The sequence below is a fragment of the Lampetra fluviatilis genome, unplaced genomic scaffold (assembly GCF_964198595.1).
Source record: "Lampetra fluviatilis unplaced genomic scaffold, kcLamFluv1.1 SCAFFOLD_656, whole genome shotgun sequence".
Taxonomy (NCBI): Eukaryota; Metazoa; Chordata; class Hyperoartia; order Petromyzontiformes; family Petromyzontidae; genus Lampetra; species Lampetra fluviatilis.
In genome coordinates, this window is record NW_027621046.1 from 1 (window position 1) to 59410 (window position 59410).

The 59410-nt window shown below is 49.9% G+C and overlaps 2 protein-coding genes across 2 annotated transcripts; both read right to left on the reverse strand.

The window, feature by feature from the left end:
- Positions 1–2825: 2825 nt before the first annotated feature.
- On the reverse strand, positions 2826–47108 carry LOC144954694 (mitochondrial inner membrane protein OXA1L-like). The gene is made up of 3 exons (XM_078885131.1): positions 47049–47108; positions 3649–3734; positions 2826–3125 (listed from the first exon to the last, which is right to left on the reverse strand). The coding sequence occupies exons 1-3, from the start codon at positions 47101–47103 to the stop codon at positions 2826–2828; spliced, it is 441 nt and encodes a 146-aa protein (XP_078741257.1). The 5' UTR covers positions 47104–47108.
- A 3775-nt stretch (positions 47109–50883) lies between these two features.
- On the reverse strand, positions 50884–54870 carry LOC144954695 (mitochondrial inner membrane protein OXA1L-like). Its single transcript, XM_078885132.1, has 2 exons — positions 54737–54870; positions 50884–51044 (listed from the first exon to the last, which is right to left on the reverse strand). Exons 1-2 carry the CDS (start codon positions 54843–54845, stop codon positions 50884–50886), a joined length of 270 nt encoding a protein of 89 aa, XP_078741258.1. The 5' UTR covers positions 54846–54870.
- Between the last annotated feature and the right edge of the window lie 4540 nt (positions 54871–59410).

A 59410-nucleotide genomic window follows, 5' to 3' on the forward strand; every position in this document is an offset into this window, starting at 1 on the left:
TCACTCACTCTGTAGAACAGGGGGAGATCACACAAACTCCACTCACTCTGTAGAACAGGGGAGATCACACAAACTCCACTCACTCACTCTGTAGAACAGGGGAGATCACACAAACTCCAACTCACTCACTCTGTAGAACAGGGGGAGATCACACAAACTCCACTCACTCTGTAGAACAGGGGGAGATCACACAAACTCCACTCACTCACTCTGTAGAACAGGGGGAGATCAGACAAACTCCACTCACTCACTCTGTAGAACAGGGGGAGATCACACAAACTCCACTCACTCACTCTGTAGAACAGGGGGAGATCACACAAACTCCACTCACTCACTCTGTAGAACAGGGGGAGATCACACAAACTCCACTCACTTACTCTGTAGAACAGGGGGAGATCACACAAACTCCACTCACTCACTCTGTAGAACAGGGGGAGATCACACAAACTCCACTCACTTACTCTGTAGAACAGGGGGAGATCACACAAACTCCACTCACTCACTCTGTAGAACAGGGGGAGATCAGACAAACTCCACTCACTCACTCTGTAGAACAGGGGGAGATCACACAAACTCCACTCACTCACTCTGTAGAACAGGGGGAGATCACACAAACTCCACTCACTCACTCTGTAGAACAGGGGGAGATCACACAAACTCCACTCACTCACTCTGTAGAACAGGGGGAGATCACACAAACTCCACTCACTCACTCTGTAGAACAGGGGGAGATCACACAAACTCCACTCACTCACTCTGTAGAACAGGGAGAGATCACACAAACTCCACTCACTCACTCTGTAGAACAGGGGAGATCACACAAACTCCACTCACTCTCACTCTTGTAGAACAGGGGGAGATCACACAAACTCCACTCACTCACTCTGTAGAACAGGGGGAGATCACACAAACTCCACTCACTCACTCTGTAGAACAGGGGGAGATCACACAAACTCCACTCACTCACTCTGTAGAACAGGGGGAGATCACACAAACTCCACTCACTCACTCTGTAGAACAGGGGGAGATCACACAAACTCCACTCACTTACTCTGTAGAACAGGGGGAGATCACACAAACTCCACTCACTCACTCTGTAGAACAGGGGGAGATCACACAAACTCCACTCACTTACTCTGTAGAACAGGGGGAGATCACACAAACTCCACTCACTCACTCTGTAGAACAGGGGGAGATCAGACAAACTCCACTCACTCACTCTGTAGAACAGGGGGAGATCACACAAACTCCACTCACTCACTCTGTAGAACAGGGGGAGATCACACAAACTCCACTCACTCACTCTGTAGAACAGGGGGAGATCACACAAACTCCACTCACTCACTCTGTAGAACAGGGGGAGATCACACAAACTCCACTCACTCACTCTGTAGAACAGGGGGAGATCACACAAACTCCACTCACTCACTCTGTAAAACAGGGGGAGATCACACAAACTCCACTCACTCTGTAGAACAGGGGGAGATCACACAAACTCCACTCACTCACTCTGTAGAACAGGGGGAGATCACACAAACTCCACTAACTTACTCTGTAGAACAGGGGGAGATCAGACAAACTCCACTCACTCACTCTGTAGAACAGGGGGAGATCACACAAACTCCACTCACTCACTCTGTAGAACAGGGGGAGATCACACAAACTCCACTCACTCTGTAGAACAGGGGGAGATCACACAAACTCCACTCACTCACTCTGTAAAACAGGGGGAGATCACACAAACTCCACTCACTCTGTAGAACAGGGGGAGATCACACAAACTCCACTCACTCACTCTGTAGAACAGGGGGGGATCACACAAACTCCACTCACTCACTCTGTAGAACAGGGGGAGATCACACAAACTCCACTCACTCACTCTGTAGAACAGGGGGAGATCACACAAACTCCACTCACTCACTCTGTAGAACAGGGGGAGATCACACAAACTCCACTCACTTACTCTGTAGAACAGGGGGAGATCACACAAACTCCACTCACTTACTCTGTAGAACAGGGGGAGATCAGACAAACTCCACTCACTCACTCTGTAGAACAGGGGGAGATCACACAAACTCCACTCACTCACTCTGTAGAACAGGGGGAGATCACACAAACGCCACTCACTCACTCTGTAGAACAGGGGGAGATCACACAAACTCCACTCACTCTGTAGAACAGGGGGAGATCACACAAACTCCACTCACTCTCACTCCGTAGAACAGGGGGAGATCACACAAACTCCACTCACTCTGTAGAACAGGGGGAGATCACACAAACTCCACTCACTCACTCTGTAGAACAGGGGGAGATCACACAAACTCCACTCACTCACTCTGTAGAACAGGGGGAGATCACACAAACTCCACTCACTCTGTAGAACAGGGGGAGATCACACAAACTCCACTCACTCTGTAGAACAGGGGGAGATCACACAAACTCCACTTACTCTGTAGAACAGGGGGAGATCAGACAAACTCCACTCACTCACTCTGTAGAACAGGGGGAGATCACACAAACTCCACTCACTCACTCTGTAGAACAAGGGGGAGATCACACAAACTCCACTCTGTAGAACAGGGGGAGATCACACAAGCTCCACTCACTCACTCTGTAGAACAGGGGGAGATCACACAAACTCCACTCTGTAGAACAGGGGGAGATCACACAAACTCCACTCTCTCACTCTGTAGAACAAGGGGGTGGTCACACAAACTCCACTCTGTAGAACAGGGGGTGATCACACAAACTCCACTCACTCACTCTGTAGAACAGGGGGAGATCACACAAACTCCACTCGCTCACTCCGCAGAACAGGGGGTCGATCACACAAACTCCGCTCGCTCACTGCGGCGTCCCCTCCCCACCCCGAGAGTTGAGAATCGAACCCAGGCCCCTATCCCTTCGCTGCGTAGGCCACTGCGCACGGGCGGGCGAGGTGACAGCGATGATCGACGGACCTCCAGCACGGCGAGCATGGTGAGCGTGGAGGCGATGGGCAGAACGTAGAACGGATCGGCCGCCGTGAGGTTGTTGAACCAGAGGGCGCCTCCCACCTCCATGCTGGGCACGGGCAGCTCGGCCATCTTCCTCAGCGCCATGAAGAAGGACAGGAAGATCGGCATCTGGTGGAGGGCGACGACACAAAGAGGTAGAGGTCCGCCGCGTAGCCTCGGACGACTGTCGGGGCAAGTGCACGGCGCACGACGGGGTGGGTGGGCAGCACGACGCCCGGCCGCCTTTGCCTGCCCCAGTGCCAGCGATGTTTAATGCGCACGGCAGCAGGTTACTCGTTTGAGGCTGAGTCGACCTAGAGGAGGCCCAGGACCGGCACACGCGCACACGCACGCGCACACGCGCACACACACGCACGCGCACACACACACACACACGCACACACACACACACGCATGCACACACGCACACGCGCACACATGCACACACACGCACACACACACGCACGCGCACACACGCGCACACACGCGCACACACGCACACACACGCACACACACACACGCACACGCACGCGCACACACACACGCACACACACACACGCGATGGCGCACACACACGCGCACACACGCACACACGCACACGCGCACGCACACACACACGCACGCGCACACACACACGCGATGGCGCACACACCTGGACCATTGGCACGAGGAAGCACTTGAGGGGGTTGATCTTGTGCTTCTTGTAGAAGGAGGTCAGCTCCGTGTGAGCCTTGGAGACTGTGCTCAGCCACGCAGAGAGACACGCAGAGACACGCAGAGAGACACAGAGACACGCAGTGACACACAGTGACACGCAGTGACACACAGTGACACGCAGTGACACGCAGAGACACACAGTGACACGCAGTGACACGCAGAGACACACAGAGACACGCAGTGACACACAGTGACACACAGTGACACGCAGTGACACACAGTGACACACAGTGACACGCAGTGACACGCAGAGACACACAGAGACACGCAGTGACACGCAGAGACACACAGTGACACACAGTGACACGCAGTGACACACAGTGACACGCAGTGACACGCAGAGACACACAGTGACACACAGAGACACACAGTGACACGCAGAGACACACAGAGACACGCAGTGACACACAGTGACACACAGTGACACACAGTGACACGCAGTGACACGCAGTGACACACAGTGACACGCAGAGACACGCAGAGAGACACAGAGACACACAGAGACCCACAGAGACCCACAGAGACACACAGAGACACGCAGAGACACGCAGAGACACGCAGAGACACGCAGAGACACACAGAGACACACAGAGACACACAGAGACACGCAGAGACACACAGAGACACACAGAGACACGCAGAGACACACAGAGACACGCAGAGACACACAGTGACACACAGAGACACACAGAGACACACAGAGACACGCAGAGACACACAGAGACACACAGAGACACACAGTGACACACAGTGACACACAGAGACACACAGAGACACACAGAGACACACAGTGACACGCAGAGACACACAGAGACACACAGAGACACACAGAGACACGCAGAGACACGCAGAGACACACAGAGACACACAGAGACACACAGAGACACGCAGAGACACGCAGAGACACACAGAGACACACAGAGACACGCAGAGACACACAGAGACACGCAGAGACACACAGAGACACACAGAGACACACAGAGACACGCAGAGACACGCAGTGACACACAGTGACACGCAGTGACACACAGAGACACGCAGTGACACACAGAGACACACAGTGACACAAAGTGACACACAGAGACACACAGAGACACACAGTGACACACAGTGACACACAGTGACACGCAGTGACACACAGTGACACACAGTGACACACAGAGACACACAGAGACACACAGTGACACACAGAGACACACAGAGACACGCAGTGACACGCAGTGACACACAGTGACACGCAGTGACACACAGAGACACGCAGTGACACACAGAGACACACAGTGACACAAAGTGACACACAGAGACACACAGAGACACACAGTGACACACAGTGACACACAGTGACACGCAGTGACACACAGTGACACACAGTGACACACAGTGACACACAGTGACACACAGAGACACACAGAGACACACAGAGACACACAGTGACACGCAGTGACACGCAGAGACACGCAGTGACACGCAGTGACACACAGTGACACGCAGTGACACACAGTGACACACAGTGACACACAGAGTCACACAGAGACACGCAGAGACACACAGAGACACACAGTGACACACAGAGACACACAGAGACACGCAGTGACACACAGTGACACACAGTGACACGCAGTGACACACAGTGACACACAGAGACACACAGAGACACGCAGTGACACACAGTGACACGCAGTGACACGCAGAGACACACAGAGACACGCAGAGACACACAGAGACACGCAGAGACACACTGAGTCACGCAGAGACACACAGTGACACGCAGTGACACACAGAGACACACAGTGACACACAGTGACACACAGTGACACGCAGAGACACGCAGTGACACGCAGTGACACACAGTGACACACAGAGACACACAGTGACACGCAGTGACACACAGTGACACACAGAGACACGCAGTGACACACAGAGACACACAGTGACACGCAGTGACACACAGAGACACGCAGTGACACACAGTGACACGCAGTGACACACAGTGACACGCAGAGACACGCAGTGACACACAGAGACACACAGTGACACACAGAGACACACAGTGACACGCAGTGACACACAGTGACACGCAGAGACACACAGTGACACACAGAGACACGCAGTGACACACAGAGACACACAGTGACACGCAGTGACACACAGAGACACGCAGTGACACACAGTGACACACAGAGACACACAGAGACACGCAGTGACACGCAGAGACACGCAGTGACACACAGTGACACACAGTGACACACAGAGACACACAGTGACACGCAGTGACACGCAGAGACACGCAGTGACACACAGTGACACGCAGTGACACACAGTGACACGCAGAGACACGCAGTGACACACAGAGACACGCAGTGACACACAGTGACACACAGAGACACGCAGTGACACGCAGTGACACACAGAGACACGCAGTGACACACAGAGACACACAGTGACACACAGTGACACGCAGTGACACGCAGTGACACGCAGTGACACGCAGTGACACACAGAGACACGCAGTGACACGCAGAGACACGCAGTGACACGCAGTGACACACAGTGACACACAGAGACACACAGTGACACGCAGTGACACACAGAGACACACAGTGACACGCAGTGACACACAGTGACACACAGTGACACACAGAGACACACAGTGACACACAGTGACACGCAGTGACACGCAGTGACACACAGTGACACACAGAGACACACAGTGACACGCAGTGACACACAGTGACACACAGAGACACACAGTGACACGCAGTGACACACAGAGACACACAGAGACACACAGTGACACGCAGTGACACACAGTGACACACAGAGACACACAGTGACACGCAGTGACACACAGAGACACACAGTGACACGCAGTGACACACAGTGACACACAGAGACACACAGTGACACGCAGTGACACACAGTGACACGCAGTGACACACAGTGACACACAGTGACACGCAGTGACACACAGTGACACGCAGAGACACACAGAGACACGCAGTGACACGCAGTGACACACAGTGACACACAGAGACACACAGTGACACGCAGTGACACACAGTGACACGCAATGACACACAGAGACACGCAGTGACACACAGTGACACGCAGTGACACACAGTGACACACAGAGACACACAGTGACACACAGAGACACACAGTGACACGCAGAGACACGCAGTGACACACAGAGACACGCAGTGACACACAGAGACACACAGTGACACACAGTGACACACAGTGACACACAGAGACACGCAGTGACACACAGTGACACACAGAGACACGCAGTGACACACAGAGACACACAGAGACACGCAGTGACACGCAGAGACACGCAGTGACACACAGTGACACGCAGTGACACGCAGAGACACACAGAGACACACAGTGACACACAGAGACACGCAGTGACACGCAGAGACACACAGAGACACACAGTGACACACAGAGACACGCAGTGACACACAGTGACACACAGAGACACACAGTGACACGCAGAGACACACAGAGACACACAGTGACACGCAGAGACACACAGAGACACACAGAGACACGCAGTGACACACAGTGACACGCAGTGACACACAGAGACACACAGAGACACACAGAGACACACAGAGACACACAGAGACTCGCAGTGACACACAGAGACACGCAGTGACACACAGTGACACACAGAGACTCGCAGTGACACACAGAGACACGCAGTGACACGCAGAGACACACAGAGACACGCAGTGACACACAGTGACACACAGTGACACACAGAGACGCGCAGAGACACACAGAGACACACAGAGACACGCAGTGACACACAGAGACACACAGTGACACACAGTGACACGCAGTGACACACAGTGACACACAGAGACACACAGTGACACACAGTGACACGCAGAGACACACAGAGACACGCAGTGACACGCAGTGACACACAGAGACACGCAGTGACACACAGTGACACACAGAGACACACAGTGACACACAGTGACACACAGTGACACACAGAGACACACAGAGACACACAGTGACACACAGTGACACGCAGTGACACACAGAGACACGCAGTGACACACAGAGACACACAGTGACACGCAGTGACACACAGAGACACACAGAAACACGCAGTGACACACAGAGACACGCAGTGACACACAGTGACACACAGAGACACGCAGTGACACACAGAGACACACAGAGACACGCAGTGACACACAGAGACACACAGTGACACGCAGTGACACACAGTGACACACAGAGACACGCAGAGACACACAGTGACACACAGAGACACGCAGTGACACACAGAGACACGCAGAGACACGCAGAGACACACAGAGACACACAGTGACACACAGAGACACACAGAGACACACAGAGACACGCAGAGACACGCAGAGACACGCAGAGACACACAGAGACACGCAGTGACACACAGTGACACGCAGTGACACACAGTGACACACAGTGACACGCAGTGACACGCAGTGACACACAGTGACACGCAGTGACACGCAGTGACACACAGTGACACGCAGTGACACACAGAGACACGCAGTGACACGCAGTGACACGCAGTGACACACAGAGACACACAGTGACACGCAGTGACACGCAGTGACACGCAGTGACACACAGAGACACGCAGTGACACGCAGTGACACACAGTGACACGCAGAGACACAGTGACACGCAGTGACACGCAGTGACACACAGTGACACGCAGTGACACACAGAGACACGCAGTGACACACAGAGACACACAGTGACACAAAGTGACACACAGAGACACACAGAGACACACAGTGACACACAGTGACACGCAGTGACACGCAGTGACACACAGTGACACGCAGTGACACACAGTGACACGCAGTGACACACAGTGACACACAGTGACACACAGAGACACACAGTGACACGCAGTGACACGCAGAGACACGCAGTGACACGCAGTGACACACAGTGACACGCAGTGACACACAGTGACACACAGTGACACACAGAGTCACACAGAGACACGCAGAGACACACAGAGACACGCAGAGACACACAGTGACACGCAGTGACACGCAGTGACACACAGTGACACACAGTGACACGCAGTGACACACAGTGACACACAGAGTCACACAGTGACACACAGTGACACGCAGTGACACACAGTGACACACAGTGACACACAGAGTCACACAGAGACACGCAGAGACACACAGAGACACGCAGAGACACACAGAGTCACACAGAGACACACAGAGACACGCAGAGACACACAGAGACACGCAGAGACACACAGAGTCACACAGAGACACACAGAGACACGCAGAGACACACAGTGACACACAGAGTCACACAGAGACACACAGAGACACGCAGAGACACGCAGAAACACACAGTGACACGCAGAGACACACAGTGACACACAGTGACACGCAGAAACACACAGAGACACGCAGAGACACACAGAGACACGCAGAGACACACAGAGTCACGCAGAGACACACAGTGACACGCAGTGACACACAGAGACACACAGTGACACACAGTGACACGCAGTGACACACAGAGACACGCAGTGACACACAGTGACACGCAGTGACACACAGTGACACACAGAGACACACAGTGACACACAGAGACACGCAGAGACACGCAGTGACACGCAGTGACACACAGTGACACACAGAGACACACAGTGACACGCAGTGACACACAGAGACACGCAGTGACACGCAGTGACACACAGTGACACGCAGTGACACGCAGAGACACGCAGTGACACACAGAGACACACAGAGACACGCAGAGACACACAGTGACACACAGAGACACGCAGAGACACGCAGAGACACACAGTGACACACAGAGACACACAGTGACACACAGTGACACGCAGAGACACACAGAGACACACAGTGACACACAGTGACACACAGTGACACGCAGTGACACACAGTGACACACAGTGACACACAGTGACACACAGAGACACACAGTGACACACAGAGACACACAGTGACACACAGAGACACACAGAGACACACAGTGACACACAGAGACACACAGTGACACACAGTGACACACAGTGACACGCAGAGACACACAGAGACACACAGTGACACACAGTGACACACAGTGACACACAGTGACACGCAGAGACACGCAGAGACACACAGAGACACACAGTGACACACAGTGACACACAGAGACACGCAGAGACACGCAGAGACACACAGTGACACACAGTGACACGCAGAGACACACAGAGACACACAGTGACACACAGTGACACGCAGAGACACACAGAGACACACAGTGACACACAGAGACACACAGTGACACACAGTGACACACAGTGACACGCAGAGACACACAGAGACACACAGTGACACACAGTGACACACAGAGACACACAGTGACACACAGTGACACACAGTGACAAACAGAGACACGCAGTGACACGCAGTGACACGCAGTGACACACAGAGACACACAGAGACACACAGTGACACGCAGAGACACGCAGAGACACGCAGTGACACACAGAGACACACAGAGACACACAGAGACACGCAGAGACACACAGTGACACACAGAGACACACAGTGACACGCAGAGACACACAGAGACACACAGTGACACGCAGAGACACACAGAGACACACAGAGACACGCAGTGACACACAGTGACACGCAGTGACACACAGAGACACACAGAGACACACAGAGACACACAGAGACTCGCAGTGACACGCAGTGACACGCAGAGACACACAGAGACACGCAGTGACACACAGAGACACGCAGTGACACGCAGAGACACACAGAGACACGCAGTGACACACAGTGACACACAGTGACACACAGAGACACGCAGTGACACACAGTGACACACAGAGACTCGCAGTGACACACAGAGACACGCAGTGACACGCAGAGACACACAGAGACACGCAGTGACACACAGTGACACACAGTGACACACAGAGACACGCAGAGACACACAGAGACACACAGAGACACGCAGTGACACACAGAGACACACAGTGACACACAGTGACACGCAGTGACACACAGTGACACACAGAGACACACAGTGACACACAGTGACACGCAGAGACACACAGAGACACGCAGTGACACGCAGTGACACACAGAGACACGCAGTGACACACAGTGACACACAGAGACACACAGTGACACACAGTGACACACAGTGACACACAGAGACACACAGTGACACACAGTGACACGCAGTGACACACAGAGACACGCAGTGACACACAGAGACACACAGTGACACGCAGTGACACACAGAGACACACAGAAACACGCAGTGACACACAGAGACACGCAGTGACACACAGTGACACACAGAGACACGCAGTGACACACAGAGACACACAGAGACACGCAGTGACACACAGAGACACACAGTGACACGCAGTGACACACAGTGACACACAGAGACACGCAGAGACACACAGTGACACACAGAGACACGCAGTGACACACAGAGACACACAGAGACACGCAGAGACACGCAGAGACACACAGAGACACGCAGAGACACGCAGTGACACACAGAGACACACAGAGACACACAGAGACACGCAGAGACACGCAGAGACACACAGAGACACGCAGAGACACACAGAGACACACAGAGACACGCAGAGACACGCAGTGACACACAGTGACACACAGTGACACGCAGTGACACACAGTGACACACAGTGACACGCAGTGACACACAGAGACACGCAGAGACACACAGTGACACGCAGTGACACGCAGTGACACGCAGTGACACACAGAGACACGCAGAGACACACAGTGACACGCAGTGACACGCAGAGACACGCAGTGACACACAGAGACACGCAGTGACACGCAGTGACACACAGTGACACACAGTGACACGCAGTGACACACAGAGACACGCAGTGACACACAGTGACACACAGTGACACACAGTGACACGCAGTGACACACAGTGACACGCAGTGACACACAGAGACACGCAGTGACACACAGAGACACACAGTGACACAAAGTGACACACAGAGACACACAGTGACACACAGTGACACACAGTGACACGCAGTGACACACAGTGACACACAGTGACACGCAGTGACACACAGTGACACGAAGTGACACACAGTAACACACAGTGACACACAGAGACACACAGAGACACACAGAGACACACAGAGACACACAGTGACACGCAGTGACACGCAGAGACACGCAGTGACACGCAGTGACACACAGTGACACACAGTGACACACAGAGTCACACAGAGACACGCAGAGACACACAGAGACACGCAGAGACACACAGTGACACGCAGTGACACGCAGTGACACACAGTGACACACAGTGACACGCAGTGACACACAGTGACACACAGTGACACACAGAGTCACACAGTGACACACAGTGACACGCAGTGACACACAGTGACACACAGAGTCACACAGAGACACGCAGAGACACACAGAGACACGCAGAGACACACAGAGTCACACAGAGACACACAGAGACACGCAGAGACACACAGAGACACGCAGAGACACACAGAGTCACACAGAGACACACAGAGACACGCAGAGACACACAGTGACACACAGAGTCACACAGAGACACACAGAGACACGCAGAGACACACAGTGACACGCAGTGACACACAGTGACACACAGAGTCACACAGAGACACACAGAGACACGCAGAGACACACAGTGACACACAGAGTCACACAGAGACACACAGAGACACGCAGAGACACGCAGTGACACACAGAGTCACACAGAGACACACAGAGACACACAGAGACACGCAGTGACACGCAGTGACACACAGAGACACACAGAGACACACAGTGACACACAGTGACACACAGAGACACGCAGTGACACTCAGAGACACGCAGAGACACACAGTGACACACAGTGACACACAGAGTCACACAGAGACACACAGAGTCACACAGAGACACACAGAGACACGCAGAGACACACAGAGACACGCAGAGACACACAGAGACACACAGAGTCACACAGAGACACGCAGAGACACGCAGAGACACGCAGAGTCACACAGAGACACGCAGAGACACACAGAGACACGCAGAGACACACAGAGTCACACAGAGACACGCAGAGACACACAGAGACACACAGAGTCACACAGAGACACGCAGAGACACACAGAGACACGCAGAGACACACAGAGTCACACAGAGACACGCAGAGACACACAGAGACACACAGAGTCACACAGAGTCACACAGAGACACACAGAGACACGCAGAGACACACAGAGTCACACAGAGACACACAGAGACACGCAGAGACACACAGAGACACGCAGAGACACACAGAGTCACGCAGAGACACGCAGAGACACGCAGAGACACACAGAGACACACAGACACACACAGAGACACGCAGAGACACACAGAGACACGCAGAGACACACAGAGACACACAGTGACACACAGAGACACACAGAGACACACAGAGACACACAGTGAGACACACAGAGACACACAGAGACACACAGAGACACGCAGAGACACACAGAGACACACAGAGACACGCAGAGACACACAGTGACACACAGAGACACGCAGAGACACACAGAGACACACAGTGACACACAGAGACACACAGAGACACACAGTGACACACAGAGACACACAGTGACACACAGAGACACACAGAGACACACAGAGACACACAGTGACACACAGAGACACACAGAGACACGCAGAGACACACAGAGACACACAGTGACACACAGAGACACACAGAGACACACAGAGACACACAGTGACACACAGAGACACACAGTGACACGCAGAGACACGCAGAGACACGCAGAGACACACAGAGACACGCAGAGACACACAGTGACACGCAGAGACACACAGTGACACACAGAGACACACAGTGACACAGAGACACACAGTGACACACAGAGACACACAGAGACACACAGTGACACACAGAGACACACAGAGACACACAGTGACACAGAGACACACAGTGACACACAGAGACACACAGTGACACACAGTGACACACAGAGACACACAGAGACACACAGTGACACAGAGACACACAGAGACACACAGAGACACACAGTGACACACAGAGACACACAGTGACACAGAGACACACAGTGACACATAGAGACACACAGTGACACACAGTGACACACAGTGACACACAGAGACACGCAGTGACACACAGAGACACACAGTGACACACAGAGACACACAGTGACACACAGAGACACACAGTGACACGCAGAGACACACAGTGACACACAGAGACACACAGTGACACGCAGAGACACACAGTGACACGCAGTGACACACAGAGACACACAGAGACACACAGTGACACACAGAGACACACAGTGACACACAGAGACACACAGTGACACACAGAGACACACAGTGACACGCAGTGACACACAGAGACACACAGTGACACACAGTGACACGCAGTGACACACAGTGACACACAGAGACACACAGTGACACACAGAGACACACAGTGACACACAGAGACACACAGTGACACACAGAGACACACAGTGACACGCAGAGACACACAGTGACACACAGTGACACGCAGTGACACACAGAGACACACAGTGACACACAGTGACACGCAGTGACACACAGTGACACGCAGAGACACACAGAGACACACAGTGACACGCAGAGACACACAGAGACACACAGTGACACACAGTGACACGCAGTGACACACAGTGACACACAGAGACACACAGTGACACGCAGTGACACACAGAGACACACAGAGACACACAGTGACACACAGAGACACACAGTGACACACAGAGACACACAGTGACACACAGAGACACACAGTGACACGCAGAGACACACAGAGACACACAGAGACACACAGTGACACACAGAGACACACAGTGACACACAGTGACACACAGAGACACACAGTGACACGCAGAGACACACAGAGACACACAGTGACACGCAGAGACACACAGAGACACACAGAGACACGCAGAGACACACAGAGACACACAGAGACACACAGTGACACGCAGAGACACACAGTGACACACAGAGACACACAGAGACACACAGTGACACGCAGAGACACACAGTGACACGCAGAGACACGCAGAGACACACAGAGACACACAGTGACACGCAGAGACACACAGTGACACACAGAGACACACAGAGACACACAGTGACACGCAGAGACACACAGTGACACGCAGAGACACACAGAGACACACAGTGACACGCAGAGACACACAGTGACACACAGAGACACGCAGAGACACACAGAGACACACAGAGACACACAGTGACACGCAGAGACACACAGTGACACACAGTGACACGCAGTGACACACAGTGACACACAGAGACACACAGTGACACACAGTGACACGCAGAGACACGCAGTGACACGCAGTGACACACAGTGACACGCAGTGACACACAGTGACACACAGAGACACACAGTGACACACAGTGACACGCAGAGACACGCAGTGACACGCAGTGACACACAGTGACACGCAGTGACACGCAGTGACACACAGTGACACACAGTGACACACAGAGACACACAGTGACACACAGTGACACACAGTGACACACAGTGACACGCAGTGACACACAGTGACACGCAGAGACACACAGTGACACACAGAGACACGCAGAGACACGCAGTGACACACAGTGACACACAGAGACACACAGAGACACGCAGTGACACACAGTGACACACAGAGACACACAGAGACACGCAGTGACACGCAGAGACACGCAGTGACACACAGTGACACACAGTGACACACAGAGACACACAGTGACACGCAGTGACACACAGTGACACACAGTGACACACAGAGACACACAGTGACACGCAGTGACACACAGTGACACACAGTGACACACAGAGACACACAGTGACACACAGTGACACACAGTGACACACAGAGACACGCAGAGACACGCAGTGACACGCAATGACACGCAGAGACACACAGAGACACGCAGTGACACGCAGTGACACACAGAGACACACAGAGACACACAGAGACACGCAGTGACACGCAGTGACACACAGAGACACGCAGTGACACACAGAGACACACAGAGACACACAGAGACACACAGAGACACACAGTGACACGCAGTGACACGCAGTGACACACAGTGACACGCAGTGACACGCAGAGACACACAGTGACACACAGTGACACGCAGTGACACGCAGTGACACACAGAGACACACAGTGACACACAGAGACACACAGTGACACGCAGTGACACGCAGTGACACACAGTGACACACAGTGACACGCAGTGACACGCAGTGACACGCAGTGACACACAGAGACACACAGTGACACACAGAGACACACAGAGACACACAGTGACACGCAGTGACACGCAGAGACACACAGTGACACGCAGTGACACGCAGTGACACACAGTGACACGCAGTGACACGCAGTGACACGCAGAGACACACAGTGACACGCAGTGACACGCAGTGACACGCAGTGACACACAGAGACACACAGAGACACACAGTGACACACAGAGACACGCAGTGACACGCAGTGACACACAGAGACACACAGTGACACACAGAGACACACAGAGACACGCAGTGACACGCAGTGACACGCAGTGACACACAGAGACACACAGTGACACACAGAGACACACAGAGACACACAGTGACACACAGTGACACACAGAGACACGCAGTGACACGCAGTGACACGCAGTGACACACAGAGACACACAGTGACACACAGAGACACGCAGAGACACGCAGTGACACGCAGTGACACGCAGTGACACGCAGAGACACGCAGTGACACGCAGTGACACGCAGTGACACGCAGAGACACGCAGAGACACGCAGTGACACGCAGTGACACACAGAGACACACAGAGACACGCAGAGACACGCAGAGACACGCAGAGACACGCAGAGACACGCAGTGACACGCAGTGACACACAGTGACACACAGAGACACACAGAGACACGCAGTGACACGCAGAGACACACAGAGTCACGCAGTGACACACAGAGACACACAGAGACACACAGAGACACGCAGTGACACACAGTGACACACAGAGACACACAGTGACACACAGTGACACACAGAGACACACAGAGACACGCAGTGACACACAGAGACACACAGAGACACACAGAGACACGCAGTGACACACAGTGACACACAGAGACACACAGAGACACGCAGAGACACGCAGTGACACGCAGTGACACGCAGTGACACACAGTGACACGCAGTGACACACAGAGACACGCAGTGACACACAGTGACACACAGTGACACGCAGTGACACACAGTGACACGCAGAGACACACAGTGACACACAGTGACACGCAGTGACACACAGTGACACACAGTGACACGCAGTGACACGCAGTGACACGCAGAGACACACAGTGACACGCAGTGACACACAGAGACACGCAGAGACACGCAGTGACACGCAGAGACACGCAGAGACACACAGTGACACGCAGTGACACACAGTGACACACAGAGACACACAGTGACACGCAGAGACACGCAGTGACACGCAGAGACACACAGTGACACGCAGTGACACGCAGAGACACGCAGTGACACACAGAGACACACAGTGACACACAGTGACACACAGTGACACACAGTGACACGCAGTGACACGCAGTGACACACAGAGACACGCAGAGACACGCAGTGACACGCAGTGACACGCAGTGACACACAGAGACACACAGTGACACGCAGTGACACACAGTGACACACAGAGACACACAGTGACACGCAGTGACACACAGAGACACACAGTGACACGCAGTGACACACAGTGACACACAGAGACACACAGTGACACGCAGTGACACACAGTGACACGCAGTGACACACAGTGACACACAGTGACACGCAGTGACACACAGTGACACGCAGAGACACACAGAGACACGCAGTGACACGCAGTGACACACAGTGACACACAGAGACACACAGTGACACGCAGTGACACACAGTGACACGCAGAGACACGCAGTGACACACAGAGACACGCAGTGACACACAGAGACACACAGTGACACGCAGAGACACGCAGAGACACACAGAGACACACAGAGACACGCAGTGACACACAGTGACACGCAGAGACACACAGTGACACACAGAGACACGCAGTGACACACAGTGACACACAGAGACACACAGTGACACGCAGAGACACACAGAGACACACAGTGACACGCAGAGACACACAGAGACACACAGAGACACGCAGTGACACACAGTGACACGCAGTGACACACAGAGACACACAGAGACACACAGAGACACACAGAGACACAAAGAGACTCGCAGTGACACACAGAGACACGCAGTGACACGCAGAGACACACAGAGACACGCAGTGACACACAGAGACACGCAGTGACACGCAGAGACACACAGAGACACGCAGTGACACACAGTGACACACAGTGACACACAGAGACACGCAGTGACACACAGTGACACACAGAGACTCGCAGTGACACACAGAGACACGCAGTGACACGCAGAGACACACAGAGACACGCAGTGACACACAGTGACACACAGTGACACACAGAGACACGCAGAGACACACAGAGACACGCAGTGACACACAGAGACACACAGTGACACACAGTGACACGCAGTGACACACAGTGACACACAGAGACACACAGTGACACACAGTGACACGCAGAGACACACAGAGACACGCAGTGACACGCAGTGACACACAGAGACACGCAGTGACACACAGTGACACACAGAGACACACAGTGACACACAGTGACACACAGTGACACACAGAGACACACAGTGACACACAGTGACACGCAGTGACACACAGAGACACGCAGTGACACACAGAGACACACAGTGACACGCAGTGACACACAGAGACACACAGAAACACGCAGTGACACACAGAGACACGCAGTGACACACAGTGACACACAGAGACACGCAGTGACACACAGAGACACACAGAGACACGCAGTGACACACAGAGACACACAGTGACACGCAGTGACACACAGTGACACACAGAGACACGCAGAGACACACAGTGACACACAGAGACACGCAGTGACACACAGAGACACACAGAGACACGCAGAGACACACAGAGACACACAGAGACACGCAGTGACACACAGTGACACACAGAGACACGCAGAGACACGCAGAGACACGCAGAGACACGCAGAGACACACAGAGACACACAGTGACACACAGAGACACACAGAGACACACAGAGACACGCAGAGACACACAGAGACACGCAGAGACACGCAGAGACACGCAGAGACACACAGAGACACGCAGAGACACACAGAGACACACAGAGACACGCAGAGACACGCAGTGACACACAGTGACACACAGTGACACGCAGTGACACACAGTGACACACAGTGACACGCAGTGACACACAGAGACACGCAGAGACACACAGTGACACGCAGTGACACGCAGTGACACGCAGTGACACACAGAGACACGCAGTGACACGCAGTGACACACAGTGACACGCAGTGACACGCAGTGACACACAGTGACACGCAGTGACACACAGTGACACACAGTGACACACAGTGACACGCAGTGACACACAGTGACACGCAGTGACACACAGAGACACGCAGTGACACACAGAGACACACAGTGACACACAGAGACACACAGAGACACACAGTGACACACAGTGACACACAGTGACACGCAGTGACACACAGTGACACACAGTGACACGCAGTGACACACAGTGACACGCAGTGACACACAGTGACACACAGTGACACACAGAGACACACAGAGACACACAGAGACACACAGTGACACGCAGTGACACGCAGAGACACGCAGAGACACGCAGTGACACGCAGTGACACACAGTGACACACAGAGTCACACAGAGACACGCAGAGACACACAGAGACACGCAGTGACACGCAGTGACACGCAGTGACACACAGTGACACACAGTGACACGCAGTGACACACAGTGACACACAGTGACACACAGAGTCACACAGTGACACACAGTGACACGCAGTGACACACAGTGACACACAGAGTCACACAGAGACACGCAGAGACACACAGAGACACGCAGAGACACACAGAGTCACACAGAGACACACAGAGACACGCAGAGACACACAGAGACACGCAGAGACACACAGAGTCACACAGAGACACACAGAGACACGCAGAGACACACAGTGACACACAGAGTCACACAGAGACACACAGAGACACGCAGAGACACACAGTGACACGCAGTGACACACAGTGACACACAGAGTCACACAGAGACACACAGAGACACGCAGAGACACACAGTGACACACAGAGTCACACAGAGACACACAGAGACACGCAGAGACACGCAGTGACACACAGAGTCACACAGAGACACACAGAGACACACAGAGACACGCAGAGACACGCAGTGACACGCAGTGACACACAGAGACACACAGAGACACACAGTGACACACAGTGACACACAGAGACACGCAGTGACACTCAGAGACACGCAGACACACACAGTGACACACAGTGACACACAGAGTCACACAGAGACACACAGAGTCACACAGAGACACACAGAGACACGCAGAGACACACAGAGACACGCAGAGACACACAGAGACACACAGAGTCACGCAGAGACACGCAGAGACACGCAGAGACACGCAGAGTCACACAGAGACACGCAGAGACACACAGAGACACGCAGAGACACACAGAGTCACACAGAGACACGCAGAGACACACAGAGACACACAGAGTCACACAGAGACACGCAGAGACACACAGAGACACGCAGAGACACACAGAGTCACACAGAGACACGCAGAGACACACAGAGACACACAGAGTCACACAGAGTCACACAGAGACACACAGAGACACGCAGAGACACACAGAGTCACACAGAGACACGCAGAGACACACAGAGACACGCAGAGACACACAGAGTCACGCAGAGACACGCAGAGACACGCAGAGACACACAGACACACACAGACACACACAGAGACACGCAGAGACACGCAGAGACACGCAGAGACACACAGAGACACACAGTGACACACAGAGACACACAGAGACACAGAGACACGCAGAGACACGCAGAGACACGCAGAGACACGCAGTGACACGCAGAGACACGCAGAGACACACAGAGACACACAGAGACACACAGAGACACACAGAGACACACAGTGACACACAGAGACACACAGAGACACACAGAGACACACAGTGACACACAGAGACACACAGAGACACGCAGAGACACACAGTGACACACAGTGACACACAGAGACACACAGAGACACACAGAGACACACAGTGACACACAGTGACACGCAGAGACACGCAGAGACACGCAGTGACACGCAGAGACACACAGTGACACACAGAGACACACAGTGACACAGAGACACACAGTGACACACAGAGACACACAGAGACACACAGTGACACACAGAGACACACAGAGACACACAGTGACACAGAGACACACAGTGACACACAGAGACACACAGTGACACACAGTGACACACAGAGACACACAGTGACACAGAGACACACAGAGACACACAGAGACACACAGTGACACACAGAGACACACAGTGACACAGAGACACACAGTGACACATAGAGACACACAGTGACACACAGTGACACACAGTGACACACAGAGACACGCAGTGACACACAGAGACACACAGTGACACACAGAGACACACAGTGACACACAGAGACACACAGTGACACGCAGAGACACACAGTGACACACAGAGACACACAGTGACACGCAGAGACACACAGTGACACGCAGTGACACACAGAGACACACAGAGACACACAGTGACACACAGAGACACACAGTGACACACAGAGACACACAGTGACACACAGAGACACACAGTGACACGCAGTGACACACAGAGACACACAGTGACACACAGTGACACACAGAGACACACAGTGACACACAGAGACACACAGTGACACACAGAGACACACAGTGACACACAGAGACACACAGTGACACGCAGAGACACACAGTGACACACAGTGACACGCAGTGACACACAGAGACACACAGTGACACACAGTGACACGCAGTGACACACAGTGACACGCAGAGACACACAGAGACACACAGTGACACGCAGAGACACACAGAGACACACAGTGACACACAGTGACACGCAGTGACACACAGTGACACACAGAGACACACAGTGACACGCAGTGACACACAGAGACACACAGAGACACACAGTGACACACAGAGACACACAGTGACACACAGAGACACATAGTGACACACAGAGACACACAGAGACACACAGTGACACACAGAGACACACAGTGACACACAGTGACACACAGAGACACACAGTGACACGCAGAGACACACAGAGACACACAGTGACACGCAGAGACAAACAGAGACACACAGAGACACGCAGAGACACACAGAGACACACAGAGACACACAGTGACACGCAGAGACACACAGTGACACACAGAGACACACAGTGACACGCAGAGACACACAGTGACACACAGAGACACGCAGAGACACACAGAGACACACAGTGACACGCAGAGACACACAGTGACACACAGAGACACACAGAGACACACAGTGACACGCAGAGACACACAGTGACACGCAGAGACACACAGAGACACACAGTGACACGCAGAGACACACAGTGACACACAGAGACACGCAGAGACACACAGAGACACACAGAGACACACAGTGACACGCAGAGACACACAGTGACACACAGTGACACGCAGTGACACACAGTGACACACAGAGACACACAGTGACACACAGTGACACGCAGAGACACGCAGTGACACGCAGTGACACACAGTGACACACAGAGACACACAGTGACACACAGTGACACGCAGAGACACGCAGTGACACGCAGTGACACACAGTGACACGCAGTGACACGCAGTGACACGCAGTGACACGCAGTGACACACAGTGACACACAGAGACACACAGTGACACACAGAGACACACAGTGACACACAGTGACACACAGTGACACGCAGTGACACACAGTGACACGCAGAGACACACAGTGACACACAGAGACACGCAGAGACACGCAGTGACACACAGTGACACACAGAGACACACAGAGACACACAGAGACACGCAGAGACACGCAGAGACACACAGTGACACGCAGTGACACACAGAGACACACAGAGACACGCAGTGACACGCAGAGACACGCAGTGACACACAGTGACACACAGTGACACACAGAGACACACAGTGACACACAGAGACACACAGAGACACGCAGTGACACGCAGTGACACACAGTGACACACAGTGACACACAGTGACACGCAATGACACACAGAGACACGCAGTGACACGCAGTGACACACAGTGACACACAGTGACACACAGAGACACACAGTGACACACAGTGACACGCAATGACACACAGAGACACGCAGTGACACGCAATGACACACAGAGACACACAGTGACACGCAGTGACACACAGTGACACACAGTGACACACAGAGACACACAGTGACACACAGTGACACACAGTGACACACAGAGACACGCAGAGACACGCAGTGACACGCAATGACACACAGAGACACGCAGTGACACGCAGTGACACACAGAGACACACAGAGACACACAGAGACACGCAGTGACACGCAGTGACACACAGAGACACGCAGTGACACGCAGTGACACGCAATGACACACAGAGACACACAGATACACGCAGTGACACGCAGTGACACACAGAGACACACAGTGACACGCAGTGACACGCAGTGACACGCAATGACACACAGAGACACGCAGTGACACGCAGTGACACACAGAGACACACAGAGACACGCAGTGACACGCAGTGACACGCAATGACACACAGAGACACACAGAGACACGCAGTGACACGCAGTGACACACAGAGACACACAGTGACACACAGTGACACACAGAGACACGCAGTGACACGCAGAGACACGCAGTGACACGCAGTGACACACAGAGACACGCAGAGACACGCAGTGACACACAGTGACACGCAGTGACACACAGAGACACGCAGAGACACGCAGTGACACACAGTGACACACAGTGACACGCAGTGACACGCAGAGACACACAGTGACACACAGTGACACGCAGTGACACGCAGTGACACGCAGTGACACACAGAGACACACAGTGACACACAGAGACACACAGTGACACGCAGTGACACGCAGTGACACACAGAGACACACAGTGACACACAGTGACACGCAGTGACACGCAGTGACACGCAGTGACACACAGAGACACACAGTGACACACAGAGACACACAGAGACACACAGTGACACGCAGTGACACGCAGTGACACGCAGAGACACACAGTGACACGCAGTGACACGCAGTGACACGCAGTGACACACAGTGACACGCAGTGACACGCAGAGACACACAGTGACACGCAGTGACACGCAGTGACACGCAGTGACACGCAGTGACACACAGTGACACACAGAGACACACAGAGACACACAGAGACACACAGTGACACACAGAGACACACAGTGACACGCAGTGACACACAGAGACACACAGTGACACACAGAGACACACAGAGACACGCAGTGACACGCAGTGACACGCAGTGACACACAGAGACACACAGTGACACACAGAGACACACAGAGACACACAGTGACACACAGTGACACACAGAGACACACAGTGACACACAGTGACACGCAGTGACACACAGAGACACACAGTGACACACAGAGACACACAGAGACACGCAGTGACACGCAGTGACACACAGTGACACACAGTGACACGCAGTGACACGCAGTGACACGCAGAGACACACAGTGACACACAGTGACACGCAGAGACACGCAGTGACACGCAGTGACACGCAGAGACACACAGAGTCACGCAGTGACACACAGAGACACACAGAGACACACAGAGACACGCAGTGACACACAGTGACACACAGAGACACACAGAGACACACAGAGACACGCAGTGACACGCAGTGACACACAGTGACACACAGAGACACACAGAGACACACAGAGACACGCAGTGACACGCAGAGACACACAGAGTCACGCAGTGACACACAGAGACACACAGAGACACACAGAGACACGCAGTGACACACAGTGACACACAGAGACACACAGTGACACACAGTGACACACAGAGACACACAGAGACACGCAGTGACACACAGAGACACACAGAGACACACAGAGACACGCAGTGACACACAGTGACACACAGAGACACACAGAGACACACAGAGACACGCAGTGACACGCAGAGACACGCAGTGACACGCAGTGACACGCAGTGACACGCAGTGACACACAGTGACACGCAGTGACACACAGAGACACGCAGTGACACACAGTGACACACAGTGACACGCAGTGACACGCAGAGACACACAGTGACACACAGTGACACGCAGTGACACACAGTGACACGCAGTGACACGCAGTGACACGCAGAGACACACAGTGACACGCAGTGACACACAGAGACACGCAGAGACACGCAGTGACACGCAGAGACACGCAGAGACACACAGTGACACACAGTGACACACAGAGACACACAGTGACACACAGTGACACGCAGAGACACACAGTGACACACAGTGACACACAGAGACACACAGTGACACACAGTGACACGCAGAGACACACAGTGACACACAGTGACACGCAGAGACACACAGTGACACACAGTGACACACAGAGACACACAGTGACACACAGTGACACACAGAGACACACAGTGACACGCAGTGACACGCAGAGACACACAGTGACACACAGTGACACACAGAGACACACAGTGACACACAGAGACACACAGTGACACACAGAGACACACAGTGACACACAGTGACACACAGTGACACGCAGAGACACACAGTGACACACAGTGACACACAGAGACACACAGTGACACACAGTGACACGCAGAGACACACAGAGTCACGCAGTGACACACAGTGACACACAGTGACACACAGAGTCACGCAGTGACACACAGTGACACACAGAGACACACAGAGACACGCAGTGACACACAGAGACACACAGAGACACACAGAGACACGCAGTGACACACAGTGACACACAGAGACACACAGAGACACACAGAGACACGCAGTGACACGCAGTGACACACAGTGACACACAGAGACACACAGAGACACGCAGTGACACACAGTGACACGCAGAGACACACAGAGACACGCAGTGACACACAGTGACACACAGTGACACACAGAGACACGCAGTGACACACAGTGACACGCAGAGACACACAGAGACACACAGAGACACGCAGTGACACACAGTGACACACAGAGACACACAAAGACACACAGAGACACACAGAGACACGCAGTGACACACAGAGACACACAGAGACACGCAGTGACACACAGTGACACGCAGAGACACACAGAGACACACAGTGACACGCAGAGACACACAGAGACACGCAGTGACACACAGTGACACGCAGAGACACACAGAGACACGCAGTGACACACAGTGACACGCAGAGACACACAGAGACACACAGTGACACACAGTGACACACAGAGACACACAGAGACACACAGAGACACGCAGTGACACACAGTGACACGCAGAGACACACAGAGACACGCAGAGACACACAGAGACACACAGTGACACACAGTGACACGCAGAGACACGCAGAGACACACAGAGACACGCAGAGACACACAGAGACACACAGTGACACACAGTGACACGCAGAGACACGCAGAGACACACAGAGACACACAGTGACACGCAGAGACACGCAGAGACACACAGAGACACGCAGAGACACACAGAGACACACAGAGACACACAGTGACACACAGTGACACGCAGAGACACGCAGAGACACACAGAGACACGCAGAGACACACAGAGACACACAGAGACACACAGTGACACGCAGAGACACGCAGAGACACACAGAGACACACAGTGACACGCAGTGACACGCAGAGACACGCAGAGACACACAGAGACACGCAGAGACACACAGAGACACACAGTGACACACAGTGACACGCAGAGACACGCAGAGACACACAGAGACACGCAGTGACACGCAGAGACACGCAGAGACACACAGAGACACGCAGAGACACACAGTGACACGCAGAGACACACAGAGACACACAGAGACACACAGTGACACACAGTGACACGCAGAGACACGCAGAGACACACAGAGACACGCAGAGACACACAGAGACACACAGAGACACACAGTGACACACAGAGACACGCAGAGACACGCAGAGACACACAGAGACACGCAGAGACACACAGAGACACGCAGTGACACACAGTGACACGCAGAGACACACAGTGACACACAGTGACACGCAGAGACACGCAGAGACACACAGAGACACGCAGTGACACGCAGAGACACGCAGAGACACACAGAGACACGCAGAGACACACAGAGACACGCAGTGACACACAGTGACACGCAGAGACACACAGAGACACGCAGTGACACGCAGAGACACGCAGAGACACACAGAGACACGCAGAGACACACAGAGACACACAGTGACACACAGTGACACGCAGAGACACGCAGAGACACACAGAGACACACAGTGACACGCAGAGACACACAGAGACACACAGTGACACACAGTGACACACAGTGACACACAGAGACACACAGTGACACGCAGAGACACACAGAGACACACAGTGACACACAGAGACACACAGTGACACGCAGAGACACACAGAGACACGCAGAGACACACAGAGACACACAGTGACACACAGTGACACACAGAGACACGCAGAGACACACAGTGACACACAGAGACACGCAGAGACACGCAGTGACACACAGAGACACACAGAGACACGCAGTGACACACAGTGACACACAGAGACACACAGTGACACGCAGAGACACGCAGAGACACACAGTGACACACAGTGACACACAGTGACACACAGTGACACGCAGAGACACGCAGTGACACACAGTGACACACAGTGACACACAGTGACACACAGAGACACACAGTGACACACAGTGACACACAGTGACACGCAGAGACACGCAGAGACACGCAGTGACACGCAGTGACACACAGAGACACGCAGTGACACGCAGAGACACGCAGTGACACACAGTGACACACAGTGACACACAGAGACACACAGTGACACACAGTGACACGCAGAGACACGCAGTGACACGCAGTGACACACAGTGACACACAGTGACACACAGAGACACGCAGAGACACGCAGTGACACACAGTGACACACAGAGACACACAGTGACACGCAGAGACACACAGAGACACGCAGTGACACACAGTGACACACAGAGACACACAGAGACACACAGAGACACACAGAGACACGCAGTGACACACAGAGACACACAGAGACACGCAGTGACACACAGTGACACGCAGAGACACACAGAGACACACAGTGACACGCAGAGACACACAGAGACACGCAGTGACACACAGTGACACGCAGAGACACACAGAGACACGCAGTGACACACAGTGACACGCAGAGACACACAGAGACACACAGTGACACACAGTGACACACAGAGACACACAGAGACACACAGAGACACGCAGTGACACGCAGTGACACGCAGAGACACGCAGAGACACGCAGAGACACACAGTGACACACAGTGACACGCAGAGACACGCAGAGACACACAGAGACACGCAGAGACACACAGAGACACACAGTGACACACAGAGACACGCAGAGACACACAGAGACACACAGTGACACGCAGAGACACGCAGAGACACACAGAGACACGCAGAGACACACAGAGACACACAGAGACACACAGTGACACACAGTGACACGCAGAGACACGCAGAGACACACAGAGACACGCAGAGACACACAGAGACACACAGAGACACACAGTGACACGCAGAGACACGCAGAGACACACAGAGACACACAGTGACACACAGTGACACGCAGAGACACGCAGAGACACGCAGAGACACGCAGAGACACACAGAGACACACAGTGACACACAGTGACACGCAGAGACACGCAGAGACACACAGAGACACGCAGTGACACGCAGAGACACGCAGAGACACACAGAGACACGCAGAGACACACAGTGACACGCAGAGACACACAGAGACACACAGAGACACACAGTGACACGCAGAGACACGCAGAGACACGCAGAGACACGCAGAGACACACAGAGACACACAGAGACACGCAGAGACACGCAGAGACACACAGAGACACGCAGAGACACACAGAGACACGCAGTGACACACAGTGACACGCAGAGACACACAGTGACACACAGTGACACGCAGAGACACGCAGAGACACACAGAGACACGCAGTGACACGCAGAGACACGCAGAGACACACAGAGACACGCAGAGACACACAGAGACACGCAGTGACACACAGTGACACGCAGAGACACACAGAGACACGCAGTGACACGCAGAGACACGCAGAGACACACAGAGACACGCAGAGACACACAGAGACACACAGTGACACACAGTGACACGCAGAGACACGCAGAGACACACAGAGACACACAGAGACACACAGTGACACGCAGAGACACACAGAGACACACAGTGACACACAGTGACACACAGTGACACACAGAGACACACAGTGACACGCAGAGACACACAGAGACACACAGTGACACACAGAGACACACAGTGACACGCAGAGACACACAGAGACACGCAGAGACACACAGAGACACACAGTGACACACAGTGACACACAGAGACACGCAGAGACACACAGTGACACACAGAGACACGCAGAGACACGCAGTGACACACAGAGACACACAGAGACACGCAGTGACACACAGTGACACACAGAGACACACAGTGACACGCAGAGACACGCAGAGACACACAGTGACACACAGTGACACACAGTGACACACAGTGACACGCAGAGACACGCAGTGACACACAGTGACACACAGTGACACACAGTGACACACAGAGACACACAGTGACACACAGTGACACACAGTGACACACAGAGACACGCAGAGACACGCAGTGACACACAGTGACACACAGAGACACACAGTGACACGCAGAGACACGCAGAGACACACAGTGACACACAGTGACACACAGTGACACACAGAGACACACAGTGACACACAGTGACACGCAGAGACACGCAGTGACACACAGTGACACACAGTGACACACAGTGACACACAGAGACACGCAGAGACACGCAGTGACACACAGTGACACACAGAGACACACAGTGACACGCAGAGACACGCAGAGACACACAGTGACACACAGTGACACACAGTGACACACAGAGACACACAGTGACACGCAGAGACACGCAGAGACACGCAGAGACACGCAGAGACACACAGAGACACGCAGAGACACGCAGAGACACGCAGAGACACGCAGAGACACACAGAGACACGCAGAGACACACAGAGACACGCAGAGACACACAGTGACACACAGTGACACACAGAGACACACAGAGACACACAGAGACACGCAGAGACACACAGAGACACACAGAGACACACAGAGACACGCAGAGACACACAGAGACACGCAGAGACACACAGTGACACACAGTGACACACAGAGACACACAGTGACACGCAGAGACACGCAGAGACACGCAGAGACACACAGAGACACGCAGAGACACACAGAGACACACAGAGACACGCAGAGACACACAGAGACACGCAGAGACACGCAGAGACACGCAGAGACACACAGTGACACACAGAGACACAGAGACACACAGAGACACGCAGAGACACGCAGAGACACACAGAGACACAGAGACACACAGAGACACACAGAAACACACAGAAACACGCAGAGACACACAGAGACACACAGAGACACGCAGAGACACACAGAAACACGCAGAGACACGCAGAGACACGCAGAGACACACAGTGACACGCAGAGACACGCAGAGACACGCAGAGACACGCAGAGACACGCAGAGACACGCAGAGACACACAGAGACACGCAGAGACACACAGAGACACGCAGAGACACACAGAGACACGCAGAGACACACAGAGACACACAGTGACACACAGAGACACGCAGAGACACACAGAGACACGCAGAGACACACAGAGACACGCAGAGACACACAGAGACACACAGAGACACACAGAGACACGCAGAGACACACAGAGACACGCAGAGACACGCAGAGACACACAGTGACACGCAGAGACACACAGAGACACGCAGTGACACACAGAGACACGCAGAGACACGCAGAGACACACAGTGACACACAGAGACACGCAGAGACACACAGAGACACACAGTGACACGCAGAGACACAGAGACACACAGAGACACACAGTGACACACAGTGACACACAGTGACACACAGTGACACACAGAGACACGCAGAGACACACAGTGACACGCAGTGACACACAGAGACACACAGAGACACGCAGAGACACGCAGAGACACACAGAGACACGCAGTGACACACAGAGACACAGAGACACACAGAGACACACAGTGACACGCAGAGACACGCAGAGACACGCAGAGACACAGAGACACACAGAGACACACAGAGACACAGAGACACACAGAGACACACAGAGACACACAGTGACACACAGAGACACACAGTGACACGCAGAGACACACAGTGACACACAGTGACACGCAGAGACACACAGTGACACACAGTGACACACAGAGACACACAGTGACACACAGAGACACACAGTGACACACAGAGACACACAGTGACACGCAGAGACACACAGTGACACACAGTGACACGCAGAGACACACAGAGACACACAGTGACACACAGTGACACACAGTGACACACAGTGACACACAGAGACACGCAGTGACACACAGTGACACACAGAGACACACAGAGACACACAGAGACACGCAGTGACACACAGTGACACGCAGAGACACGCAGTGACACACAGTGACACACAGAGACACGCAGTGACACACAGTGACACACAGAGACACACAGAGACACACAGAGACACGCAGTGACACGCAGTGACACACAGAGACACACAGTGACACACAGTGACACGCAGAGACACACAGAGACACACAGTGACACGCAGTGACACGCAGTGACACACAGTGACACACAGTGACACGCAGAGACACACAGAGACACACAGTGACACACAGTGACACACAGTGACACACAGAGACACACAGTGACACGCAGTGACACGCAGTGACACGCAGTGACACACAGTGACACACAGTGACACGCAGTGACACGCAGTGACACACAGTGACACACAGTGACACACAGAGACACACAGTGACACACAGTGACACACAGTGACACGCAGTGACACGCAGTGACACGCAGTGACACGCAGTGACACACAGAGACACACAGAGACACACAGTGACACACAGTGACACACAGTGACACACAGTGACACGCAGAGACACGCAGTGACACACAGTGACACGCAGTGACACACAGTGACACGCAGTGACACACAGAGACACACAGAGACACACAGTGACACACAGTGACACACAGTGACACGCAGTGACACACAGAGACACACAGAGACACACAGTGACACACAGTGACACACAGTGACACGCAGTGACACGCAGTGACACACAGAGACACACAGTGACACGCAGTGACACGCAGAGACACGCAGTGACACACAGTGAACCGCAGTGACACACAGAGACACACAGTGACACACAGTGACACACAGTGACACACAGTGACACGCAGAGACACGCAGTGACACACAGTGACACACAGTGACACACAGACACGCAGTGACACACAGTGACACACAGTGACACACAGTGACACGCAGTGACACACAGTGACACACAGTGACACGCAGAGACACACAGAGACACGCAGTGACACACAGAGACACACAGAGACACGCAGTGACACACAGTGACACACAGTGACACACAGTGACACGCAGTGACACGCAGAGACACACAGTGACACACAGTGACACGCAGTGACACACAGAGACACACAGTGACACACAGAGACACACAGAGACACGCAGTGACACACAGTGACACACAGTGACACGCAGTGACACGCAGTGACACACAGAGACACACAGTGACACACAGTGACACACAGTGACACGCAGTGACACGCAGAGACACACAGTGACACACAGAGACACACAGTGACACACAGAGACACACAGAGACACGCAGTGACACACAGTGACACGCAGTGACACACAGAGACACACAGAGACACGCAGTGACACACAGTGACACGCAGTGACACACAGAGACACACAGTGACACACAGAGACACACAGAGACAGGCAGTGCCACACAGAGACACGCAATGACACGCAGAGACACACAGTGACACACAGTGACACACAGTGACACACAGAGACACACAGTGACACACAGAGACACACAGTGACACGCAGTGCCACACAGAGACACGCAGAGACACACAGTGACACACAGTGACACACAGTGACACACAGAGACACGCAGTGACACACAGTGACACGCAGAGACACGCAGAGACACACAGAGACACGCAGTGACACGCAGTGACACGCAGTGACACACAGTGACACACAGAGACACACAGTGACACACAGTGACACGCAGAGACACGCAGTGACACACAGTGACACACAGTGACACACAGTGACACACAGAGACACGCAGAGACACGCAGTGACACACAGTGACACACAGAGACACACAGTGACACGCAGAGACACGCAGAGACACACAGTGACACACAGTGACACACAGTGACACACAGAGACACACAGTGACACACAGTGACACGCAGAGACACGCAGTGACACACAGTGACACACAGTGACACACAGTGACACACAGAGACACGCAGAGACACGCAGTGACACACAGTGACACACAGAGACACACAGTGACACGCAGAGACACGCAGAGACACACAGTGACACACAGTGACACACAGTGACACACAGAGACACACAGTGACACGCAGAGACACGCAGAGACACGCAGAGACACGCAGAGACACGCAGAGACACGCAGAGACACACAGAGACACGCAGAGACACACAGAGACACGCAGAGACACACAGAGACACGCAGAGACACACAGTGACACACAGTGACACACAGAGACACACAGAGACACACAGAGACACGCAGAGACACACAGAGACACACAGAGACACACAGAGACACGCAGAGACACACAGAGACACGCAGAGACACACAGTGACACACAGTGACACACAGAGACACACAGTGACACGCAGAGACACGCAGAGACACGCAGAGACACACAGAGACACGCAGAGACACACAGAGACACACAGAGACACGCAGAGACACACAGAGACACGCAGAGACACGCAAAGACACGCAGAGACACACAGTGACACACAGAGACACAGAGACACACAGAGACACGCAGAGACACGCAGAGACACACAGAGACACAGAGACACACAGAGACACACAGAAACACACAGAAACACGCAGAGACACACAGAGACACACAGAGACACGCAGAGACACACAGAAACACGCAGAGACACGCAGAGACACGCAGAGACACACAGTGACACGCAGAGACACGCAGAGACACGCAGAGACACGCAGAGACACGCAGAGACACGCAGAGACACACAGAGACACGCAGAGACACACAGAGACACGCAGAGACACACAGAGACACACAGTGACACACAGAGACACGCAGAGACACACAGAGACACGCAGAGACACACAGAGACACGCAGAGACACACAGAGACACACAGAGACACACAGAGACACGCAGAGACACACAGAGACACGCAGAGACACGCAGAGACACACAGTGACACGCAGAGACACACAGAGACACGCAGTGACACACAGAGACACGCAGAGACACGCAGAGACACACAGTGACACACAGAGACACGCAGAGACACACAGAGACACACAGTGACACGCAGAGACACAGAGACACACAGAGACACACAGTGACACACAGTGACACACAGTGACACACAGTGACACACAGAGACACGCAGAGACACACAGTGACACGCAGTGACACACAGAGACACACAGAGACACGCAGAGACACGCAGAGACACACAGAGACACGCAGTGACACACAGAGACACAGAGACACACAGAGACACACAGTGACACGCAGAGACACGCAGAGACACGCAGAGACACAGAGACACACAGAGACACACAGAGACACAGAGACACACAGAGACACACAGAGACACACAGTGACACACAGAGACACACAGTGACACGCAGAGACACACAGTGACACACAGTGACACGCAGAGACACACAGTGACACACAGTGACACACAGAGACACACAGTGACACACAGAGACACACAGTGACACACAGAGACACACAGTGACACGCAGAGACACACAGTGACACACAGTGACACGCAGAGACACACAGAGACACACAGTGACACACAGTGACACACAGTGACACACAGTGACACACAGAGACACGCAGTGACACACAGTGACACACAGAGACACACAGAGACACACAGAGACACGCAGTGACACACAGTGACACGCAGAGACACGCAGTGACACACAGTGACACACAGAGACACGCAGTGACACACAGTGACACACAGAGACACACAGAGACACACAGAGACACGCAGTGACACGCAGTGACACACAGAGACACACAGTGACACACAGTGACACGCAGAGACACACAGAGACACACAGTGACACGCAGTGACACGCAGTGACACACAGTGACACACAGTGACACGCAGAGACACACAGAGACACACAGTGACACACAGTGACACACAGTGACACACAGAGACACACAGTGACACGCAGTGACACGCAGTGACACGCAGTGACACACAGTGACACACAGTGACACGCAGTGACACGCAGTGACACACAGTGACACACAGAGACACACAGTGACACACAGTGACACACAGTGACACGCAGTGACACGCAGTGACACGCAGTGACACGCAGTGACACACAGAGACACACAGAGACACACAGTGACACACAGTGACACACAGTGACACACAGTGACACGCAGAGACACGCAGTGACACACAGTGACACGCAGTGACACACAGTGACACGCAGTGACACACAGAGACACACAGAGACACACAGTGACACACAGTGACACACAGTGACACGCAGTGACACACAGAGACACACAGAGACACACAGTGACACACAGTGACACACAGTGACACGCAGTGACACGCAGTGACACACAGAGACACACAGTGACACGCAGTGACACGCAGAGACACGCAGTGACACACAGTGAACCGCAGTGACACACAGAGACACACAGTGACACACAGTGACACACAGTGACACACAGTGACACGCAGAGACACGCAGTGACACACAGTGACACACAGTGACACACAGACACGCAGTGACACACAGTGACACACAGTGACACACAGTGACACGCAGTGACACACAGTGACACACAGTGACACGCAGAGACACACAGAGACACGCAGTGACACACAGAGACACACAGAGACACGCAGTGACACACAGTGACACACAGTGACACACAGTGACACGCAGTGACACGCAGAGACACACAGTGACACACAGTGACACGCAGTGACACACAGAGACACACAGTGACACACAGAGACACACAGAGACACGCAGTGACACACAGTGACACACAGTGACACGCAGTGACACGCAGTGACACACAGAGACACACAGTGACACACAGTGACACACAGTGACACGCAGTGACACGCAGAGACACACAGTGACACACAGAGACACACAGTGACACACAGAGACACACAGAGACACGCAGTGACACACAGTGACACGCAGTGACACACAGAGACACACAGAGACACGCAGTGACACACAGTGACACGCAGTGACACACAGAGACACACAGTGACACACAGAGACACACAGAGACAGGCAGTGCCACACAGAGACACGCAATGACACGCAGAGACACACAGTGACACACAGTGACACACAGTGACACACAGAGACACACAGTGACACACAGAGACACACAGTGACACGCAGTGCCACACAGAGACACGCAGAGACACACAGTGACACACAGTGACACACAGTGACACACAGAGACACGCAGTGACACACAGTGACACGCAGAGACACGCAGAGACACACAGAGACACGCAGTGACACGCAGTGACACGCAGTGACACGCAGTGACACACAGTGACACACAGTGACACACAGTGACACACAGAGACACACAGTGACACGCAGAGACACACAGTGACACACAGTGACACACAGTGACACGCAGAGACACGCAGTGACACACAGTGACACACAGAGACACACAGAGACACGCAGTGACACACAGTGACACACAGTGACACGCAGTGACACGCAGTGACACGCAGAGACACGCAGTGACACACAGAGACACACAGAGACACACAGTGACACGCAGTGACACACAGTGACACACAGTGACACGCAGTGACACGCAGAGACACGCAGTGACACACAGAGACACACAGAGACACGCAGTGACACACAGTGACACACAGTGACACGCAGTGACACGCAGTGACACGCAGAGACACGCAGTGACACACAGAGACACACAGAGACACGCAGTGACACACAGTGACACGCAGAGACACACAGTGACACACAGTGACACACAGTGACACGCAGTGACACGCAGTGACACGCAGAGACACACAGAGACACACAGTGACACGCAGTGACACGCAGTGACACACAGTGACACACAGTGACACGCAGAGACACACAGAGACACACAGTGACACACAGAGACACACAGAGACACACAGTGACACACAGTGACACACAGAGACACACAGTGACACACAGAGACACACAGAGACACACAGTGACACACAGTGACACGCAGTGACACACAGTGACACACAGTGACACACAGAGACACGCAGTGACACACAGAGACACACAGAGACACACAGTGACACACAGTGACACACAGAGACACACAGTGACACACAGAGACACACAGAGACACACAGTGACACACAGTGACACGCAGTGACACACAGTGACACACAGTGACACGCAGAGACACGCAGTGACACACAGAGACACGCAGTGACACACAGAGACACACAGAGACACACAGTGACACACAGTGACACACAGAGACACGCAGTGACACACAGTGACACGCAGTGACACGCAGTGACACACAGAGACACGCAGTGACACACAGTGACACACAGAGACACGCAGTGACACACAGTGACACACAGTGACACACAGTGACACACAGTGACACGCAGAGACACGCAGTGACACACAGTGACACACAGAGACACGCAGTGACACACAGTGACACACAAAGACACGCAGTGACACACAGTGACACACAGTGACACACAGTGACACACAGAGACACGCAGTGACACACAGTGACACACAGAGACACACAGAGACACACAGAGACACGCAGTGACACACAGTGACACGCAGAGACACGCAGTGACACACAGTGACACACAGAGACACGCAGTGACACACAGTGACACACAGAGACACACAGAGACACACAGAGACACGCAGTGACACGCAGTGACACACAGAGACACACAGTGACACACAGTGACACGCAGAGACACACAGTGACACGCAGTGACACGCAGTGACACACAGTGACACGCAGAGACACACAGAGACACACAGTGACACACAGTGACACACAGTGACACACAGAGACACACAGTGACACGCAGTGACACGCAGTGACACGCAGTGACACACAGAGACACACAGTGACACACAGTGACACGCAGTGACACGCAGTGACACACAGTGACACACAGAGACACACAGTGACACACAGTGACACACAGTGACACGCAGTGACACGCAGTGACACGCAGTGACACACAGAGACACACAGAGACACACAGTGACACACAGTGACACACAGTGACACACAGTGACACGCAGAGACACGCAGTGACACGCAGTGACACGCAGTGACACACAGTGACACGCAGTGACACACAGAGACACACAGAGACACACAGTGACACACAGTGACACGCAGTGACACACAGAGACACACAGAGACACACAGTGACACACAGTGACACACAGTGACACGCAGTGACACGCAGTGACACACAGAGACACACAGTGACACGCAGTGACACGCAGAGACACGCAGTGACACACAGTGAACCGCAGTGACACACAGAGACACAGTGACACACAGTGACACACAGTGACACACAGTGACACGCAGAGACACGCAGTGACACACAGTGACACACAGTGACACACAGAGACACGCAGTGACACACAGTGACACACAGTGACACACAGTGACACACAGTGACACACAGTGACACGCAGAGACACACAGAGACACGCAGTGACACACAGAGACACACAGAGACACGCAGTGACACACAGTGACACACAGTGACACGCAGTGACACGCAGAGACACACAGTGACACACAGTGACACGCAGTGACACACAGAGACACACAGTGACACACAGAGACACACAGAGACACGCAGTGACACACAGTGACACACAGTGACACACAGTGACACGCAGAGACACGCAGTGACACACAGAGACACACAGTGACACACAGTGACACACAGTGACACGCAGTGACACGCAGAGACACACAGTGACACACAGAGACACACAGTGACACACAGAGACACACAGAGACACGCAGTGACACACAGTGACACGCAGTGACACACAGAGACACACAGAGACACGCAGTGACACACAGTGACACGCAGTGACACACAGAGACACACAGTGACACACAGAGACACACAGAGACAGGCAGTGCCACACAGAGACACGCAATGACACGCAGAGACACACAGTGACACACAGTGACACACAGTGACACACAGAGACACACAGTGACACACAGAGACACACAGTGACACGCAGTGCCACACAGAGACACGCAGAGACACACAGTGACACACAGTGACACACAGTGACACACAGAGACACGCAGTGACACACAGTGACACGCAGAGACACGCAGAGACACGCAGTGACACGCAGTGACACGCAGTGACACGCAGTGACACACAGTGACACACAGTGACACACAGTGACACACAGAGACACACAGTGACACGCAGAGACACACAGTGACACACAGTGACACACAGTGACACACAGTGACACGCAGAGACACGCAGTGACACACAGTGACACACAGAGACACACAGAGACACGCAGTGACACACAGTGACACACAGTGACACGCAGTGACACGCAGAGACACGCAGTGACACACAGAGACACACAGAGACACACAGAGACACACAGTGACACGCAGTGACACACAGTGACACACAGTGACACGCAGTGACACGCAGAGACACGCAGTGACACACAGAGACACACAGAGACACGCAGTGACACACAGTGACACACAGTGACACGCAGTGACACGCAGTGACACGCAGAGACACGCAGTGACACACAGAGACACACAGAGACACACAGAGACACGCAGTGACACACAGTGACACGCAGAGACACACAGTGACACACAGTGACACACAGTGACACGCAGTGACACGCAGTGACACGCAGAGACACACAGAGACACACAGTGACACACAGTGACACGCAGTGACACACAGTGACACACAGTGACACGCAGAGACACACAGAGACACACAGTGACACACAGAGACACACAGAGACACACAGTGACACACAGTGACACACAGAGACACACAGTGACACACAGAGACACACAGAGACACACAGTGACACACAGTGACACGCAGTGACACACAGTGACACACAGTGACACACAGAGACACGCAGTGACACACAGAGACACACAGAGACACACAGTGACACACAGTGACACACAGAGACACACAGTGACACACAGAGACACACAGAGACACACAGTGACACACAGTGACACGCAGTGACACACAGTGACACACAGTGACACGCAGAGACACGCAGTGACACACAGAGACACGCAGTGACACACAGAGACACACAGAGACACACAGTGACACACAGTGACACACAGAGACACGCAGTGACACACAGTGACACGCAGTGACACGCAGTGACACACAGAGACACGCAGTGACACACAGTGACACACAGAGACACGCAGTGACACACAGTGACACACAGTGACACACAGTGACACACAGTGACACGCAGAGACACGCAGTGACACACAGTGACACACAGAGACACGCAGTGACACACAGTGACACACAGAGACACGCAGTGACACACAGTGACACACAGTGACACACAGTGACACGCAGTGACACGCAGAGACACGCAGTGACACACAGTGACACACAGTGACACACAGTGACACGCAGAGACACACAGTGACACACAGTGACACGCAGTGACACACAGTGACACGCAGAGACACGCAGTGACACGCAGTGACACGCAGTGACACACAGTGACACACAGTGACACGCAGTGACACACAGTGACACGCAGTGACACGCAGAGACACACAGAGACACACAGAGACACACAGTGACACACAGTGACACACAGTGACACACAGTGACACACAGAGACACACAGAGACACACAGTGACACACAGTGACACACAGAGACACACAGTGACACACAGAGACACACAGTGACACGCAGAGACACGCAGAGACACGCAGTGACACACAGAGACACACAGAGACACGCAGAGACACACAGAGACACACAGAGACACACAGAGACTCACAGTGACACGCAGTGACACACAGAGACACGCAGTGACACACAGAGACACACAGAGACACACAGAGACACACAGAGACACGCAGTGACACGCAGAGACACGCAGTGACACACAGAGACACGCAGTGACACACAGAGACACGCAGTGACACACAGAGACACACAGAGACACGCAGTGACACACAGTGACACACAGTGACACACAGAGACACACAGTGACACACAGAGACACACAGTGACACACAGAGACACACAGAGACACACAGAGACACGCAGTGACACACAGTGACACACAGTGACACACAGTGACACACAGAGACACACAGTGACACACAGTGACACACAGTGACACACAGTGACACACAGAGACACACAGTGACACACAGTGACACACAGAGACACACAGATACACACAGAGACACGCAGTGACACACAGTGACACACAGTGACACACAGAGACACACAGTGACACACAGAGACACACAGAGACACGCAGAGACACGCAGTGACACACAGTGACACACAGAGACACACAGTGACACGCAGTGACACACAGAGACACGCAGTGACACACAGTGACACACAGAGACACGCAGTGACACACAGTGACACACAGTGACACGCAGTGACACACAGAGACACGCAGAGACACACAGTGACACACAGTGACACACAGAGACACACAGTGACACACAGTGACACACAGTGACACACAGTGACACACAGTGACACACAGAGACACGCAGTGACACACAGTGACACGCAGTGACACACAGAGACACGCAGAGACACGCAGTGACACGCAGAGACACGCAGTGACACGCAGTGACACGCAGAGACACGCAGTGACACACAGTGACACACAGTGACACACAGAGACACACAGTGACACACAGTGACACGCAGAGACACGCAGTGACACACAGTGACACACAGTGACACACAGAGACACGCAGAGACACGCAGAGACACGCAGAGACACACAGAGACACGCAGTGACACACAGTGACACACAGTGACACACAGAGACACACAGAGACACACAGAGACACGCAGAGACACGCAGTGACACACAGAGACACGCAGAGACACACAGAGACACGCAGAGACACGCAGTGACACACAGAGACACACAGAGACACACAGAGACACACAGAGACACACAGAGACACGCAGAGACACGCAGTGACACACAGAGACACGCAGAGACACGCAGTGACACGCAGTGACACACAGAGACACACAGAGACACACAGAGACACACAGAGACACGCAGAGACACACAGAGACACACAGAGACACACAGAGACACACAGAGACACACAGAGACACGCAGAGACACGCAGTGACACACAGTGACACACAGAGACACACAGAGACACACAGAGACACACAGTGACACACAGAGACACGGAGAGACACGCAGTGACACACAGTGACACACAGAGACACACAGAGACACGCAGAGACACGCAGTGACACACAGTGACACACAGAGACACGCAGTGACACACAGAGACACACAGAGACACGCAGTGACACACAGAGACACACAGAGACACACAGTGACACACAGAGACACACAGAGACACACAGAGACACGCAGAGACACGCAGTGACACACAGTGACACGCAGAGACACACAGAGACACACAGAGACACACAGAGACACACAGTGACACGCAGAGACACGCAGAGACACGCAGAGACACGCAGAGACACACAGTGACACACAGTGACACACAGTGACACGCAGAGACACGCAGAGACACGCAGAGACACGCAGAGACACGCAGTGACACACAGTGACACGCAGAGACACACAGAGACACACAGAGACACACAGAGACACGCAGAGACACGCAGAGACACGCAGTGACACGCAGAGACACACAGAGACACACAGAGACACACAGAGACACACAGTGACACACAGAGACACGCAGAGACACGCAGAGACACGCAGAGACACACAGTGACACACAGTGACACACAGAGACACACAGAGACACACAGTGACACACAGAGACACGCAGAGACACGCAGTGACACGCAGTGACACACAGTGACACGCAGAGACACACAGTGACACACAGAGACACACAGTGACACACAGAGACACGCAGAGACACACAGTGACACACAGTGACACACAGAGACACACAGTGACACACAGAGACACACAGTGACACACAGAGACACACAGTGACACACAGAGACACACAGAGACACGCAGTGACACACAGAGACACGCAGAGACACACAGTGACACGCAGAGACACACAGTGACACACAGAGACACACAGTGACACGCAGTGACACGCAGTGACACGCAGTGACACACAGTGACACGCAGAGACACACAGAGACACGCAGTGACACACAGTGACACACAGTGACACACAGTGACACACAGAGACACACAGAGACACACAGAGACACGCAGAGACACACAGAGACACACAGAGACACGCAGAGACACGCAGAGACACGCAGTGACACACAGTGACACGCAGAGACACACAGAGAGACAAAGAGACACACAGAGACACACAGAGACACGCAGAGACACGCAGAGACACGCAGTGACACACAGTGACACGCAGAGACACACAGAGAGACACAGAGACACACAGTGACACGCAGAGACACACAGTGACACACAGAGACACGCAGAGACACACAGAGACACGCAGTGACACGCAGTGACACACAGTGACACGCAGAGACACACAGAGACACGCAGTGACACGCAGTGACACACAGAGACACGCAGAGACACACAGAGACACGCAGTGACACGCAGTGACACGCAGAGACACACAGAGACACGCAGAGACACGCAGTGACACACAGTGACACAGAGAGACACACAGAGACACACAGAGACACGCAGTGACACGCAGAGTCAGAGACACGCAGAGACACACAGAGACACACAGAGTCACACAGAGACACACAGAGACACACAGAGTCACACAGAGACACGCAGAGTCAGAGACACGCAGAGACACAGAGACACACACAGAGACACAGGGACACGCAGAGACACGCAGAGACACACGCAGAGTCAGAGACACACAGAGTCAGAGACACGCAGAGACACACAGAGACACGCAGAGACACGCAAAGACAGAGACACACAGAGACACGCAGAGACACACAGAAACACACAGAGACACAGAGACACACAGAGACACACAGTGACACACAGAGACACACAGAGACACACAGAGACACGCAGTGACACGCAGTGACACACAGTGACACACAGAGACACACAGAGACACGCAGAGACACGCAGAGACACGCAGAGACACGCAGAGACACACAAAGACACACAGAGACACACAGAGACACAGAGACACGCAGAGACACGCAGAGACACGCAGAGACACGCAGAGAGACACAGAGACACACAGAGACACACAGAGAGACGCAGAGACTCACGCAGAGTCAGTCACGCAGAGACACACAGAGAGACACAGAGACACGCAGAGAGACACAGAGACACACAGAGAGACGCAGAGACACGCAGAGAGACACAGAGACACGCAGAGAGACGCAGAGACATGCAGAGATACGCAGAGACACGCAGAGACACACAGAGAGACACAGAGACACACAGAGAGACGCAGAGACACGCAGAGACTCACAGAGACACACAGAGAGACACAGAGACACAGAGACACACAGAGACACACGGAGAGACACAGAGACACGCAGAGACACAGAGACACACAGAGACACACAGAGACACAGAGACACACACACAGACACGCAGAGACTGAGAGACACACAGAGACAGAGACCACCACCACCGTCACCATCACCACCACCGTCACCACCACCACCACCACCACCGTCACCACCACCACCACCGTCACCACCACCACCACCACCGTCACCACCACCACCACCACCACCGTCACCACCACCGTCACCACCACCACCGTCACCACCACCACCGTCACCACCACCGTCACCACCACCGTCACCACCACCACCGTCACCACCACCACCGTCACCACCACCGTCACCACCACCGTCACCACCACCGTCACCACCACCATCACCACCACCACCGTCACCACCACCACCGTCACCGTCACCACCACCGTCACCACCACCACCACCACCGTCGTCACCACCACCGTCACCACCACCACCACCACCGTCACCACCACCACCACCGTCACCACCACCACCACCGTCACCACCACCACCGTCACCACCACCACCGCCACCACCACCGTCACCATCACCACCACCGTCACCATCACCACCACCGTCACCACCACCATTACCACCACCATCACCACCGTCACCACCACCGTCACCACCACCACCACCACCGTCACCACCACCGTCACCACCACCACCACCACCGTCACCACCACCGTCACCACCACCACCACCACCGTCACCACCACCGTCACCGTCACCACCACCGTCACCACCACCACCACCGTCACCACCACCGTCACCACCACCACCACCGTCACCACCACCGTCACCACCACCACCACCGTCACCACCACCGTCACCACCACCGTCACCACCACCACCACCGTCACCACCACCGTCACCACCACCGTCACCACCACCGTCACCACCACCACCACCGTCACCACCACCGTCACCACCACCGCCACCACCACCGTCACCACCACCGTCACCACCACCACCACCACCGTCACCACCACCACCACCGTCACCACCACCGTCACCACCACCACCGTCACCACCACCACCACCACCGTCACCACCACCACCACCACCACCACCGTCACCACCACCACCACCACCGTCACCACCACCACCACCACCGTCACCACCACCACCACCACCACCGTCACCACCACCACCACCACCGTCACCACCACCACCGCAACCACCACCGCCACCGTCACCGCAGCCGTCACCACCACCGCAACCACCACCGTCACCACCACCACCGTCACCACCACCACCACCGTCACCACCACCACCACCACCACCGCAACCACCACCGCCACCGTCACCGCAGCCGTCACCACCACCGCAACCACCACCGTCACCACCACCACCGTCACCACCACCACCACCGTCACCACCACCACCACCACCGCAACCACCACCGCCACCGTCACCGCAGCCGTCACCACCACCGCAACCACCACCGTCACCACCGCCGTCACCACCACCACCGTCACCGCAACCACCACTGCCACCGTCACCGCCGCCGTCACCACTCACACTCGAACTGGTTGCCCGAGGTCTTGGCGTCCGTCATGGTCTTGTTGAGCTGCATGAGCTGCGGTGTTCAGCTTGTATACACTATACACTACACTATACACTACTACATTACACTATACACTACTACATTACACTATACACTACTACATTACACTACTACACTATACACTACTACATTACACTATACACTACTACATTACACTATACACTACTACATTACACTACTACACTATACACTACTACATTACACTATACACTACTACATTACACTATACACTACTACATTACACTACTACACTATACACTACACTATACACTACTACATTACACTATACACTACTACATTACACTATACACTACTACATTACACTATACACTACTACATTACACTATACACTACTACATTACACTATACACTACTACATTACACTATACACTACTACATTACACTATACACTACTACATTACACTATACACTACTACATTACACTATACACTACTACATTACACTATACACTACTACATTACACTATACACTACTACATTACACTATACACTACTACATTACACTACTACACTATACACTACTACATTACACTATACACTACTACATTACACTATACACTACTACATTACACTACTACACTATACACTACTACATTACACTATACACTACTACATTACACTATACACTACTACATTACACTACTACACTATACACTACACTATACACTACTACATTACACTATACACTACTACATTACACTATACACTACTACATTACACTATACACTACTACATTACACTACTACACTATACACTACACTATACACTACTACATTACACTATACACTACTACATTACACTATACACTACTACATTACACTACTACACTATACACTACACTATACACTACTACATTACACTATACACTACTACATTACACTATACACTACTACATTACACTACTACACTATACACTACTACATTACACTATACACTACTACATTACACTATACACTACTACATTACACTACTACACTATACACTACACTATACACTACTACATTACACTATACACTACTACATTACACTATACACTACTACATTACACTACTACACTATACACTACTACATTACACTATACACTACTACATTACACTATACACTACTACATTACACTACTACACTATACACTACTACATTACACTATACACTACTACATTACACTACTACACTATACACTACACTATACACTACTACATTACACTATACACTACTACATTACACTACTACACTATACACTACACTATACACTACTACATTACACTACTACACTATACACTACACTATACACTACTACATTACACTACTACACTATACACTACACTATACACTACTATACTACACTATACACTACTACACTACTATACTACACTATACACTACACTACTATACACTACTACACTATACACTACTACACTACACTATACACTACTACACTATACACTACTACACTACACTATACACTACTACACTATACACTACACTATACACTACTACACTACACTATACACTACACTACTATACACTACTACACTATACACTACTACACTAAACTACTATACACTACACTATACACTACTACACTACACTATACACTACTACACTATACACTACACTATACACTATACACTACACTACACTACTATACACTACTACACTACACTATACACTACTACACTATACACTACACTATACACTACTACACTACACTATACACTACTATACTACACTATACACTACTACACTACTATACTACACTATACACTACACTACTATACACTACTACACTACTACACTATACACTACTACACTACACTATACACTACTACACTATACACTACACTATACACTACTACACTACACTATACACTATACACTACACTATACACTACTACACTACACTATACACTACTACACTATACACTACACTATACACTACTACACTACACTATACACTACACTACTATACACTACTACACTATACACTACTACACTAAACTACTATACACTACACTATACACTACTACACTACACTATACACTACTATACTACACTACTATACTACACTATACACTACACTACTATACACTACTACACTACTACACTATACACTACTACACTACACTATACACTACTACACTATACTATACACTACTACACTATACACTACACTATACACTACTACACTACACTATACACTACTACACTATACACTACACTATACACTACTACACTACACTATACACTACACTACTATACACTACTACACTATACACTATTACACTAAACTACTATACACTACACTATACACTACTACACTACACTATACACTACTACACTATACACTACACTATACACTATACACTACACTACACTACTATACACTACTACACTACACTATACACTACTACACTATACACTACACTATACACTACTACACTACACTATACACTACTATACTAACACTACACTATACACTACTACACTACACTATACACTACTATACTACACTATACACTACTACACTACTATACTACACTATAGACTACACTACTATACACTACTACACTACTACACTATACACTACTACACTACACTATACACTACTACACTATACACTACACTATACACTACTACACTACACTATACACTACTACACTATACACTACACTATACACTACTACACTACACTATACACTACTACACTATACACTACACTATACACTACTACACTACACTATACACTACACTACTATACACTACTACACTATACACTACTACACTAAACTACTATACACTACACTATACACTACTACACTACACTATACACTACTATACTACACTATACACTACTATACTACACTATACACTACACTACTATACACTACTACACTACTACACTATACACTACTACACTACACTATACACTACTACACTATACACTACACTATACACTACTACACTACACTATACACTACTACACTATACACTACACTATACACTACTACACTACACTATACACTACTATACTACACTATACACTACTATACTACACTATACACTACACTACTATACACTACTACACTACTACACTATACACTACTACACTACACTATACACTACTACACTACACTATACACTACTACACTATACACTACTACACTACACTATACACTACACTACTATACACTACTACACTATACACTAAACTACTATACACTACACTATACACTACTACACTACACTATACACTACTACACTACACTATACACTACTACACTATACACTACACTATACACTATACACTACACTACTATACACTACTACACTACACTATACACTACTACACTATACACTACACTATACACTACTACACTACACTATACACTACACTATACACTACTATACACTACTATACACTACTACACTATACACTACTACACTAAACTACTATACACTACACTATACACTACTACACTACACTATACACTACTACACTATACACTACACTATACACTACTACACTACACTATACACTACACTATACACTACTACACTACACTATACACTACACTACTATACACTACACTATACACTACTACACTAAACTACTATACACTATACACTACTACACTACACTATACACTACACTATACACTACTACACACTACTACACTACTACACTACACACTACACTACAACACTACACTATACACTACTACACTATACACTACACTATACACTAAACTACTATACACTACACTATACACTACACACACCACTCACACTCGAACTGGTTGCCCGAGGTCTTGGCGTCCGTCATGGTCTTGTTGAGCTGCATGAGCTGCGGTGCAAAGTTGTTCAGCTTGGCCGCCTCTCGCTGCCCCTTCACCATCAGCGGGAACACCAGCAGACGCACCAGCAGCGTGCCTACGGTACACACACAGTACACACACAGTACACACACGGTACACACACACAGTACACACACACACATAGTACACACACAGTACACACACACACACAGTACACACACGGTACACACACACAGTACACACACAGTACACACACAGTACACACACACATACAGTACACACACAGTACACACACAGTACACACACAGTACACACACGGTACACACACACACACACAGTACACACACGGTACACACACACACACAGTACACACACGGTACACACACACACAGTACACACACGGTACACACACACACACACAGTACACACACGGTACACACACACACACAGTACACACACGGTACACACACACACAGTACACACACAGTACACACACAGTACACACACACACACAGTACACACACGGTACACACACACACAGTACACACACAGTACACACACAGTACACACACACACACACAGTACACACACAGTACACACACACACACAGTACACACACGGTACACACACACACAGTACACACACGGTACACACACACACACACACAGTACACACACACAGTACACACACACACACAGTACACACACACAGTACACACACACAGTACACACACACACACACAGTACACACACGGTACACACACACACAGTACACACACAGTACACACACAGTACACACACACACACAGTACACACACGGTACACACACACAGTACACACACAGTACACACACGATACACCCACAGTACACACACACACAGTACACACAGAGTACACACACACACACAGTACACAACACACACACACAGTACACACACGGTACACACACACACACACAGTACACACACAGTACACACACACACACAGTACACACACGGTACACACACACACAGTACACACACAGTACACACACAGTACACACACACACACAGTACACACACGGTACACACACACACACAGTACACACACAGTACACACACGATACACCCACAGTACACACACACACAGTACACACAGTACACACACACAGTACACACACAGTATACACACAGTACACACACAGTACACACACACACACAGTACAGACACAGTATACACACACAGTACACACACAGACACAGTACACACACAGTATACACACACAGTACACACACACAGACACAGTACACACAGTACACACACAGTATACACACACAGTACACACACAGACACAGTACACACACAGTACACACACACAGTACACACACACAGTACACACACAGTACACACACACAGTACACACACAGTACACACACAGACACAGTACACACACACAGCACACACACAGTATACACACAGTACACACACAGTACACACACAGTACACACACACAGCACACACACAGTACACACACACACAGTACACACACAGTACACACACACACAGCACACACACAGTATACACACAGTACACACACAGTACACACACAGTACACACACACAGTACACACACAGCACACACACACACAGTACACACACACAGTACACACACACACTTACACACACACAGTACACACACAGTACACACAGTACACACAGTACACACACACAGTACACACACACACAGCACACACACAGCACACACACACAGTACACACACACAGTACACACACAGTAACACACACAGTACACACACAGACACAGTACACACACAGTACACACACACAGACACACAGTACACACACAGTATACACACAGTACACACACAGTACACACACACAGTACACACACAGTACACACACACAGTACACACACAGACACAGTACACACAGTACACACAGTACACACACAGTACACACACAGTACACACACACAGTACACATACAGTACACACACACACAGTACACACACACAGCACACACACAGTACACACACACACAGTACACACAGTACACACACACAGCACACACACAGTATACACACAGTACACACACACAGTACACATACAGTACACACACACACAGTACACACACAGACACAGTACACACAGTACACACACACAGCACACACACAGCACACACACAGTATACACACACAGTGCACACACACAGCACACACACAGTACACACACAGTACACACACAGTACACACACACAGTACACACACACAGTACACACACAGACACAGTACACACACAGACACAGTACACACACAGTACACACACACAGACACACACAGTACACACACAGTACACACACACACAGACACAGTACACACACACAGTACACACACACACACACAGTACACACACACACAGTACACACACAGTACACACAGTACACACACACACACACAGTACACACACAGTACACACACACACACACAGTACACACACACACAGTACACACACAGTACACACAGTACACACACACACACACAGTACACACACAGTACACACACAGTACACACACACAGTACACACACACAGTACACACACACAGTACACACAGTACACACACACAGTACACACACACAGTACACACACACAGTACACACACACAGTACACACACACACAGTACACACAGTACACACACACAGTACACACACACAGTACACACACACAGTACACACACAGTACACACAGTACACACACACAGTACACACACACACAGTACACACACAGTACACACACACAGTACACACACAGTACACACAGTACACACACACAGTACACACACAGCTCACACACACAGGCTCACCAGTGACGATGGCCCCCCACCAGGGCAGGCCCATGTCCAGGTACACACGGTACACACACACACAGTACACACACACAGTACACACACACAGTACACACAGTACACACACACAGTACACACAGTACACACAGTACACACAGTACACACACACAGTACACACACACAGTACACACACACAGTACACACAGTACACACACACAGTACACACAGTACACACACACAGTACACACACAGTACACACACAGTACACACACACAGTACACACACACAGCTCACACACACAGGCTCACCGGTGACGATGGCCCCCCACCAGGGCAGGCCCACGTCCAGGTACACACGGTACACACACACACACAGTACACACAGTACACACACACACAGTACACACAGTACACCCACAGTACACACAGTACACACACACAGTACACACAGTACACACACACAGTACACACAGTACACACACAGGCTCACCGGTGACGATGGCGCCCCACCAGGGCAGGCCCACGTCCAGGTACACACGGTACACACACACACACAGTACACACACAGTACACACACAGTACACACACACACACACAGTACACACACACACAGTACACACACACACAGTACACACACACACAGTACACACAGTACACACAGTACACACACAGTACACACACACACACACAGTACACACACACACAGTACACACACACACAGTACACACACACACAGTACACACAGTACACACACACAGTACACACACAGTACACACACACACACACAGGCTCACCGGTGACGATGGCGCCCCACCAGGGCAGGCCCACGTCCAGGTACACACACACAGTACACACACACACACACAGTACACACACAGTACACACACACAGTACACACACACAGTACACACACACAGTACACACACACAGTACACACACACAGTACACACAGTACACACACAGCCTCACCGGTGACGATGGCGCCCCACCAGGGCAGGCCCACGTCCAGGTGCAAACTCTCCAGCAAGTTCTGCACCAGCCCCACCGGAGTAGCAGCGCCCAGGCCCAGCTCCGCCATCGTGGCCTCCACCCCCCCCCTCCACCCCCCCCCACCCCCCCCTCCACCCCCCCCCAGGGCCCCCCCCCTCCACCCCCACAGCCCCTCCCCCGTGACCCCCGACCCCCAGAACCACGGCGATGTCGGCCGCCCCTCCGTCAGTCGACGTCGTCGTCGCCGCTGAAGCCGCTGAAGCCGCCATTGTTGTTGTTGTTGTTGTTTGTGACGTCGTAGATGTCGTCATGTGCTGGGGGGGTGGGGGGGGGGCGGCAAAAAAACGAGCGCTCTTGGTTCGTTCGGTAAAGTCGTCACGTAGAAGGGAAATAATAAAATAATAAAAATAAAACATTGAAAAATAGAATTCTCACGTAGAAGGGAAATAATAAAATAATAAAAATAAAACATAATAAAATGAATACAAATCTAACGTAATAAAATGTTTTAGTAATAAAATAATAAAAATAAAACATAATGAAATACAAAGTTACGTAGAAGGGAAATAATAAAATAATAAAAATAAAATATTATAAAATACTAAGTCACGTAGAAGGGAAATAAATAAATAATACAATTTAAACATAATAAAATACAAAGTCACGTAGAAGGGAAATAAATAAATAATAAAATTAAAACAGAATAAAATACAAAGTCACGTAGAAGGGAAATAATAAAATAATAAAAATAAAACATAAAATACAAAGTTACGTAGAAGGGAAATAATAAAATAATAAAATTAAAACATTATAAAATACAAAGTCACGTAGAAGGGAAATAATAAAATAATGAAAATAAAACATAATAAAATACAAAGTCACGTAGAAGGGAAATAATAAAATAATAAAAATAAAACGTTATAAAATACAAAGTCGCGTAGAAGGGAAATAATAAAATAATGAAAATAAAACGTTATAAAATACAAAGTCACGTAGAAGGGAAATAATAAAATAATAAAAATTAAACATAATAAAATACAAAGTCGCGTAGAAGGGAAATAATAAAATAATGAAAATAAAACATAATAAAATACAAAGTCACGTAGAAGGGAAATAATAAAATAATAAAAATAAAACATAATAAAATATAAAGTCACGTAGAAGTGAAATAATAAAATAATGAAAATAAAACATAATAAAATACAAAGTCACGTAGAAGGGAAATAATAAAATAATAAAAATAAAACATAATAAAATATAAAGTCACGTAGAAGGGAAATAATAAAATAATGAAAATAAAACATAATAAAATACAAAGTCACGTAGAAGGGAAATAATAAAATAATAAAAATAAAACATAATAAAATACAAAGTCACGTAGAAGGGAAATAATAAAATAATGAAAATAAAACATAATAAAATATAAAGTCACGTAGAAGGGAAATAATAAAATAATAAAAATAAAACGTTATAAAATACAAAGTCGCGTAGAAGGGAAATAATAAAATAATGAAAATAAAACATAATAAAATACAAAGTCACGTAGAAGGGAAATAATCAAATAATAAAAATAAAACATTATAAAATACAAAGTCACGTAGAAGGGAAATAATAAAGTAATAAAAATAAAACAATAAAATACAAAGTCGCGTAGAAGGGAAATAATAAAATAATAAAAATGCAACATTATAAAATACAAAGTCACGTAGAAGGGAAATAATAAAATAATAAAAATAAAACGTAATAAAATACAAAGTCACGTAGAAGGGAAATAATAAAATAATAAAAATAAAACGTTATAAAATACAAAGTCGCGTAGAAGGGAAATAATAAAATAATGAAAATAAAACATTATAAAATACAAAGTCGCGTAGAAGGGAAATAATAAAATAATAAAAATAAAACGTTATAAAATACAAAGTCGCGTAGAAGGGAAATAATAAAATAATAAAAATAAAACATTATAAAATACAAAGTCACGTAGAAGGGAAATAATAAAATAATAAAAATAAAACATAATAAAATACAAAGTCACGTAGAAGGGAAATAATAAAATAATGAAAATAAAACATAATAAAATACAAAGTCGCGTAGAAGGGAAATAATAAAATAATAAAAATAAAACATAATAAAATATAAAGTCACGTAGAAGTGAAATAATAAAATAATGAAAATAAAACATAATAAAATACAAAGTCACGTAGAAGGGAAATAATAAAATAATAAAAATAAAACATAATAAAATATAAAGTCACGTAGAAGGGAAATAATAAAATAATGAAAATAAAACATAATAAAATACAAAGTCACGTAGAAGGGAAATAATAAAATAATAAAAATAAAACATAATAAAATACAAAGTCACGTAGAAGGGAAATAATAAAATAATGAAAATAAAACATAATAAAATATAAAGTCACGTAGAAGGGAAATAATAAAATAATAAAAATAAAACGTTATAAAATACAAAGTCGCGTAGAAGGGAAATAATAAAATAATGAAAATAAAACATAATAAAATACAAAGTCACGTAGAAGGGAAATAATCAAATAATAAAAATAAAACATTATAAAATACAAAGTCACGTAGAAGGGAAATAATAAAGTAATAAAAATAAAACAATAAAATACAAAGTCGCGTAGAAGGGAAATAATAAAATAATAAAAATGCAACATTATAAAATACAAAGTCACGTAGAAGTGAAATAATAAAATAATAAAAATAAAACACAATAAAATACAAAGTCACGTAGAAGGGAAATAATAAAATAATGAAAATAAAACATAATAAAATATAAAGTCACGTAGAAGGGAAATAATAAAATAATAAAAATAAAACGTAATAAAATACAAAGTCACGTAGAAGGGAAATAATAAAATAATAAAAATAAAACGTTATAAAATACAAAGTCGCGTAGAAGGGAAATAATAAAATAATGAAAATAAAACATTATAAAATACAAAGTCGCGTAGAAGGGAAATAATAAAATAATAAAAATAAAACGTTATAAAATACAAAGTCGCGTAGAAGGGAAATAATAAAATAATAAAAATAAAACATTATAAAATACAAAGTCACGTAGAAGGGAAATAATAAAATAATAAAAATAAAACATAATAAAATACAAAGTCACGTAGAAGGGAAATAATAAAATAATGAAAATAAAACATAATAAAATACAAAGTCGCGTAGAAGTGAAATAATAAAATAATAAAAATAAAACATAATAAAATACAAAGTCACGTAGAAGTGAAATAATAAAATAATAAAAATAAAACATAATAAAATACAAAGTCACGTAGAAGTGAAATAATAAAGTAATAAAAATAAAACATAATAAAATACAAAGTCACGTAGAAGTGAAATAATAAAATAATAAAAATAAAACATAATAAAATACAAAGTCACGTTGAAGGGAAATAATAAAGTAATAAAAATAAAACAATAAAATACAAAGTCGCGTAGAAGGGAAATAATAAAATAATAAAAATGCAACATTATAAAATACAAAGTCACGTAGAAGGGAAATAATAAAATAATAAAAATAAAACGTAATAAAATACAAAGTCACGTAGAAGGGAAATAATAAAATAATAAAAATTTTACATAATTAAATACAAAGTCGCGTAGAAGGGAAATAATAAAGTAATAAAAATAAAACAATAAAATACAAAGTCGCGTAGAAGGGAAATAATAAAATAATAAAAATTTAACAAAATAAAATACAAAGTCACGTAGAAGGGAAATAATAAAATAATGAAAATAAAACATAATAAAATACAAAGTCGCGTAGAAGGGAAATAATAAAATAATGAAAATAAAACATAATAAAATACAAAGTCACGTAGAAGGGAAATAATAAAATAATGAAAATAAAACATAATAAAATACAAAGTCACGGAGAAGGTAAATAATAAAATAATAAAAATAAAACATAATAAAATACAAAGTCACGTAGAAGGGAAATAATAAAATAATGAAAATAAAACATAATAAAATACAAAGTCACGTAGAAGGGAAATAATAAAATAATAAAAATAAAACATAATAAAATACAAAGTCGCGTAGAAGGGAAATAATAAAATAATGAAAATAAAACATAATAAAATACAAAGTCACGTAGAAGGGAAATAATAAAATAATAAAACTAAAACTTAATAAAATACAAAGTCACGGAGAAGGTAAATAATAAAATAATGAAAATAAAACATAATAAAATACAAAGTCGCGTAGAAGGTAAATAATAAAGTAATAAAAATAAAACAATAAAATACAGTCACGTAGAAGGGAAATAATAAAATAATAAAAATAAAACAATAAAATACAAAGTCGCGTAGAAGGTAAATAATAAAGTAATAAAAATAAAACAATAAAATACAAAGTCGCGTAGAAGGGAAATAATAAAATAATAAAAATAAAACAATAAAATACAAAGTCGCGTAGAAGGTAAATAATAAAGTAATAAAAATAAAACAATAAAATACAAAGTCGCGTAGAAGGTAAATAATAAAGTAATAAAAATAAAACAATAAAATACAAAGTCGCGTAGAAGGGAAATAATAAAATAATAAAAATTTAACAAAATAAAATACAAAGTCGCGTAGAAGTGAAATAATAAAATAATTAAACTAAAACGAAATAAAATACAATTCT

What these genes read in the sequence shown, in the direction of transcription:
- LOC144954694 (XM_078885131.1), bottom strand. Translation starts at nt 47,103, where the DNA reads ATGCAGCTCAACAAGACCATGACGGACGCCAAGACCTCGGGCAACCAG. An exon ending in CTCGGGCAACCAGTTCGAGT is followed by an intron (nt 3,735 to 47,048) that starts GTGAGTGGTGAC and finishes GGCTGAGCACAG; the next exon opens with TCTCCAAGGCTCACACGGAG. An exon ending in TCCTCGTGCCAATGGTCCAG is followed by an intron (nt 3,126 to 3,648) that starts GTGTGTGCGCCA and finishes GCCCTCCACCAG; the next exon opens with ATGCCGATCTTCCTGTCCTT.
- LOC144954695 (XM_078885132.1), bottom strand. Translation starts at nt 54,845, where the DNA reads ATGGCGGAGCTGGGCCTGGGCGCTGCTACTCCGGTGGGGCTGGTGCAG. An exon ending in GTGGGGCGCCATCGTCACCG is followed by an intron (nt 51,045 to 54,736) that starts GTGAGGCTGTGT and finishes TGTGTACCGTAG; the next exon opens with GCACGCTGCTGGTGCGTCTG.